The 72,089-nt window shown below is 41.1% G+C and overlaps 2 protein-coding genes across 2 annotated transcripts in view; both read right to left on the bottom strand.

Annotated features, from left to right (window-relative positions):
- The window catches only part of LOC131232457 (CDK5RAP1-like protein), a 19,639-nt gene extending 8,632 nt beyond the window's left edge, over nucleotides 1-11,007 (bottom strand). The window contains exon 1 of the mRNA XM_058228693.1: nucleotides 10,638-11,007. Within this exon, the coding sequence (XP_058084676.1) occupies nucleotides 10,638-10,969 (332 nt within the window). The 5' untranslated portion in view covers nucleotides 10,970-11,007. The remainder of the gene's footprint in view (nucleotides 1-10,637) is intronic.
- A 26,294-nt stretch (nucleotides 11,008-37,301) lies between these two features.
- LOC131232916 (ankyrin repeat-containing protein ITN1-like) lies at nucleotides 37,302-40,950 on the bottom strand. The gene is made up of 2 exons (XM_058229441.1): nucleotides 40,514-40,950; nucleotides 37,302-38,109 (listed from the first exon to the last, which is right to left on the bottom strand). Exons 1-2 carry the CDS (start codon nucleotides 40,874-40,876, stop codon nucleotides 37,369-37,371), a joined length of 1,104 nt encoding a protein of 367 aa, XP_058085424.1. The 5' UTR covers nucleotides 40,877-40,950; the 3' UTR covers nucleotides 37,302-37,368.
- Between the last annotated feature and the right edge of the window lie 31,139 nt (nucleotides 40,951-72,089).

Below are 72,089 nucleotides of genomic sequence, written 5' to 3'. Positions count from 1 at the left end.
CCATCGATGAGCCAGTGCTGCACTTGCCAGTGTACCTTGTAAGACACACATGATTTCAAGAAAGGTATAGATAAACCGTCAAACGCAACAGCACCCATAGAGAATGTTTTAGTATCTTGTTAGTTTGTATCCATTCAAAATCTGGCAATATTTAGTATTTTGAAAAGCTACATGAGGAAGGGAAAGAAGATTGAAATGCTCAATCTGCCCAAGGTCAAACACAGAGATGCCACACACCACAAAAATGAGGGAAGTGGCATGCAAGCTCCAAGTTGAACTTATAACTCTTATTCAAAATATTCAAAGAAAAACAAATCAGTAAATCACCTCCCTTAAAATAGATCAAAAAAAGCTATCCATGCTAAAGGTAAAACTCTAGAACAAATCTCAATCCATGCTCAATCTACACCATCCATTGTAATAAACTACCAGCTGTAGTTTTCTGAGAATGACTAAAATAACCCTACATCGAACATACCTAAGTCTTTTCTGTTTTTCTATTTTCTGTTTTTTTAAGAGAGAATTTTATTAGAACCTGAAAGAAACAAAATCAGAATACAAGCAAAATCCCCTCTGCATACGCCTACAAAACTCTCATCACATCATCTCTTGAATTCCCCGGTGCCACTGGCCCATGAATTCCCACCAATGCAACAAACCCCATCCATATTTCAGTCATTAACTTGCTCACTTCTCAGCAAACCGGGAGATCTGGGGCTCACTTAAGATTGTTTGCCACTAGAAGGTTTGAAAGCATGAGTGATGTAAATTAAGGAAAGACTTACATCCATGATAGAAGTAGTTAATTAGATTTTAATCATAGGATATTTGGTCTCACTCCTCAAGTCAACCAAGTTCCAAATAGTTGCAAAAAGAGGGTGGCGATAAACAAAGAGCAGATGGGCAGATTTCCTGTTCTTTACATGTCACTTTGTAATGCATTAGAAAATTTGAGCAATAGTCCTTGCGTCATCATCTAAAATCGGAGCCTTATCCCAATTAATTGGTGTTGGCTACGTGAATCTTGTCCCACCATTTCCTCTCTATCAAGGACCAAACCTTCAGTTAGACCATAGATCATCAAGTCATTTCTTACTACCTTCATCCACGTCCTTTAGGGCCTTCCCCTTGCCCTCATAGAGCCTTCAACATGTACCAACTCACTCCTAACCGCTGGGTTCTTGCTCCCTGTTGCATATGATCAAACCATCTAAGTATACTTTCCCCCATCTTGTAGCCAATTTCTACTCCTAAGTTCCCTTGAATGCATTCATTTCTAATTCTATCCTATCTCATCTTGCCACTCATCCATCTCAACAATTAATTCAGATACGTTGAACCCATTGTTCCTTAACTACCCAACATTTTGTCCCATAAAGTATGGTGGGTCTTATAGCTTCCTATAGAATTCCCCTTTCAGTTTGAGTGATACACGCCTACACAGCGATCATGTAAAACTCCAGAGGCACATCTCCATTTCTTCCACCTAGGTTGAATTCTATTGGAAAAATCTCCATTTCATTATCTTTTTATTCCTAGTTGTACATGGTTTTTTTCCTTCTTAACATTGGTTGGGATGGGTAGTCCTAGCACTTTAGTTTCACTTAGGTCTAGGCCAAGAAAAATAAAAATAATAAAAATTAAAATTTAAAAAAAAATTAAATTTTTTTTTTAAAAAAAAATCCCTTCATATGGCTCGAATCGTTCTCAAATACCCTAAGAGGCATCCTTACCTTGTTTGTTGGTTGGTTCATGCGGGCGCAAAACAAGCACCAGCCACAAGGCATCAACACTTCCTCTCCCTGCTTTAATCAATAAGGCGAGTGCTAAAGCCCAGCAAGCAATGACTTCGAAGCCTATTAGTAAAATGTGCTAGGCTTTTAAAGCTTCAAAACAATTATGACTACTAATTTTATTTTCTTTTGAAAGATAACGAAATTTCATTAATAGAAAGGAAAAGATACAAAAACAAAAAACAACAGCCAAGACTGCTGAGATAGCAGCCAAAGGCTAAAAACCAAGAAACAGGAGATCGCACTCCTTCATGGATTCAACATGGGTGGCCCATTCAAAAATTAACGCTTTAGCCCTAGAAAGCACCCAATCAGTGGAATTAGTATCACGAAAACATCTACCATTTCTTTCCTCCCAAACGCTCCACCAAGTAGCAAGAAGGACCATTCTCCACAAAATGGATCGATTCTTGCCAAGCTTTACCCCATTCCAAACCGAAAAAAAGAGAAGAGACATAAATAGGAGGGCACCAATTGACTTCAAAACGAAGACGAAAATCTGCCCAAATAGGAGAAATGAAAGGGCAATGAAGCAGCAAATGATCCACCGACTCCTCTACCTTCATGCAACATAAACAAATGTTCAACAAACACATACCTCTGTTTCTAAGATTATCCACCGTCAGAATTTTTTTCAAAATGACTAGCCAGCCAAATGCGATAAACTTTGGGGGGGGGGGGTTCCAAATCGGAGAGCAGAGATGGTCAGTGGAGATGGGAGAATGGTCCAGCTGCACATAGAGAGAACGGACTGTGAATCTGCTGGACTTATCCATTGTCCAGAGCAACGCATCATCAATTTGAGGATTTGATTGAGCCCTATAGATGCACTCAAGGAGGTCCACAAACTGTTGGACCTCCCAATCTTGAAGGTTTCTTCTACAGTCCATTGACCACACCAACTTCCCAGCAGTAACAGAATAGCAATCGGCGACCATGATATCTGGATTTGGAGCAAGAGAGAAATTAAGGGGAATTTGTCTCTAAGCGGAATTTTCTCCACCCAGCAATCTTTCCAAAACCGAATTTTTGAACCCTTTCCAAGTTGAAATTCCACACCTTGCAGGACCTGATCTTTAGTGGAGATGATTTCTCTCCAAACAGTTGAAGCCTTGTACCGAGGAGAGACATTAGACCACCAGCCACCAACTGATTGACCGTATTTGCCTTTAATAACTTTGTTCCACAGGACCACAGACTATAGTCTTCAGTTCCTAACTGCCAAATCCATTTGCCTAGCAGGGCCCTGTTCATGAGCTTCATACTTTTTATAGTTGTCCCACCTTGATTGTAATGCTTGCACATGGCTTTCCAATCCACCAAATGAAATTTATTCTTCTCTCCCTTGTTGTGCCAAAGAAAGTCTCTTCTTTTGCGCTCAATACACTTTAGAACTGAAGGCGGGCATTTGAATAGAGACATAAAGTAGATGGGAAGATTGGAGAGAGCCGCCTTTATAAGGGTAATGCGACTGCCAAAAGAAAGGAACCAACATTTCCATTTTGCCAGGAAAGAATCAAATCTAGCAATAACCTTGTCCCAAGCTGATTTCGAAGGGGCGTCGATACATAACGGGAGACCAACAAATGTGGAAGGGAGAGAGGTCGCAGAACAACCGAAAAGATCCGCCCATCTAAAGATTTCCTCTTCTTCCAAATTTATACCAAAGATCATGGATTTAGCGAGATCAACAGATAAACCCGAAACAGCCTCAAAAAAGAGGATGGAAGTGCGGAGATTGCTGATTTTATCCAGAAAAGCCTCGTTGAAAATCAATGAGTCATCAGCAAATTGAATGTGAGAAATGGGGGCAAGGAAGCCCTGAATGGGAATACCAACTAGAATCCCAGCTTCCTGCCCTTGATGGAGCATTCTGGAGAAAGCCTCACCAATGATCAGGAAGAGAAAAGGGGAGAGAGGGTCCCCTAGGCGCAGACCATGAGTACTATTGAAGAAACCAAAAGGAGATCTGTTTAGGATAACAGAGAAGTGAGCGGAAGAAATATATTCCCTAATCCATCTTCTCCAAAGAGTCCCAAAGCCCATTCTACCAAGCAAGAGATGCAGAAAATCCCAATCCAGATGATCATAAGCTTTTTCGATATTTAATTTGCACCCAATGAATTTGCGACCCGATCTATGAGCAACATTAATACATTCATTTGCTATGAGCGCACCATCTGTGATCTGCCTCCCAGGGATGAATGCACATTGATTACCAGAGATAATTTGTTGATGAACTTTGACAACCGATCAGTTAGGACTTTAGCCAAAATCTTGTATGGACCACCCAGCAGGCTGATCGTACGAAAGTCCTTGAAAGACGCCGCACCTTGAAACTTGGGGATGAGAGCGATGAAGGTGGCTCCGAGATTAGTAGATAATCTGACCCCATCGTGAAATTCATTAAAGAAGTCCATCATGTCAGATTGGATAATCTCCCAAAAAGATTTAAAAAATAGAATAGGAAATCCGTCGGGACTAGGGGCCTTATCTCCCCTGAGCGAGTCGATGGCCAACTTAACTTCTTCCGAAGAGAAAGGAACTTCAAGGAAGGAGGCATCATCGGACGAGATGGAGTTGAGGTGAAGATTATCAATCCCAGGGTGTCTGTGATGGGCCGAGTTGAGGAGAGAACTGAAATGGGAAATTGCAGCATTAACGATCTCATCTTTTTCTTCCACCCGTCTGCCATCAATCACAATACTACCGATCTTGTTAAATCTGGTGTGCATACTGGCCAAGTTGTGGAAGTATTCGAATTTTTATCTCCCTCTTTAATCCACCTCGCCCGAGCTTTTTGTTTCCATGATATTTCGTCTTCAAGGGATCTAGCTGACAAGGCCTGAATGAGAGAAATTCTTCTGGCCAGAATTTCAAGAGACGACTTACCATCTTCAATATCCGCATCAATCTGCTGCAGGGAGGACAAGAGGTTAGCAGTTTCATTCTGTCTTAAGGAGAGAACCCGAATCTTCCACTGGTTTATTTTAGCTTTCAACATCTTAAACTTAGAACATAGTCTGAAGCCAGCAAAGCCTTCGACCCTAAAATCCCCCCACCAATCTGCAATCAATTTTCGGAAACCTACAATTTTCAGCCAGGAGGCCTCGAAGCGGAATGGTTTCGGACCCCAATTAATGTCCTCAGCAGAAAGAAGAATCGGGCAATGATCTGAGGTTGTTCTCGGGAGAGCCGATTGGGAGACAGAGCGGAAGAAATCCAACCATTCAGGGGATAGAAGAAACCTATCAAGCCTAGATAACGTCGGACTCGCACAACCGTTGGACCAAGTGAAACGAGAGCCGAGGAGGGGAAGGTCCACAAGATCTTCATCGTCAATCCAGGAGGAAAAAGATCTCATGGCCGGCGAAGTCCGATAGCCATGAGATTTTTCTTCGGGCGATCTGATCATGTTGAAGTCTCCAGCGAAACAAGAGGGCCTTGAGAAGTGCGATCTGCAGCTGCTAAGCTCTTCCCAGAAATCGATTCTTGAGTTGTCAAAAGTTGGACCATAGACTGGGGATATAAGGCACTGGAACTCGGAAGCTTTGTTTTTTAAAATTACCGACACCGAAAAAGAGCTGCACCAAGATGAAATGAGGTCCCATTGGACAGAATTCCACCCCACCAAGATTCCGCCAGAACTCCCAATCGCATCCAAGGACACCCATTTGGTGTCCTTAGATTTCCAGATAGATCCCATGAGACGGTCACTAAAAGAGGAAGTCTTGGTCTCCTGAAAATATATAACATCAGGCCGATACTTCAAGCACGTAAATTTAATAAGTCTCTGCTTATGCTTCGACCCTAAACCCCTAACGTTCCACGAGACAACCTTCATAAGTTAACCATGCTACCCCGACTGCCCTGATTATCTGCTTCACTGAAGGAATCTTGAATAGTTCGAGAAACCTCTTCATTAGACTAGAGGTCCCTGTTGTCGATGGATTTAGAGGGACACCTTTTAGACGATCTTGAAGCTAGAAGGGGCCTGCCACGAGCTTCCACATACTGAAAGAGAGTAACGAAGTCTTCTGGATGGTCACCAAACGAAAGTCCTACAGCTCTTCCGATGTGCCCGATTGCGTCCCAAACCCATTTCTTGTTCGGAATTTTCTTCCTCAATCGAGATCTATACAGGATTTATTTCTGATCCTGGTCGCCTTCCTCCCCCTGATCTGTTGAGAGACCCATCCGCACCTGGAGAGGTTCGGCATTGATGACCCCATTCACTGAGTCATCCCGGAATAAGCAGGCTAACATATTCTCAGGCAAGGATTAGGGATATGAAAGAAGGGAGGAAGAGGGGGTGGACGGGGTGGATGGATTTTTAGAACACCAAGAACTGTTGTCGAAGGCCGTGGCGATGGAGATCCCAAGCAGATTCAGACGGCGCAGGGATTTGACAAGAGGAAAAGGGGGAATTGGCATGATTTGAAGGTCGGAACGAGCTAGAATGGGTGGCAGAGGTTGGTTAGGAGATTCTGAGGGTCGGGAGAGGGGATAGGAAAAGGAATTGGTTTTGAAGCTAGGGCAAGGAAGAGGTAAATGAGATTGAGCGAGGTTCAAACGAGAGACATCCGAATCGTAGGTAAAACGTGGGGAGGTAACACATGGGGGGGTGGCACGTGGAGAGAGCGCCAGAGATTTCTCGACACGAGTGCTGGAGGAAGGGAGAGAGAAACTGCATTGATGATGTGATGACGTCAGATCTGCGCAGGACGGCATCTCGAGGGAGCTGCTATCTTGAAAAGCAGAGGAGGAAGTCGTCGCTACACACGAAAGACCACGTGTCGCGATTCTGGGGAGAGAGTGAGCATTAATGGCTGCAAGCACGGCTGTCGTCAGGACACGCGTCTCTTCGGATTGGAAAGGGACCATGCCCTCATTAAAAATCGCAGCAGATGAGGGGGCACGCGTATGGCCCGAGAGCGACGAAGCGACGCGTTGGATGAATCGTGCAGGAGAAGTAGGGACGCATGTCGGGCGCTGATCTTCAAGCAGGAGAGAGTGGCAGGCGCGTGTCGCCAAGATCGGAAAGTGAGGACGCATGTCGACGAAGTGAGAATCGGCCTCTCCTACGATAGGACGCGTCACAGGAGGATGAGTACGTGTCACACGAGTCTGCTGAGGAGGCTCCTGATCAATGCCATGTGTCGCCTAGGAGGTTTAGATCGGGTTTGGGTGATGATGAGTTTGAGCTGGCAGGGAACGGAAATGATTCCGTAGTTCACAGGTGCACTGAGCATGAACTCCTTCCACTGGCCGAGCTGCTGAGTCTTCGTGGGCCTTTTTCTTTGTACGGCAATAATCTCCCCACCTAGGGTACGATTCGCCATCTGATTCCTGTTGAACGGGGAGAACGATGACCCTATCTTCCACCGTAACCCTGATATGAGATGGGAGAGGGTCCCCTTTTCTTCTTCTAATGCGCATCCGAATCATAGCCATCTCTGCTCCTATCTTTGTCTTTGTGTCCAGCTCGATGAGAAATCCCAGAACGGAGGCAGCTTGTATGAAAAAAATCATCATACCAGAACTCCAATGGAATTCCCCATATAAGAATCCACACAGATTCCTTTCCGAACATTGAGTATTCTTCCCATTTGTGGACTTTTTCCACCGGCCCATCCATATGAAGCACTCCAGCGATGAGAAAGGAGTCCAAATTAACCCCTGGGCTGACATTGATCCAGAGATCATCGTATCATATGGGCCTAATGGTGTATAAAGAGGGTTGTATTCCGCAGCATTCATCTATCCATTTGCGCACCTGAGGAATTGAGACATCATGCATCGTGGAAATTACTATAGTATTTTGCAGTTCGGACTTTGAGCGTTCAAAACGATCTTGCGCTATGCTTATGTCGTACGAGGGCTATTTCTCCACTGCAACAGATTTATTAACTTTATATGAATGATGAGCACCATCAACATCCCCAAAAATCTTCTTCTGCGATTGTTGAGACGAGGAAGCTCTAGAGGAATTTGTAAGCACGTCTTTGAAAGATAAAACCTTATTTTAGGGAACTCTTTCAGGGGCTTTGAAAGATGTAGAAGAAGGCCGCTTCAAGGTAGATGTTCTAGTAGAAACGGGTAGAGATTTTCCCCGATCAGGACCGAACCGAGCCCGTTGCACCAGCATCTTCTTTCCGTCGTAACTAACACCATGAAGCATATCAACCGCTCTGGCCAGCTCTTCTTCACTACTCATTCGAACAAGAGCAAAACCACGATGTCGACCACTCTCTCTATCTCTGGGCATCACCACGTCCATGACCGGCCCCGCCCTACTAATGATTCTCTCGAGATTGAGAGGAAACCAACCATGAGGATAACCTCTAACGAAAATGGTAGGATATGAATCGTACTTCCCTCTTCCGTTGCCTTCTTGGGGCCGTTTGCGTCTCCTGGAATGAATTTGTTTCCACTCCCCAGCTTCTTCTACAGTCGCATTATCTCTGGAATCGTCTCTTCTGTTTTGACCATTCTCGCCCTCTTTGATCTTGTCGTCACTAGGATCATCACCGTTGCCATCTGTTGTCGTCGTTGCCATCTCTAGTACATCTCAAGTCAAGAACGGAATCGTCTCTTCTGATTATGACTACTAAGTCAATGGCCAACACATGCTCATACATTTTTAAGCTAGTTTCAGCCTAAACCATTTCCAACTACACTAATTATTCAGCTTTCTCCATCACTGCAGAGCCTTGCTTTTGTGCCAAACTGGAACATGGCCCTGCCATAACCAAAGGTTAGTCAGATTGGCCCTCCTGTCCCATTCCATTTCCACAAATCTTTACCATCGATTTATCCATCAATTCGAAGGGTTCAGAGTCTCATACGGGACCCGACGATCAAACGGAAGATGGCCTTAATGAACTCTCTCACCAAACTCAAAAGTTCTTTATTGGTAGAGCATTTCTTGCTAGATTAGATTGAGAGTGACTTGTTCTGCCATCTACATCTTTAAACTCATTTCATCAGTGTCAATATTTTCTTCTTCTTAGCCAGTTGAAAAACACTTATGACTATAAAGGCCAACACACCTTTATAGTCATAAGCTATTTTTAGCTAGCGGATTTGCAGATGTGCTTGTTTCGATTCACTTATAGTAGGGTAGGTCCAACATTCCCTTTGCCTCTGTTAGTTTAGTGTCCCAAAAACCTTCCAACCCAATTGAAAGCAATTGATTGGATTGATTTAGCTAACCCACCACCTACCTGGTCTAAGCTACAGTTGAACCAATCAATGTTCTTTTCTTTATTTGACCACTCCTAGTCCATTTATTATTGCGGAAGAGGGTCTCAGTCCTGGACTCAAGAATATTTTGATGGATTGATTGGCTATAAGATCCTTAGCACAAGGCTTGCCTACTATCCGTATGTCAAAGAAACTATTCGCAGTGACTTCAGCTGACAATTTATGTTTTAGGTTTCATTTTTTATTGTTGTTGGCACCATGGCTCACATGTCGAATTTATCGAATGAATTGTTGTTCTTTTGGTTTTTTATATTTTCCATGTGGTTATCTAAATTTTTTAAATTAGCAAATGATGTTCATTCTATAATGTTCAAGCAAGCCAGAACTTTTTCTAATAATTATCATATGACTTTTTCTGTTCACAAAATTGATTATGTGCTTCAGCAAACTATTAATTGATTTCTTTATGCACAGAAATCTGTGGGTATCTAGATCTTTTGAGTTAGTTGTTCTGGATACTTAGGAAATTTAACTAGTTGGCAGTTGGAACCATTCCATGTGTTTTTAACTTCAACTTTATTGAAAAGAAGAAGAAAAACAGAGATAAGAGAACTATTTGCTATTGGTTGGAAGCCTCAGGATCTTATTGTCCTTCCCTTGGTAGTGCATGTCTCCTTCGGTCAGAAATTTCTTGTAAAATGCCAAATGTGCAATGGCCTTTGCCTCCTTCCATTCTAATCAAATTTATCTTGCCAATCAGGAAAAGCAGAGATAAAAATAATAATAATACATGGGATAGATGGTCCTACGCTTGAATATTCCTCTCAACTCCCTCTTTCACCAGTGCATCTACTCCGGCATTTGATTCCCCGGTATATGAAATCTGGAAAGTGGAATAAGATCTACACACTTCCCAAATTTGTAAAATTCAATTGGCTATAAGACTAGCCATGATTTATGAGACAAAAGGTTGGGCAGTTACGGAACGCCATGTTCATAGGCTGAGCGCGGCTGAAATGAGGATGTTGAGATGGATGAGTGGGAACATGAGGAACGATTGAATCAGAAGCAAGCCGTACAAATCTTGGATTTTCTTTTTCTTTTTTTCTTTTTTTTCTTTTAACACACGCACTCACACCAGTGGGATTTCACCACAATGGGTACTCGAACCCACGACCTCGTGTTGAAACTCTTGGATTGAACATTGTATAATACATTTAAGAAATTCCCTAGCTTTCCCCACATCCGGGACTCTTACCAGCCTGAAACCTAGGGATATACATCTCCTCCAAGCTCAATCTCACCATCAACCAAATCTCTCATCAATACCATATCACCAACCCAGGGATGAAGTCGGACATCTCAACCATAGTCGGCAAGAAATTCAAAAGGAAGGCAACAACGGTTACAGGAATGCTGTTTATCCTTCAAATACATTTTTACAGGACGCTCTTAAATTTCCTACTTTGGCAAAGATGAAATAAATTATAGTTGCATCTGTTATGTGAATTCCAGTCCTCATTTTTCTCTTACTCGAAATAAAATAAATTCCCAGTGTCAATCTTTATAGAAGCCGGTGAAATTAGTACCAAATCATTCAATGACGTTTTCAAGGAAAACAAGGAGAAGATTACTCACTTCTCTTGCTGGGCTTCGGAGCTGGCGATTGCCTTCCCGACGAAGCTGCGGAGACTGGGAGCGGGGCCCACCTTGGAGAGATCTGTGCCGTTGGATGGGAAGGAATGGAGGTGGGAGGAGGTGGTGGAAAGAGACCTCCTCCATCTGAGGAGGGAAGGAGGAGAAGTAGAGAGAGGAATATGGGGTTTGGAGAGGAAGGGGTGAGGGAGAGAGGGAGATGAGGAGGAGGAGGAGGAGAAGGTAAGGCAGCAGCAGCGTTGGAGTCTGATGCGGAAGGCGGAAGAGTGGGGTTGTGTGAAGAGAGAGGAGAGTGGGGAAAGAGAAGCTGCCATAGATAGAGGCGCGGGGTGCCGATTAATTGAAAGGGTGGAAGAACTCTTATCACTCAACGTTACGAGTCCGAGTAATGCGATTCGCGCGGTTGACGGTTCTTGGTCATACACGCGAGTTCTGGACCGTCCATCAGGTTGGTCTTGGGTCCCACAATGGATATCCGATTGAAATGTTTGGCAAGGGGTTTCTCATTTTTCTTCCCTTTGATGCATGACACTGGGGCATGGCACGTGCGTTGCACGTTGAGGGAACAAGAGAGAAAGAGAGAAAGACGGGATGCTGCTAGACGCATAGTACAAGACTGGAATGGTTTCAACCGGGCGACCTATAACAACTTTTTTACTTTTACTTATTTTTTCTTTTTTTTTACACACGCACACACACCCCCGCACACTCACCCGTAGTGGATATCCGATAGACTAGCCTGAGATTTTCCTAATTTTAAAGAAGTCTTAAAATGATTCTGGTAAACAGCTGTACCGTATGGATTTTACGAAGGAATCAGAGTGGACCCTCCCAAAGCCTTCGTTGCTAGGGTTGTTAGCCGGCACCGGACCATGGATATCCGATAGACTAGCCTGATTTTAATGGATCCGGGTCCAATTAATCATACCCCATTATGAAATTGGGTCAGGTACAGTTCTCACATTTTAGATCCAATTAAAAGTTGGGACTAGTCAGGTTAGGTCGGAATCAAGTCCAATTATTCTTAATAGTAAATTTTAACACACATATATATAGGAAATAATACTATGAGGTTGAGCTATGTGGGCCCCACCGTGATGTGTGATGGACATCCGTGAGGTCAACCTCTTGGCCCCACCATCTATCGTGATGTGTGACGGACATCCATCCCATTAATCAAATGCACCCTTCTATGATGAGCTATGGGGCCCAAAATTTAGGCCAATTTATAGCTTAGGCAAGCCACACCACAAATAAAGCTGGGCATCGGGTTGAGTTAGACCGAGTTAGGGTTGATCTGGTTTTGAAATAGGCTTGACCCGAACTCAACTCAACTCAATACCGAGTCTAGCATGCCTGAACCGATCTAAGTCCGGGTTTAGCCTAGACTAATCTGGACCGAGTTCGACCCGGTCAAAAGTACCAAGTCGGTTCGAGTTGGCACCGATTCGGATCGAGAGATGAGGGAGGGAGTGGAGAGGAGAGAGAGGAGGAGGAGGGTGGTGGGTGGTTGCCGGGTTTGGAAGAGAGAGAGAGAGAGAGAGAGAGAGAGAGAGAGAGAGAGAGAGAGAGAGGAGGAGGAGGAGGAAGGTGGTGATGGGTGGCTGTCAGGCTTGAAAGAGGAAGATGAGGGAGGGAGAGAGAGTTTGGGATCAGTCGGGGTCAGGTGCGGCGATAGGATTAGGGTTAGAGATACTTAAAAATTAGATTTTTTTTTATTTTATATATATATACTCGATCCCGAGTCGAGTCGAATCTGACCAGATTGAGTAGGGTCGAGTTATTGGGTAACTCGAACTCAACTTGATTTGATTTCGAATTGGGCGAAGCCTAATTGGTTTGGATCGACTCACCCATTCAGTTCGGGTCGAGTTAGGTCTCAATGAGTCGGACAAGTCGAGTTGTCCCGTGCCCAGCTCTAGCCACATACGATAGTTGAGAGTAGATGGCTGCCCATTGAAACCTTCTTAATTTAATCTAAGGCCCAGTGAGACGTGGTTTAGACATCCAATCCATCCATTACATGTGTCCCACTTGAATGAGGGGTCATGCTAAATTTTAGACCATTCTAAAACTCAAGTGGGACCTACCAAGTGCTTTTAAATGTTTTAAGCATGTTTTCCATGGTTTTAGATGATATGGCCCACTATGAGCTTCGAATATCAATGATTTTCAGCACGTCCCATATCATCCATAACATAGAGGAGACCTACCAAATGCACGATATGGATGTCCATCACACATCATGGTGAGGTCCACAGAAGTCAACCTCATGAGAGCTTCCCATGAGATAGACCTCACAGTACCATCCCCTCCCACACACACACACACACACACACACACACACACATATAGGAATGTTAACTCATTTCCGATGATATGAGCCCAAAATTTGAACTGTTCACTTGATGCAGCGCCCCATGAAATCACTAGGGATCAACTTTTACCCCGATCCAAAACTCTGGTAGGCTATGATGAAAGAGAGAGACAAATTGAGGGAGGAAACTATTTCCTTTTTCCATGGCCCACCAGAGTTTTGGATCAAGGTAAAAGTTGGGTCTTGAGGGTTTTATGGGATGTTGCATCGGGTGGATGGTTTATATTATTGGCTTACACGAAAACTCGTGAGAACGGGTGCGCAGCTGAGCATCTCTCTCTCTCTCTCTCAGCTCTCTCTCTCTATCTATCTATATATATATATATATTCAAGTAAACTAAACGAGGTTTCTCTAGCCACACAGGTGCAAGAGAGCTAGTTTACACACCATGGGTGTGTTTAACAAGTACGGATTCTTTTTAGGTTATTAATCTTGCTTTCATAATATGATAGCAGCAATATCAAATTCTATTGGATTGTATATTTTGTCTCATTTTAAACATATTTTGGCTAAGTGTTAACCTTTCATCTACATGTCATCGGAAATCAAATTTAAAGAGGATTTCGATCTCACTTAAGAAGGGTGGCTTATCTGCAATTAACGTCGGTCATGGGAGCTCGCCCAAAATGGTAGAAGCATTGGAATCTTCATTCTCTAACTCAGTCTCTTATAGGAAACAAGATCTGAATCGAGGTAAAGTTGGGGACTGAGTGTGTGATATGTATACGTCTCTATGTCATCGGGGAATCCTACCCATTGATGGACTCGTTGTCGTTTCCAACAGCTCCATGCCTTTCTCTTACGGAGAGAAAATGTAACGTCACGTAAAATTTTCGTACAAGATCTTAGCATGTACGTGAGCATTACCATCAGAGAATTGTACAAGCTCAACTAGTTACCCTGCTTAGAACAAAATAAAGGATTTAGGGTGATTAGGACTAAGTCACCGTTTCCACTAAGTATGAAAAAGTTACACTATAAACTTGCCAAATCCAAACCCTAATCATCGTGCACAAGAAATCTCATAGCCCAATTCATTTCAGAAATGCCCAAAATAACCAAACAAGCTCTAGGTTGCTCATTAGTGGGTTCCTAAACTCGAAACTATAGAAAGATGTCTATCTTAACGGGCTTAACATCCCTCGCGGAATATTCACCCGAGACTGTGCGCAGAATCGTTCAACTTGGGCCCACAAGTGAATGCATAATATGTGCGACTTTTCATGGAAATAATCAGAAGTTTAAGTTAATCGCTCGTGTCCGAATTTTACTGAAATTGTGGCTTTCGGATAGTTAGGTCACAATCAAATTAAGGCCACTAACCTAAATTAATATCATACACGCATCCGTATAGCCACGACCCAGATGAGTAATCAGTTACTGTTGAGTTGATCTCTCACCATACATGTTAATCTGTGTGTCTGAGTTGCGGATTGATTGGAGTCTTATGTAGATCACCACTTGTAACAACTATCTCATGGCTTAGATCAACCCGTACACCCCCTAGTGGACCCCAAAAGCTTGAATCAACCTCCCATATGGTTATATGACTGATAACCTTCCTCCTAAGGCTAAGGAGATCACATCTGGTACTATAAAAACCATTCTTTTGGGCTCCCCCTCTTCTCATACGAATTTTTCCTAGCAAGGAGAGAGAGAGAGAGAGAGAGAGAGAGAGAGAGAGAGATGATGTTCTTGGTGCTTGCCCTTGTCAAATCCTATTCGACGAAACCCTAACTACCGTCTTTCTCCATATTCACCTCTACTTTCAACCAGAGATAAGAAATGCATCCTACATTCCGATTAAATCACCTAATGATGGATTCTATGAAGCTTATGTAAGTTTTTTTGGTTTGATTTAGGAAATTAGAGTTTTTTTTCCAAAATCCAAACCCTAGGTGCTTGAAAATTAAGATATCTCTTTCTAAGGTGTGGACCATTCCTTCTGCATTTTCTTTTATCAACCCTTGATAATATTGATAAATGAATCCACATTTTTATTAGGATTTCACATGCTATAATTGCTAGAATTGCTTTGTTATAGTAACCTTGATGTTATTTGCTATTGGTTGACAACATGCTCGATGAATGCTTAAATGAATGAAATTCTTGATTTTAGAACTTGTTCATGTTGTTTGATAAGTTGCTCGGTATTAATTAGATTGCATTGATTCATACGCATCTTTGAGGCAATCGGCCTACTACGGGCACCTGTAGGGATTAGTGCGTGAGACTGCGATCCACAAACTGACGCATGGGAGTCACCCTTTACTTGGGAATGGAGAGGGGAACAATAGCATGTCACAAGAGCAAGGTGAGAGGGAGATTCCCTACTACGAGAGGGATGCCTCGCGAGATTGATCTACCTTGTTGTGGTACAAATTGGTTTCGTATTTACTTTATGATCCAAATTATTATTATTATGGATTAAGTTCTATAAATCATCTAAGCGAGCGGGTGGCCCACTTCGAGTCGGCCACTCCAGGCTTGTTTGATTGATCAAGAGTGAACACAGATGACCAACAATAGTTGGAACTATGCGAGATGATTCGTACTCAATGCCAATTTTGCCGGAGTTCTCCATAGTCGATAAGATCAGTCTAATGCAAGACTGATCGCTTATATGTTTGTTGTCGAATAACACTATGGAATTCGGAAGACCATTGTTCCTACTGAATTGGGTCCATTCATAATCGTTAGTGAGATATTATTCTACTAAAGACTCATGGTCCAAGCATAGCGGTATGAGACACCGTGTCCGAGCTATTGGCTATGATGGGTGATGAGCCCCCCGTAGTGACCTATGAGCACTGCTGGAGATGACGAGCCTACCATGTTGTTGATGAAAATTGGTGACGAACACTTTTCATATTTGATACTTGGGTGATGACCCTCACCATTTATAAATTATTAGGCAATCATGTCATACCTTTTGAATTGTTGATTTCAATGTATATTGGGTGACGAAGCCAAAATGGATCAATGGACACTGGCGAGGTGTCACTATGTGCCATAATGAGCCATGTGATTCGATTAGAAAATTATGATATAATGACGGTATTCTAGATTTGCTAATTAGTTATTTGATTCGATACTAATAAGACTTGGCTAATCATACATATCTTGACACTTGCTGGTAATGTTGATGACGAACCACATTACAATATGATAGATATTACGTTGGTAATATTGATGATGAGCCACATTACAATAGGATAGATATTTCATGGATGATTGTAATGATGAGAAGTATCGCATTTGTTATTATTCTCGGGACATGTATCTGCATATCATGCATTTCATGCACTTAATTAACAAGATTATGAAATTATTGTTTTATTATGCTATCATTACATGCACTTAATCGTATTGATAACATGTGTAATTTAGAAAAATTGTACCACTGAGTTGATCACTCACTCTCATATGTAACGGTGTTTTAAAATACCAACCAGACAACTTTGTCGATGGAGGTACCACCGAGGTTGACATATTAGACGAGGCATGTGAACTTGTTGATGAGGCACCATACTTCTAGTTTCGGACGAATGGGCGGGCGTAGCGGAGTGCCTCGCTGTTGTTCATCTATGAAGCCTTGTGTATGGATGTTGTTATACATTTTTTGAGTATATTTTGGGATATGTATATTGGAGTCCTTACTGAGTGAACTCCGTGGATTTGTTGGATATAAGTATATTTTAGATATGATCGCGACTACACTTATATTTTGACTTATATACAATGTTTAGCTTATATATTATGATTATTCTTGATGTCATTATAACCGTAAATAAGAAATCATACTTCTGCAAAGCAAGAGTGACATCCGAAATGTTAGGAATTGAGTGTGTACTCAACTTCTGAAATTCAAGGTGTTACAATTTGTTATCAGAGTATGGGTTTAGAGATAAACTGAGCCAATGGGTTGGGGACTCACTATAAGCTACATGCTGATGTAATTAGGGTTGTGGAACTATGAACAAGGAACCTTAGGACCAAACTCTCGGTTTGAAACATTTTAAAACTGAAACTTAGAAACAGGAACCCTATGATCAAATTCCCACATGTGCGCAAACTTAAATGTAGTGATTTAATCTTAAGATCGCCTTGATCAAGATGATTGAGTTCATAAAGCTTATGTCCATCCAAATCCACTAAAAACTACTTAAGTAGGTGGACCAAATTGAGATTCGATCGAAAAAATTACAATAAAGTGAATTGGATGTTGGAAAATTTAGGTGATCTTTGATCGGAATGAGGATATCTTCAATTGATCAAAGTAATTCGAAAATTTAGTCAAAAAGCTCGTTGGATAGTTTTAAGCATTTTCGATCAATCGAACCAATATGAAAATAGGCAGTGAGTTGATGGACTGTTTTAGCCCTTTTCATTTAATTGAACTTAGACCATTGCTCGATTGAACAAATTCAAAAATAGCCAGGAAGCTTGTTAGACTATTTTTCCCATTTTCGATCAATGGATCTTAGGGGGTCATCGATCGATTGAGACTGATTAAAGACCTCTTGATTCAATCCACAATCAATTGAACTTGTGCATTTTTCCAGGACTTTAATTTTTGGCCTTATGCCAAGTCTATATTGGTCATCTTGACTTTAGGCTATGATTTAGTTATGCTTGTCTTGATTAGTTAGTGATAAGTTGGTTAGATTTATGTTGTGCCATATATGAATAAATCATGAGGCTAGACTCAAGGTTTAAGTGATCAGGCATTCGTTAGCTTCCTATGGTTAATTAATCAAATTTGTTAACACTCGTACATAAACTAACATCGAGTATTAATGGTCAGTAAGTGACAACATATGTTAATTATAGTAAAAATATTTTGAGAATTTTTTAAATTTAAATAATAAAAATTTACAACGTTATAACTTCCTTCTCATGTATAGAAAAGAGAGGGAGAGTCAGTTTGTCTGCCTCCAACAAGGGGGCATGTCTGTTGTAGAGTACGAGAACCACTTCATGGAGTTGTCTTAGTACGCTCCAATGATTGTGGAGGATGAGGAGACAAAGATTTGACATTTTGAAAATGGGTTATGGTCTAGTATTCATAACAAGATGTGTTGCTTAAAACATCTATACGTATGCCATGGTAGATATGGTGTTACGATCTAAGTAGAATGGGGAGCGTATTTCTCGGGCCCACTTGGAATTGGGCCCTAGAATTAGTTTTGATTTTCTTCCCCCGCATCTTGTTAACAAGAGGACACGACTGGACCCACAACCAATTTACGCTCTGCCGCCAACTCCTGCACTAAGGCCAGATCATATTTGCACACATTATGGGAAGATTGGCCACTCTGCCCCATTTTTTGACTCAAAGATTAGCGATAGTGGCATCATGCCACCTCAATAAGGCTACCATCCGCTTTAACGTGCTACTATGGTTGAACGACATGCTCGATATGCTAGAAGGCGTCAAGGTGTTCTCTAAACTAGATATGAGGAGTGGGTACCATCAGATTCGTATTCGACTCGGTGATGAGTGGAAAACGGCATTCAAGACAAATGAAAGACTGTATGAGTGGCCGTCATGTCCTTTGGTCTATCGAACGCACTAACCACGTTTTTACATTTGATTAATTAAGTACTGAAGCCGTTCATTGGGCGGTTTGTGGTAGTATATTTTGATGACATCCTGATATATAGCATGGGTGAGACAACACATGGAACATCTCAGACATGTGCTATAGGTCTTGGCAGTTAACAAGTTGTACCTCAACTTAAAGAAGTGTGGTTTTTTAACATATATCCTATTGTTCTTAAGATTTTTTGTGACATCCATGGGTATTTGTGTGGATGATGAAAATGTGTGAGCCATCAGGGAATGACCAATTCCAACGAACATTCATGAAATGAGGAATTTCCATGGGATGGCAACCTTATCTCTTAGTGGGGCTTTAGGTAATTCGGAAAGAAAGCAACGGAAAATGCTATAGGAATTTGAGCCACTCTCTTGGATAGGTTGTCTTGAAAGCAAGGGGCCTGGTTATTGAATGGTTGTTTATAAATTTTTTGTTTTCTTTAAAAAAAAATGTAGTAGGGTTAGATATCCAGCCTTATTGGTCTTTCTCTTCTTTCAATGTTTTCCTACTTTACACATTGTTAATGTTGTGTTTTTTAAAATAAAAATAAATTTTAAAAATAAAAGTTATTTTTAAAAAGTAAATAAATATATTAATTATTTAAACTTTCCATAAATAGTATGTATAGCCAATCGGTAAGAGAAGAAGTTTTTGCTTATGCAACCAGGGTTTAAATCTCCTCAAGGACGGTGCTTTACACTTAGCACCATGCACATCGTTGCAAGGAGCAAAAAGAGCCTTAGTCTTTTTGGCACACAATTCAAACTTTTTGGGCAAGGTACAACTGAAATTAACTAGGATCTACCTTGATGTTTTATTACCTTTTTGTTGATTGAGAGTAATTGTGACATGATTGTATATGTGGTACCTATGTCACGTGTCACTCATGTGGATACAGTTTTTATTGTTGGATAACTATTTCTGTCTGAATAGGTACAGAAATAATTGTCAAAGGACAGAGTCATGTCCTTTCATGAAAGACTATTGTTTGTTATGAATGGGTATAGATTTTTTAAAGAGGCACATTAGCATATCTTCAGGAAGAAATCTATAACCTTTCAATTGATATAAATCCTGAATACTATAATCTAGAAGTTAATATTCTTAATTCTTAAGATTATATCATCTTCGATGCAATTACTCTCGATTTGACCTCTTGCTAAGTTTTTTCTGAACGTCTTAAAGGCATATAAGTGTCAAAATTAGAGATCTATTCAACACTTAAACGTGCAAATTTTCGTGTTGAAATTCGGATTGAAAGTTCATTGTATCTTAAAGACAATTTATAAATTTCCTTTGTTTGCACTTATTGGAGCTTCCAGAAAAAGAGCAACAAATCTGTCTTGAGAAATTGACTATTCAAGTCGAGCCTTGACCCCGATAGATCTGATTGTCTCGTTATTTTTTTCTTCTATCCTCCGTTGTGTACAAGAAACACTTAATTTATCTAACATTCAAGACGAATTTTTATTGTCTTTTCACAATGGAGGCAATTCATTCTATTCAAGTTATGAACCAAGACTTTGTACGACTGGATCGTTTCAACGGTCAATTCTTCTCAGGTTGCCAATAGAAGATGCTTTTCTTTCTAACCACTCTCAAGTTATCCTGCATTCTAAATGATGATCTGTCTTCTCTGCCCGAGCCAAAAGAAGACGAATCAGATCAAGTGAAGGCAGAACGAAAGAAAAGAAAGGAAGACGATTTTCTATGCAAAGGTCATAGCCTAAACGCCCTCTCTAATTCTATCTATAATTTGTATCGTAAAATATCCTCTGCTAAAGATCTGTGGACAAAGTTAGATAAAAAATATAAAACTAAAGAGTACATAAAACATGGAATAGATTAAGCCAAACTCGCAAATATAATTCGGGGATAAGTGAAGAATGCAAGCGGAAGACTTAAAGAAATATATGTGGACATGTGCAAATCCACTGAAATACATATTCATACCAGGTCGAACTTACAAGCGTTACTATCAAAATTACAAGTATCAAATTACATCATTTAATTCCCAAAAGAAATCCCAAAGATCCCGCGCATCATAACAAGGCTCACTAGAACCCGTCTCAAAACTGCATAAAAGAGAAAGCACCTCATCATCATCAAAATCTGGCTCCACTTCATAAGCATTAATATCAGCAACTAAGACAGAGTCTGATGGGTATTTAAACACCGCCCCAGAACGTGGGAGTGAGTGATCAACTCAGTGGAATAATAAAGCACAGGTTAACATGTTATCAATTCAATCAAGCAGTAATGATAAAGCAGAATAATCAAACATGTCCTAAGTACTCTTGGTAATGCAAGGATATATGCAGAATGATGCGTGCCCTCACGCGTACACCCTCAGCGTCTTCATCTTACGTTATGCATAATACCACCTCAAAGTGCACCACGTCTACAAAGTACATGCAAATGCGGTGCATGAACATGATTACCAAGTTGTTATTAGTCCTTTTCATACAACAGGAATGGGAAGCTAAAGTACCTTCCTCATATCACCATCCAAACGGTGATCTATACTAGGGTCGTCAGTCCTAGATCATCTCATACGATCATATGACTTTAGGTCGTTGCAAAGGGCTCGTCACCAATCAATACACGCCTATCATACCGTCGTTACCACAACAAGGCTCGTCACCTCAATGCGGTATCCAGGCATGCTCGAGATCACTATAAAGGGCTCGTCACCAATCAATGTAGGCCAACAGCACGGATATAGTGTCTCATACCACCATAATCGGTTCACGAGTTTGGTTGCTCACTGGTCACTACAGGGAGGCTCGTCACCCCAACGTAGGCCGACAGCTCGACCACGGTGTCCCATACCATCATGGCCGGCTCATGAGTCTTAGCGGATCAAGGTACCATGGTTAATAGGATTTCATCGGTAAGTCTGGTACCCTAGATTCAAGCAGTAGCGTCCATACATGGTGAACATACATCGGACAATCGGGTTACTTGACGAACTCGACTAGCACGAGCGCACGTTGGGTTGAACGACATAGAATGCGCAAACACTCCGCGTGGCCAAACCACTACCGACAACTCTAATACGACTCGGGTTCATCTAATCACGTCCTACGTGGCGAAAGCAACCTCAGCCACGAACCTAAGGCCAATTACCAATTTTCTGGACTATTCATAGTCCCAAACACATTCCATTATCACAGATGTTGATATCTACAATTTAGAATAGTAATGGAACAACAACTCAAATCATGTAGTACACAAGCATTTGAAGAATATCAACTTAACATGGATTTAAGCATAAGTAAGACTTGAAATTAAACAACAAGGAATGTAACTTGCATGAAGTAAATCATACACACTAACAGGAGTGTTGAGAATCGCTTCTCAACGCCCGCAATTAGGTTAATAAGTTGCACTTTAGATCATTCAGGCATTTCTACAAACACTTAGAATACATAGGTCAACATACATGACGTATGTTGGAAATACACACATTTGGACAATTCCTTTTACCAAGGAATTGACGCACATACATCTAGCATACATACACGACAAATAATCATGGCAAACACATGTGCATATTTTATACATATACGGTACTTCCAACATATACATAGAATACACAAATCTCAATATACCACATGCATATCAGGAACGCAACATAAACATAACATTTGGCATGCGAAATCTCATCCATAACAAGAATAAACCATTAATCGGCATTGAAAGCCTTGAAAACCATAACTTATATGATTAAAGTCCGCACCTTAACCAAAATGAATACCGAATCGATTTCGCATAATATGTCTTCGTCAACGGCGACAGGATAACCTAAGGCAAGAATAGAAATGAGCTACAACAACATATAGACTCATCTTAGCTCTAAAACAGATTAGGGTTAGGTTAACTTACCCACGGATGAACTCAGAATCACCGAAATAACGATTCCAAAGTGAAGGTTTAAGGATGAAGAAGAACAGGAAAGAATCTAAGATGATTCACCAACTTTCTCTCTCACTTTCTCTCTCTTTTCCTCTCTTTCTTAGCTAGGGTTAGGAAATTCGTATGGAAAAGAGAGCTAGGGTTTTAAGGTCTATATATAGGCCTAACATTGGTGAAAATAACCCCAGGGCCAAGGTATACTTAGGTTATAACCAAAACAGGCCTCTCTCGATCCAACGGAACACTTTCGATGGGCCTTTTTCCACGAAAGGTCGGACTTAAGCTCACTGACCATGGATCTAGGTCAGACTAAGTTTTCGTACCGATCAGCTTTACAGATCGCGTGGTGGACCACATTCAATTCAAAGGTCACCGAAACTCGATCAGGTCCACAAGCACAAGGACATGCCCGGGCCACCTTCCTTGATTCGAGGGTGAAATTGGGTCAGAATCCAACGATCAGATTGCTTAAAATCATCGTGCAAGCGACACGACTTAGATTTCATAAAATCTTATTTAATTTCCAATCGTTCTCACACTCTTCACTCCGAACTCAATCAAATTGACCCAGAACATCACATGGACTTGATTTTTGAGGTGATGGTCAAGTCCAACATGGTGACCGCAACAACCTAAGATCATCGCTATTGGACTTTCGACGCGTGGTCCAGGTCCGATCCAGAACTTCCAAAAATTTTCAAGAGCAACTGGATTTAGCGATGAATCCCAGATTTCAGAGTAACCTAGCGCTAACTAATCTACAAGTTTTGAGTCATGCAGATCAAATTTAATGTGATTGATGCAAAATTCACAAGCAATCAAGTTTAAGACTAATTACCCCAATAAGCTATAAAGGAAAGAATAGAGGTAGTACTCGGGTCTTGGCACAAAATTTTTCGGGTCATTACAATCTACCCCCCTTAAAGAAAATTTCATCCTCGAAATTCATACCTTCTCATATTCCTCAAGGATCTGAGGGTAGCTCTTTCTAACCTCAGCTTCAGATTCCCAAGTAGCCTCTTCCTCACTATGATGCGTCCATAGCACCTTCACAAGAGGGATAACCTTGCTACGCAATACCTGCTCCTTCCTGTCTAGAATACGCGTCGGTCGCAGTACATATGTGGCATCCTCGCTCAATTGCACCTGCTCCCAACTGATAATATGCGAAGGATCAGGAACGTACTTCTTCAGCATAGAAACATGAAATACGTTATGCACGCCCGCAAGAGGTGTGGGCAAAGCAAGGCGGTATGCTACCGCTCCCACTCGATCCAGAACTTGAAATGGACCAATAAATCTCGGCGTAAGCTTTCCCTTCTTACCGAACCGCAGAACTCCCTTCATAGGAGAGACCTTCAGAAATACATGGTCTCCAACCTCAAACTCAAGCGGTCGCCGCCTCGTATTAGCGTAACTCTTCTGCCTACTCTGGGCTGTCAGAAGTCGACGTCAAATAATATTAACTTTCTCTGAAGTCGCCTGCACCAACTCTGGGCTAATCAAACTACGCTCGCCAACATCTGACCAGCAATGTGGTGCTCTGCACGGGCGACCATACAACGCCTCATAGGGATCCATGTCAATACTCGCCTGAAAACTATTATTATACGCGAACTCTGCATACTGGAGACAATCATCCCAACTGTCCTTGAAATCCAAAACACAAGCTCGGAACATGTCTTCCAGGACTTGATTCACGCGTTCCGTCTGCCCATCTATCTGCGGATGAAACGTGGTGCTGAACTTCAATTTCACACCCATCGCTTCCTGGATACGAGTCCAGAAGATAGATGTGAAACGCGTGTCTCTGTCAGAAACAATCTCCAAGGGAACTCCATACAGACGTACAATCTCCTTGATAAATAACCTAGCCAACTCGTCTGCAGAGTTTGTGACTCTGATCGGTAAGAAGTGAGCCAACTTCGTTAATCGGTCGACGATCACCCAAATAGAGTCATGTCCCTTCCTCGTTCTCGGCAACCCAGAAATAAAGTCCATAGAGATGAAGTCCCACTTCCATTCTGCTATGGGCATGGGCTGAAGCAACCCAGGAGGTTGGCGATGCTCTGCCTTGACCTGCTGGCACGTGAGATAACGAGATACAAACTCAGCAATGTGGACCTTCATGTTGTCCCACCAATAAGATCTTCTCATATCCTGATACATCTTCGTGCTACCTGGATGCATCGCAAGCTTAGAACTATGGGCTAACTCGAGAACCTTCCGTCTCAAGTCAGGAATGTCAGGGACACATAACTGACCGCGAAATCGTAGGCCCCCATCAGAACTAACACTCCACTCGGAGTTCTCATCTGTACCAACCCGCTTTCTTATCTTCGCCAAAAGCTCATCATCTGCCTGAGCTGCAACGATCTTCTCATCAATGAGAGGCTGTACACAAATGTGTGCGATAACCTCATACGGCTCTTCCACCGTTTCTGCTCAAAGTCTTGCACAAACTCCAACATGTCCCATTCTGCTATTATCAGCGGGGCCGCAAACTCTATAGCCTTCTTGCGACTCAACGCATCTGCCACAAGGTTCGCCTTGCCCGGATGGTAAGAAACATCGAACTTAAAGTCCTTCAATGTTTCCATCCATCGGCGCTGCCTCATATTCAAGTCACGCTGCGTGAAAATATACTTAAGGATCTTGTGGTCGCAAAAGAGCTCGAACTCCTCTCCATAGAGGTAATGTCTCCAGAGCTTTAATACGAAAATGACAGCTGCCAACTCCAGGTCGTGTGTAGGGTAATTCTCTTCGTGTTTCCTCAACTGTCTCGAAGCATAAGCAATCACCCTGTCCTTCTGCATAAGGACACAACCCAGGCCAACGCGAGAGGCGTCAGTATATATAACATACTTAACCCCTTGCTCTGGCAATACTAGCACAGGGGCGGACGTCAACTTGTCCTTCAGCTCTTGAAAAGCTAACTCCGCCATCTCATTCCAAGCAAACTTCAAATCTTTACGTGTCAATTGAGACAACGGTCTGGCTATCTTTGAGAAGTCTCGAATGAAGCGTCGATAATAGCCTGCTAGACCCAGAAAACTCCTCACCTCAGTAACTGAACCAGGCTGCTTCCAATCCTGAACTGCAGCTACCTTGGCAAGATCGACAGCTATCCCTTCCTTGGACACCACATGTCCCAGGAACTTGACTTCCTCTTTCCAGAAATCACACTTCTTGAACTGCGCAAAAAGCTGATTCTTTCTAAGAGTATCCAAAACCGCTCTTAAGTGCTCCTCGTGCTCTTCCCGACTCGCAGAATATATCAAGATGTCATCGATAAAGACAATGACGAATCGGAATAAGAATGGCCGAAACACTCTGTTCATCAGATCCATGAACACGGCCGGTGCGTTCGTAAGACCGAACGACATCACAAGGAACTCATAGTGACCGAAGCTAGTCCTGAAAGCGGTCTTCTGCACGTCCTCATTCTTGACGCGCAACTGGTGATACCCTGACTGCAGATCAACCTTCGAGAAGTACCGTGCCCCTTTCAACTGATCAAACAGATCATCAATCCTGGGCAAAGGGTACTTATTCTTCACAGTGACCTGATTTAACCTGCGATAATCAATACATAATCGCAAGGAACCATCTTTCTTCTTCACAAACAAGACAGGTGCTCCCCAAGGAGACACACTGGGCCGAATAAAGCCCAATTCCAACAAACCATCTATCTGCTTCCTCAATTCCTCCATTTCACTCGGAGGCATACGATAGGTGGGCAAAGAAATGGGCGCCGCACCAGGCATGAGATCGATAGTAAAGTCAATCTCACGCTGAGGAGGTAATCCAGGAATCGACTCAAACACATCTTCAAACTCCCGAACTACAGGCGTGCTTTCAAACGCCAATTCAGCCATACTCTCCAACAGAGAAGTATAATAATCAAAACGAACAGGGTAACTGACCTTAACTGGGAAAGTAACTGTCTCGCCCTCAGGTCCATGGATTGTCACCGACCTTGCTTCACAATCAATCTCTGCTCGCATCCTCGTGAGCCAATCCATACCCATAATAACATCGTAATGACAAAGAGGTGTGACATAAAAAGTCAACATGCATTCCATTTAATAAAATTGTCGCAATACAAGTAGTGCAGCATTACATGAATCACGACAGGGAAAGTATGTGAACTACGCCGTCTAAACTTCAAACAACAACAAATAACTACAAACAACTCCAACTACTAAAGCTAACAACGGCTACACACAAGAACAAACAACCAAACAAAGCAAAGGACGATAACAACAACTACTACTCGTCGGAATTATGAGATGGAGGCGGGGCACCCGTATCCTACAAGCAACATAGGATAGACTTTAAAGTTCGAGTCACCTTCTTGAAGTTATGCTTCACAAGGCCTCGAAGATCAATGATATCTTGGCGTAGAATAGTCTACCCTTCCTCAAGCCGTGCAAGACGGGCATCCCTGGCAACCCGATCTGCACTCTGCTCTGGTGCCACAGGAGGAGAGCTCTCACTCGTATCTTATGCCACTACCTCTTCCTCGTCTTGCTCTGTTTCTTCTTCAATCTCAGCCCCACCTTCAGCATAACTCTCTTCATCATCGCTCTCTAACTCATCCTCACTCTCTGAGGCTCGTCAACTAAAACCAATTTCCATCTGCTTCAGGGTCATCAGATTAATGTGACGAACAGGTACCGGCTTCTCTGCCCCAAGCCGATAGCCAAACTCATGTGCAAGCTTACAAATGAGTCGGCCAAATGGAAGCGATTCGGTCCTCCTAGTCGAATGAGCGGTGAGAATAATCTAGGGCAAGATGTACGTCGGCACACATAACTTCTCTCCTTACCCCACCTGATACAGAAAATCTACCATCAGGCGCGTACACTCGTTGTGATTTCTCCATCTTGGATATACATTGAACGTACACATGTGATGAAGCAAGCGAAAGTCGTTCGTCATGTTGGTAGCTAGAAGACTTCTATTCGGCTGCCATTTTACCAGACAACCACACAAGAGCCGGGTGCGACGATCCCTCTCACGCATACTGTTCAAATTCTTCTCACTGGCATGCCTCTCTCCAAGTGGCACATTGAGGAGTCGGGATATCAAAGCGACATTGACCGTAGCCTCCTGACCGCTATCACAAGGAATCTTGAACTGCAGAGGCTCCAGCGATGGATCACAAATATTGGCATAAAAAGCTCGAACAGTACTTACATTCGCGCGATACTCGCCCTCAAACAAGGGACACAAACTAGCTTCTTCTAGGCGCTCCAACAACAAAAACTCACCATATAGCCGCGGATCAACATGAGCCTCAAAAAGGACCAACGGCCTTCATAGACTCCATGTGATAGCTCCGCCAACAAGGTCCTTCTAATAGGAGCTTGAGGATCAAGGTCCCGCTTGGTCTGAAATTCACGAGCGGCGGTCGTGCTCGCGGCGGCACCTCTCGGCCTCCGTGCACGAGATGGGCGGCTAGGCCCGACTTCATCCACGGGCGCAAAGAAAGGTAGAGATGGAAAATATGGCCGTGATAAACTCAAAGAGGGCCATGAGAAATGAGAGAAAGAGAGAATAGGAAGGATGGTGAAGCTTCCACACACTTGAGATCCTAAAGATGGATTTAGGAGCCCAAATGAGAAGAAAAGGAGATGTAAACAGCAATGGAGGGTGAGGTTTTGAGATGGGTTGGTAGGGTTTGCACGAAAATGGAGGAAGAAGAAGATTTGGAAGAGATTTGGAGGAGTTTGGAGAAGAACTTGAAGGAAAAGAGAGCTTGGGAGGGAGGATTGTGAAGGAAGTAGGGTATAGGGATGGTTTTAATCAACAAACCGTGGAAGGGTGGGCCACACTAGGCCATACAAACGTCGGCTCGAGCCCGCCCGCCCGGCCAGGCCCGCTGATCGGCGAGCTCTCGCCGAACCGGCGAGGACATCATCGGTCTCTGGACTGTCCGGTGATGCCTCGCCGTTTAGGGGAGGTCCTCCTAGTCCCTTGTGCTAAAAAAGATGTGGGTCCCCCCCTGGGCCCCACTAGAAAAGCCCTGATTGGCCCCTTTGCTTCGTTCGACGCCTATCGGGCCATTTGAGTAGAAATCTGATTCAAACAGAGATTTCTTGAAGATTGAAGGGTTGAAATGGAAAGATAAACCATCTAGACTCATTAATAGATGGTCTAGGAGAGATTTTGGATCGCTGTGTGTGATCAGGAGAGAGCACAGACTCGATCTCGGCGATCGTTTTTAGTAAACTTTCACCGATAGAAGCAACGGAACACAAACACACATCTACGATAAACTTGACGACTTGCACTCACAAATTGGATATCTAGGATTGTGAGTTTGGTGTACTTTTATATCATGAGCCATCTATGTGTAACGCCCTGAAATTCGGGGTCGAGCATAACTCAGCTCTCGAGTTCCAAAACATCACTTATGCAACATATTTAATGATGGATGTATGTTGTCTGTATGAGTACATAAAACATGGAATAGATTAAGCCAAACTGCAAATATAATTCAGGGATAAGTGAAGAACGCAAGCGGAAGACTTAAAGAAATATATGTGTACATGTGCAAATCCCTGAAATACATATTCATACCAGGTCGAACTTACAAGTGTTACTATCAAAATTACAAGTATCAAATTACATCATTTAATTCCCAAAAGAAATCCCAGCATCCCGCGCATCAGAACTAGGCTCACTAGAACCCGTCTGAAAACTGCATAAAAGAGAAAGCAGCCTCATCATCATCAAACTCCTGCTCTGCCTCAGGAGCCGCATCAATATCTGCAACTAAGACAGAGTCTGGTGGGTGTTTAAACACCGTCCCAGAACGTGGGAGTGAGTGATCAACTCAGTGGAACAATAAAGCAAAGGTTAACATGTTATCAATTCAATCAAGCAGTAATGGTAAAGCAGAATAATCAAACATGTCCTAAGTACTCTTGTTAATGCAAGGATGTATGCAGAATGATGCGTGCCCTCACGCGTACACCCTCAGCGTCTTCATCTTACGTTACGCATGACACCACCTCAAAGTGCGCCACGTCTACAAAGCACATGCAAATGCGGTGCATGAACATGATTACCAAGTTGTTATTAGTCCTTTTCATACAGCAGGATTGGGAAGCTAAGGTACCTTCCTCATATCACCATCCAAACAGTGATCCATACTAGGGTCGTCAGTCCTAGATCATCTCATACGATCATATGGTTTTAGGTCGTTGCAAAGGGCTCGTCACCAATCAATGCATGCCTATCATACCTTCGTTACTACACTAAGGCTCGTCACCTCAATGCGGTATCCAGGCATGCTCGAGGTCACTACAAAGGGCTCGTCACCAATCAATGTAGGCCGACAGCACGAATATAGTGTCCCATACCACCATAATCGGCTCACGAGTTTGGTTGCTCACTGGTCACTACGAGGAGGCTCGTCACCCCAGCGTAGGCCGACAGCTCGACCACGGTGTCCCATACCACCATGTCCGGCTCATGAGTCTTAGCGGATCAAGGTACCAAGGTTAATAGGATTTTATTGGTAAGTTCGGTACCCTAGATTCAAACAATAGCGTCCATACATGGTGAACATACATCGGACAATCGGGTTACTTGACGAACTCGACTAGCACGAGCGCACGTTGGGTTGAACGACATAGAGTGCGCAAACACTCTGCGTGGCCAAACCACTGCCGACAACTCTAATACGACTCGGGTTCGTCTAATCACGTCCTACGTGGCGAAAGCAACCTCAGCCACGAACTCAAGGCCGATTACCGATTTCCTGGACTATTCATAGTCCCAAACACATTCCACTACAACAGATATTCATATCAACAATTTAGAATAGTAATGGAACAACAACTCAAATCATGTGGTACACAAGCATTTGAAGAATATCAACTTAACATGGATTTAAGCATAAGTAAGACTTGAAATTAAACAACAAGGAATGTAATTTGCATGAAGTAAATCATACATACTAATAGGAGTGTTGAGAATCGCTTCTCAACGCCCGAACTTAGGTTAATAAGTTGCACTTTAGATCATTCAGCATTTCTACAAACACTTAGAATACATAGTCAACATTCATGGCGTATGTTGGAAATACACACATTTGGACAATTCCTTTTACCAAGGAATTGACGCACATACATCTAGCATACATACACGACAAATAATCATGGCAAACACATGTGCATATTTTATACGTATACGGTACTTTATACATACACATAGAATACACAAATCTCAATATAATACATGCATATCAGGAACGCAACATAAACATAACATTTGGCATGTGAAATCTCATCCATAACAAGAATAAACCATTCACTGGCATTGAAAGCCTTGAAAACCATAACCTATACGATTAAAGTCCGCACCTTAAGCAGAAATAGAACACCGAACTGATTTCAGACGATATGTCTTCGTCAACGGCGACAGGACAACCTAAGGTAAGAATAAAAATGAGAGACAACATCACAAAGACTATTCTAAGCTCTAACACAGATTAGGGTTAGGTTAACTTACCCAAAGATGAACTCAGAATCGCCGGAATAACGATTTTAAAGTGAAGGTTAAAGGATGAAGAAGAATAAGAAAGAATCTAAGATGATTCACCAACTTTCTCTCTCACTTTCTCTCTCTTTTCCTCTCTCTTCTTAGCTAGGGTTAGGAAATTCGTATGGAAAAGAGAGCTAGGGTTTTAAGGACTATAAATAGGCCTAACATTGATGAAAATAACCCCAGGGCCAAGGTATACTTAGGTTATAACCAAAAAAGGCCTCTCTCGATCCAACGGAGCACTTCCGGTGGGCCTTTTTCCATGAGAGGTTGGACTTAGGTTCACTGACCATGGATCTAGGTCAGACTGAGTTTTCATCTGGCTCTTCAGATTAGCCATGGCGGACCACACTCAATTCAACGGTCACCGAAACTCAATCAGTCCACAAGCATAAGGATATGCCTAGGCCACCTTCCCTGATCGGAGGGTGAAATTGGGTTAGAATCCAACGGTCAGATTGCTTAAAATCGTCACGCAAGTGACACGACTCAGAATTTTATAAAATCACATTTAATATCTCACCGTTCTCACACTCTTCACTCCGGACTCAATCAAATCGACCCAGAACATCACATGGACTTGATTTTTGAGGTGATGGCCAAGTCCAACATGGTGACCAATACACCAAAGATTATCGCTATCGGACTTTCGACGCGGTCTAGGTCCGATCCGAACTTCCAAAAATTCCCAAGAATAATTGGATTTAGCAATGAATCCTAGATTTCAAGTAACCTAGCGCTAGCTATTCTACAGATTTTGTCCTGGAGATCAAATTTAAAGTGATTGATGCAAATTTCGCAAGCAATAACATATGACAAGCTTCCATATCGACCAATCACAAAGTATTTGATCCTTATAATTTTTGCCAATTGAAAACGAGATAGTGCATTGTTCACTTACCTTGGTCTCATTCACCTTCTTCAGCCGATTGAGTATGGGGAAGGATGTTTCATAGTTGGTAGCCGCAACTTGTCCACAATTACTCTTGAGATGATGTACTCGCTACTATCACTGTCACCACATCACCTACGTAACCAAATACGAACTTGGTACGAAATATATTGTGTCACTGTGTGGATATAATTCCTTTCGTGAGGCATACAGTCGCCTCACAATTAGAGATTCGCCACGATCCTCACTCGTCAATTCATCGCCACCTACTATTTCTTCAGTGGTTAGTTCATGTTCATCAAAGCGAAGGTCTTCTTCGAAACCTCATCTTGAAGAAACTTCGATTTATAGTCAAGTGCATTCCAAGACAATTGAGGACAAGTGATTGACAAGTGGCCTGTTGTCATAACGGTAACCAATTATTCGACCTTGGCCGAGTATAAGGAATTGGAATCCTACTCGGACCTTCTGTTATAGATGCACGTTGAGGTCTGGATGAACCGCTCCGTATCACGGGTTGCGGTTGTAGGAAGTTGAGGCACTGGGTTTTCCTCGTGTCAGCACTAGATCCTGCGTGGGACCGTCATGGGGGTCGATTTGAAGGATATGCACGAGCACGAGACTTGCAAGTTGTCTTTCATCCTACCCGCCAATTAAACCGCTTCATCCATGAAGTACGTAATGAACCATCGAACGGAACATTGAATTATCTTTCGCAACCCACCTATAAATCACCAACAAATGTGATTCGATTACGACAGTCTAAAAATCTAGTGTTAGCGAAATTCTTTAGTTTAAATGTTAAGATTCAATTTCCTTGTCGCAATTTTGATTATTCACCTAGAATGGTATTTGCTCAAAATCACTGGGAGAAATCGTGATCGAAGAATCGAATAATCCGTAAATAATGAGATGGGCCCTTATAGTCGGTCCGTGATTTGTAATTGTTCCGACCAGGCGCTAATTACGATTTTAATTTAAACGATACCAATTTTACCCTTTTATGATCTCGCACGTCCATATAATAAAAATATGTCTCTACTTCGGCTAGTCAATCGAGAAAATCTTCTAGACGTAATAAACCGTTAAAACTAGGAAGTTCGGCCTTACCTCGATAAGTCTCTTTTAACACGATTTAAATAATCACCTCCATGGATTGGTCGACGAGCAAAACCCTCATTAAGGTCTCTCATGCTAGAACTTGAAAAATCAAAGTAAAGCCCTACGAAAAGTTTAAGTAGTGCTCTATGAAAATCGGAGTTATGTCATAACAGCAACCATGGGTGGTGGAGCACCCCCTAGGGCTAGGGCGGAAGTAGTGCATCCGCAAGACGATTGAGAGTTATGCAGCCCTTACATGGTCGAATTTACGCACCTTGGAAAGTTTCAATTCTTTTCGGAAATAACGAATCCTAGGATCACCTGTTACAGATTTTGATTCATACCTTCGTTGTTTGCCATCGCCCAAGGGGAATCCTCGCTTTGATACCAATTGACGCAGACGATGAACGTGATGAGGATAAGTACTCCGAATCCATTGGAACTTCTCAGGACTCCTCAAAGAGACTTCTCGAATCCACGAGGAAACAAAGCAGGAAGTAGAAATAAATTCTAATAAATTCAAAAGTTGATTAATTGATTAATAAAACGAGTTCACAACCCTTTAAATTAAGGGTACCAAGCAATGTGAAAGAAATTAGAATCAAACTAAAACTCTAAAATTCTGACTTACTATAAATAGTAAACTTACTATCTATAGAGACGGTTGTGATATCTACTAGTGCGCAAGGTATTCGGCCAAAAAAAGTAAGTGTCCTATTTGACTTAACCAAACCGTTTTTCGAATTATTCTAAGCTCTTTCACGATTAGGCGCAACTCCTAAAGCCAAAAGGATGAAGAGTTATAAGGAGACGAAAACTTACTATTTATAGTAAAAACGAAATTAAAACAGGGAAACGACCATTGATCCAGGGGTTTTTCGCAATTCCGGGCTGCGCAACCCGGCATAGCAGGGTTGGTTGGCTTTAGTAGCTCGTTCTACCCCAAAATCATATATTTTACGTCAGATAACTCATTTCGGATTGCAAGATACGCTCGATTTAAGGTTCGATAGTCTGGATCACTTCTGTCGTCGGCCGGGCCTTTTCTGATCCATCTTGGCCATGTAACTGTCCGCGACCCGCTCTACATCATATAGTCTCAAATAACACTTGGTGTTTGGTCGATCTTCCACCAGGTTCAAAGCTTATAGGATGTAAGTGAATTTTTAAAAGAAAGTTCAATCTTGATGGAACCATAAATAAGTTTAAAGCTCGATTGGTAGCCAAAGGATTTAGACAAGAGAAAGGTATCGATTTTTTTCGATACATATGCTTTTGTTGCTCATATAACTACCATTAGGACTTTAATTACTCTTGTAGCAATTCACCACCTAGTAATCCATCAAATGGATGTCAAAATGGCATTCTTAAATGACGATTTAGAAGAGGAAGTTTATATGGAACAACCTGAAGGGTTTGTTCAACCTGGGTAAGAGAAGAAAGTTTGTAAACTGGTCAAATCTCTCTACGGGCTCAAGCAAGTTCCTAAGTAATGTCATGAGAAGTTTGATCAAGTAGTACAATCTAATGGTTTTAGAGTAAACCAGGCAGATAAGTGCATATATATTAAAAGTCAAATCATTATCTGCCTATATGTAGATGATATGCTAATATTTGGACCAAATGAGGACTGTGTGAAGGAAACTAAAAAGTTTATTAGTACTAATTTCGACATGAAGGATATGGGTAAAGCCGATGTAATATTAAGTATTAAGATTTATAATCTTAATGATGAAATAGCCTTAACACAATCTCATTATCTAGAGAAAGTGTTAAAGAAGTTTAATTATTAATTATGATGGTAAATTGGTTTTAACCCCATTTGATCCAAGTATTAAATTGGTTAAAAATACTGGTAGATGTAAAGCACAACAAGAATATGCGAGTGTTATTGAGAGTTTAATGTATGCAATGAATTGCACTAGACCCAATATAACATTCACAGTAAGAATGCTAAGCAGATATACCAGTAATCCAGGACAGGTACATTGGAATGCGATTTCAAGAGTTTTAAAGTATTTAAGAGGAACCATAGACTATGGACTGCATTATAAATCATATCCGCTGTACTTGAAGGGTACAACGATGCAAGCTGGAATGCAGATAACATATAACTAAATCTACAAGTGGATGAATATTCACTTTTGGAGGAGGAGCAATATCATGGGCATCTAAGAAACAAACGTGTATATCTCACTCTATAATGGAAATTGAGTTTATTGCACTTGGCGCTGCTTGTAAAGAAGGTGAATGGGTAAGATACCTACTTTTGGAAATCCCGTATTAGCCAAAATCTACTCCTGTCATATTTATCTTTTGTGATAATCAGGCTACTCTTTGTCGTGCTATGAGTAAGACTTATAATGATAAGTCTAGGAATGTAGGTTTAGGCATAACTTTGTTAAAGGATTGCTCAGAGATGGAGCAATCACAGTGAAATATGTTTAAATCCATCATGAACTTAATAGATCCCTTGACAAAAGGTTTATCAAGATATTAAATAAGAAGAATCGCTAAAGGAATGAGACTAAAATCCATAAAGATGTAACTTTCACTCTTGATGGCAACCCTACCTATGTTTTGAAATATAGGCTAGGTTTAAAGGGACAAACAAGTCGAATATGTAACTGAAACATACATTAGAAAAAGAAAATTTGAATTACATTCCTAAAAGTCTAGTGTTTGGTTTCTGCATTTCATAAGAGGTTGAGTACTAACTCTTAATAGATCTATAAGCAGATTTTGTTGAGATGATGCAGAATAATCTTTGATAAATCTACTTATATGAGTAGATAAGTGAGGTCGCTTTTGGAGAGATTGAGATCGTCTCTAGAATACTCATGAAATAAGGATACGCACAAGGCCAGAAATGTACGAACTTTTAGATCTTCAATTATATATGAATAGATATGTATTATGTGTCCGGTGAGTCATATAAGGTCCTTAGTTCAAGACTGATGAGTCACTAAATACCTGGTATAACTTTGATATGTATACACTAAAGTAAAGGTTCAAATTCAAAAGATACCTTTACTTATGCACTTATTTTTACTAATATGTCACTCGTTCTAAAATCTGATTTTATTTTTAAAATTGTAGGGGATTGTTGTGTTTTTTAGAATAGAAATAAATTTTTAAAAGTTATTTTTAGAAAGTAAATAAATATATTAATTATTTAAACTTTTCATAAATAGTATGTATATCCAATTGGTAAGAGAAGAGATTTTTACTTATGCAATCAGGGTTCAAATCTCCTCGAGAATGGTGCGCACTGTCCGCGCGCGGCATGGGCTGTAGGGCTACTTGGTAGGCGCACTTAGCACTGTGTGCATCGTCGCAAGGAGCAAAAAGAGTTTTAGTCTTTTTGGCACACAGTTCACACTTTTTGGGCCATGGTACAACTGGAATTGAAATAGGATATCTACCCTAATGTTTTATTACCTTTTTATTGATTGAGAGTAATTGTGACATGATTGTACATGTGTCACTTATGCCACGTGTGGATACAATTTTTATTGTTGGATAACTGTTTCTGTCTAAATGGGTACATAAATAACCGCCATAGGACAAAGAGTCATGTCCTTTCTTCAAAGACTATTATTTGCTGTGAATGAGTATGAATTTCTTGAAGAGACACATAAGCATCTCTTCAGGAAGAAATCCATAACCTTTCAATTGATATAAATCCTGAATACTATAATCCAGAAGTTAATACTCTTAATTCTTAAGATTATATCATCTTCGATGCAATTACTCTCGATCTGACCTCTTGCTAAGTTTTTTCTGAACATCTTAAAGACATATCGTGTTGAAATTCGGATTGATAGTTCATTGTATTCTGAAGACAATTTGCAGATTTCCTTCGCTTGCACTCGCTAGAACTTTCAGAAAAAGGACAACAAATCTGTCTTGAGAAATTGATTATTCAAGTCGAGCTTTGAACTGGATAGATCAGATCATCTCGTTATCTTTCTTCTATCCTCCATTGTTTACAAGAAACACTTAATTTATCTAACAGTTAAGTAGTTTATTATTGTTATTATTTTCATGTAGATTGGATATTGAAGGACCCAACTCCCAAATAATCTATCATACCTGAAAGACAAACATTCCTGTGTGTTGAAGGAGGGAGAGTCAACCATAAAACCATATCAATCTCAAGCTACAACTCCAGACATACAACACCCACCCAAACTTTAAACAATTCCCTCAAAGAACTTAGTGAAATAAGTCGAAGGAAATAGTCCATTAAATACAACACATCAAGAAAAGTGTACATAAATGGAACTTATCGGCGAAGCAAATCCAAGCATAGTCCACTTAATACAATACTCAATCAAGAGAAGTGAACATAAAGAAAACACATCAGCAAAGAAGAGATGATAACAACACATTAGAGAGAAGTCACCTCGTAGGTCCGCCGTGGTACTGATGTTAGAAAAGATCTTATAAGATCCAAGTAGAGTGGAAATTGTGCTGCTGCGAAAAGCGTTACAGGTAAGCATGTGATCCCATACACAGGAAAGGCTGCATACTTTAGTTTTTCTTTGAGGACAAAGAAATGGCCAGCGCAAAAGGAAACCAAAATGGAAGCGATTGAGACAGAGAGAAGTTAGGCCTAGTATCAGCTTCCTTGGTAAGCTTCTACGAAAATCAGCTTCTTGGTAGCGAGAAGTAAGGATGGCAAGGAACATGGTTAGGGATGTTACGGAGGAGCATAGTGGGATAAGTGATGTAATGGCAAAGACCTCAAATGCTGGCCTGCCTTCAAGTGTTGGGGTTCCTGTTGATTCGTTAATGCCTCCTGGAACTGCCGTGGCCGTGGCAAAAGCAACCGTTGCGATAAGCGCCGCGACAACTGAGCATGATTGGGATGTGTTGGTTAGCCATGCACCACCGTCTTTAACCAATTCTTTGTGCGTTTCGGTAAACACCTCCTTGGATGTCTGGCCTTTGTTATTGAGGCGTGTAAAGAAATGGCGGGGCATAGATTCCTTCACAAACTGTTCATTTGGTGTGGGAGATTAGATGCAAAACATTTTTGGCAATGACCACAAAATTTAAATAAATGAAATACAGTTTACTATTCTAATGTTTTCCTTAAATCCTCTCAAGTGGTACACCATGATATAATATTTCAAAATTTTACTAATTTGGGTTTTGATAGAATATGTATAGTGCTCGGCCCACTGTTTGGTAGGCCAGGAAGCAGAAATCACATAGGTTGATCCTAAACATCTGATCATTAATCATTTTGTTGTATCTTTTTTCTTTCTTTCTTTTTTTTTTTTTTTTTTTTTCCAAAAAAGCTTTCCGTGAGGTATGAGTTTGAAATCTTTACAGAAGCTAACTTCGGGCAGGCCCATCGACAAAAGGATGTGGGCCCACCTATCGTTAAACCGCTAGGGAAAGAGAAAAAAGGAAAAAAGAAAGTAAAAAAAAAAAAGTAAACTAGCTTTCCCGCGGGTATCCTAGGCCAGCTCTATCTAGGAACAACAGACTGCGAATGGAAGGTGGGAGCTCCCCTAACGAACTGAAGAGCCGGTTCACTTGGCCATCCCTCCCCAACCGGGCCAGGCCATCCGCAATTGAGTTAACCTCCCTATGGGCGTGGGTGATGCGAACTTTCATATTGCACAAGAGGGAGTTTGTTGTATCTTGAAAGCTTTCCATTTTGTTGTGTCTTCCATTTTGATGAGGTTTAGATAAAATGTTTAGCATCATCTAACTAAAGTGGTTGAATCATAAGCAACTCATGTTAAGTCCAGAAGTTTCAAGATGATGATTGTGACACCCTGTTATCTTTCCTCAGTTTTAACTTGTCATTTGTCATTTGATTGATTGGATGGTTCATCAACTGCCATTAGTGGTATGGAGCGACTGGATAGTACAAATCAATTATTGACTATTCTATGTGTCATTTATAATCTTTGGGGGAAAATAAGGATCTTCCCTGCTAATTAGAACATCAGCATCTCCTGGAGGCATGCAGCATCATCACTAGAGCTATTAAATGACAGATGAGATGACCAATCTAGAGCTATTAAATGACAGATGAGATGACCAATCATCAGATTAACCATTTAGGCCATGATGCAAAAATCACAATGATTGAATGATACTAGCCGTTTGATTAATAATATAAAAAATGGACAGTCAAGATCAAGCAGAGACACAATAGGTCAAATCATCATCTTGAAACATCCATGCAATAGGCTCACCTTTGGATCGCTTATGACTTTAGACTTCAAAGCAGCATTTGGTTCAGTTATGGTAACTGTCCAATGGATTGCTCTTGTAAAAATCGAATGGTAAATCAAAATACACTCAAAAGGGTTAGGATCATCTGATTGAAGTGATTTTTGCATCATGGCCTGTCCCTAATGGTTAAATGAATGGAGGAATTGGATCAAAGGTTGGCCCATCCCACCTAAAAGCTAAAAGACATCTGGACATAGACAACTGTCCATGAAGATTTTCCACACACACTGGCAACATATGTATTTATGCGCATATGCATGTTATGCAGAAATTAACGTGGAAAAACTTTTTCGGGAAAAAGCCACAGCACGAAGTGGCAAATGATCACTATGAAAGCAGAAATTACAAAGTAAATGGCTTACCCGATTCGAACAACCTCAAATCTCACCCTTGCTACACCCTTTGAAACTCTTGGACGATTTAGAAACCCTAAAATCTCCTTGATATCCTCTCAATTCTAATTGCACTTCAATATATAGCCTTTGGAAGAAGCACAATCAAAATCGGAAACAAATCTCGCAAATTCACATTTTTGTGAAAATCTGTGCAGAATCTGTTGATGACATCGAACACTCATCAATGGCATCAAAACTAATCCTTCGATAGAATCGAAAATATGTCGATGACATCGAATTAACTCTTCAATTGTCCAGAGACAAAACATGATTTTCCAGAAATTCTTGATGGCATCCAAAATGTGCCCAGCTTGTCCAGCGACTAACTGAAGAAAATCTGAAAAATATCAATGGGATCGAGAACTATTAGATGCTATCGAAGGTGATATCAAATAGACTATCAATGACATCGACAAACCCAGTAACAAATTCAATTTAAGACATCTATTACAACAAAAACTAAAAGACATTTGTACATTTGCTAACTGTCCATGAAGGTAGGATATTTGCATTTCCACACACACTCACAATGTATGTATTTATATACATATGCATATTATGCATGCACACGCACATTGATAGCTAGATAACTAGAAAGGGACACCTAATAATTTACACTTATTTAATGCAACCCATCAAGCTTAAAGAATAATGGTAAGAACAAGAACAATAATAGTGAATGCTTATTTTCTTAGTTTTCAAATATTTAAAAAAATTATTAATGAGGGAAAGAGAAAGTGAGTTGATGTACCTTATACCACTTTATCTCCCACTGCATTTGTAGAGCTGCACGAGGGATGATCCAGGGCCTATTCTGACCTAGCATTGCTGCTAGGTGTAAGGCACTGTTCCCTTCATGATCCAAGTGCTGAAAAAGACTCTCGTTCCATGTATATTTATCCAATAAGAACTTGTACACATGGGGCTGTCTATTCTCCACAGCCAATAGCACTATGTTCTTACCATCTTCACTGATGTCTTGAATTGCCACTGGGAATTTTTCTATTATTTTCTCCACCATCTCCTTCACTCCATTCTTCGCCGCCACTAAGATTGGAGTCTCCTTCCCTGTCAACATATTTTCGCAAAATTGTTGTAAGGGTACTTTGGTCATTTTTCATAGTGCACATCAACCATTGAATCTCAAGCGTATGGTGTACAATATGCCTTAGCCGCTCCACATGGGCATTTTGGGTATTTAAAATAGTTGGTGCAATTAGCCCATGCGTGTAGTCTGCAGCCACTAGAGGTGTACACGAACCGAGCTAGCTTGATTAGCTCGCTCGGCTCGACTCGAAAAAGCTCGATTCAACTTGGTTCGAAGCTGAGTTCAAGCCGAGTTGAGCTGATTTTTTGAGCTCGAAAATGAGTTCGAGCTACCCACCTCAACTCAACTCGGATTGAACCCAACTCGAATTGAACTCGGATCAAACCAGTTAGGTGACTCGGTTACTTTGATATTGATGTTGCTCACCGATTGTTTGATGAAATGAACCAGTTCCTTAGCCTTGCTCCGATGGTAGACTCTCAGGAGTTTCAACACCCGGTCAAGGGTTCGAGTGTCCATAGGTTGTGAAATCCCACTACGGCGTAAGTGTGTGGGGGTGTGTGTGTGTTTAAAAAAAAAAAGTGTTTGATAAAATGACTCAAAGAACTATGGTTGGTGGCGAGGAAGGTATGTGTATGAAACCAACACCCTTTTTTTTCTTGATTTTAAATACAGTGAGATTTTGAAGGTGTAGTCCAGGTGTTTGTAAAAATGCTGCAATGGCGAACGGCTCGAACTGGCCCAAGTTGTTGACCGAACCGACTTGAGTTGGCCAGTCAGGCTCGAGGACCAAGCCGAGCTTAGGTTAGCTGGCGAGCTAAGGCCAGCTTGACACGGTTCGACTCGATGTACACCTCTGGAGGCCACCAAAAGTTTAGGAACAGTCCCTCAAAGGAAACTTATGCGAAGCCCATGATGATATGTGTATGTGCATGCGGAATCCACTCCGTCCATCAATTGTGCCATATCATATTTATATTGAATCCAAAATCATGCACAACATAAATTAATGTGGGCCACACCACAATGAAAAGTGTGGTTGGATGCATATAGTTGAAAGAATCTTTGAGCTTGTTGAAATTTTATAAAGCTGATATATCCATTCAAAAAACATAATTATTACCCATGGCAGGGATTGTCCCCTGTTGCCATGGGATAAGATTATGGTAATACGGTGGTACATTGAATGGGTATACCCACCATCATTTGAAATTACCAAGAATAACACAAGTGTTATATCTAACCGTTCATTTGTTTTGTAACCTCATTTTATGGCATGGGCTTAAAAATGAGGTAGATCCAAAACTTATGTGGCCCCAAAGAAGTTTTCAACGGTAAATATTCAATCTCCATTGCTTTCTATGGTGGGGTCCACTTGAGCTTTGGATTTACATGATTTTTTGGCCCATGCTCTAAAATAATCTCGAAAAATGGGTGGACGGTGTGGATATAACCCACACATCATGGTAGGACCTACACAACTTGCTAACATTGAGTGAAATTGGCACGAAACAATGCAATTCCATCTCATCTAATTCCAAGCTTTTCCATTCTTCCCAAACATGGAGTGGAATTGGCACAGGACCAGATGAATCCCATCCCGCCAAATCCCTTTTAATCCCACTACCCAAACACGCCCTCAAAGTCGATTAGAAGCATGTTTTAGTTTGTCAAAACAAGTTAAAGTTGGCAAAAGCCTGTTGAAGCAAACAAACTTAGTAAATTAAACCTACAAACTTCAACATGCTTCAGTGGACATCAACATATTTTGACAGACATTAATGAATTTTGATGCTTCAAAGTTCATTAAAGTCCATTTACGCGCGTTCTGTTCATGGTCTATTGAAATTTGCCGAAGTCTGTCAAAGTGAATTAAATTCATGTTAGTCTACTTGGGTTGATATTGAATTTAAACAATCTAATTAGGCGCATATGGAAGAAGAGCAGTTTGATTATGACAATATTACAGTAAAACAATCTGATTATACCAATTTTAAAGAAGAATTGATATTATAATCTGACAATATGTTTAGGGTTGTCTCCCACATGAGTTTTCAACTGGCATATTCAATGTCCAATTATCTTGGTAGGGTGCATGTTATGGAGCCTTTGTCCATCATGTGCAACCATTTGTGTTCTCCTTAATGCCATTTGTGTTCTCCTTCATGCTTAATCTAAGCATCAATCTAATTGATACATTTATCTTCAATATTAGCTTAATCAGGGAATTTTCCTTCAACATTGACCTAATTAGATTGTTACTCTTCATTATGAGTCGATTTGGACTCATTATCTTCAATATGTAATGAGGACATTTGAGAACCAATCAGAGTACATATCAAAGGAGGAGAGCTTCTGTTAGCTAGGTGAGCTTTTGTTTCTTTGAAAACCCCACACTGGAAAGATGCATGTGAGCTACTTAGTTAGACTATTACGATCATTGGATCATCATCATTGGACATTTCGACTATTGAATCATCGTAATTAGACATCTTGATCGTGGGTTTATTTAATTGTTTATATATATGGTTTGTTAATTTTTTATTTTTTTATTTTTAGTTTAGTTGATTTTTTTATGAAATTAAAAAGTTATGAATAAATTTTATTTTATTGAGCATTTTTATGTGAAACTTTTTATCTGAAAGCGTCTTTATTGTTAAAAAAAAAATGTCTTTTCTATTTCTAAGACTATATAAGGCTTGTACATCCCCACCCTAGTTTATTATTAAACATATGGATAAAGTTCTTCTTTATCTTACTTTGTGATTAGGTAAGACCACTTGCGATTAGATTAATTTAGTGTGATGCCATGGAGTGAATCCAAGTTATCATTCTCTCTCATTCTATTCAATCAAAAGTCATTTTTCTTTCTTTTCTCTCTTTTCCTTTCTTTCTAGTTCTTTCTTCGTCTTCTATCTCCATCTACCAACAATACCTACTTTCACTTTTGTTTTTTATTTTTGTGTTTTTCCTTCTTTCAACCCTTACATCTACAATTTAACCCAAACCAAACTCCACATGGCCTATCTCCTCTGACGTACAACCTTACGACCATATTTGACCGTACCCATTTGTACGTACAACCATATGGACAAACTTGTATGGTTATTCGTACCGTCAACCTTATCCTCTCTCTCATCCTTTTGCTTTTTTAATTAACCTTAATTCCTAAAATCCAATTTCCTACCTTAGTTTCTTAAAAATCCTAACCTTAAAACCCTAATTTTCAAGAATCCTAATTCCCACAAACCTAATTATCCAAAAACCGAACTCTCAAAACTGTAATTGCTTATCACCCTAATTTTTAAATTTTGACTTTAAAACTCTAAAGTCCTAATCCTAACTTACCCAAACCCTCACAAACCAACTAAACCCCTTTGAATAGAGAACAACTCTTGTGCTTAGACAGAAGTCCTACCTTTCAAATATCCCGATTATTTGATATTTTATTAGATCTACATTGTGGGACTGTCGTATGACTTGAGTTCGAAAATGTTGTATTGCTGATTTTTTTATGAAAAAAAAAAAAAAACTTGAGATAGGTTAACGTTACTTTGTGCTTTAAATTACTCTAGTTAATCCGTTGATGATCTCATTGAATTATTCTGAGCTAGGCCATTCGTTTTGCATCAATATGAGTAGAATCATGTCAATGCATTGATCACGTGTATCTTGTTTGTCAATCACGTGAGTCTATGTATCATGTGGTCGGTTAAGTTCTTAGAAGTTCAAGACCGAAGACACAAGAGGATATGAGCATCAAAGAGAAAAGAACAAGGTAAATGAGGTACCTTGGTGACCCTAACTCTTGACCCAAAAAATTCATTGAACCTTTAAATGATCCTGGCTGAATAAGTAAACCTTGTTGATCATCCCTTGGCCTTAGAAGCCTAATTAAAACATAATAAGTAATGCTATAAGAGGTGCAAAGTACCTATGAAACCGTATACCCAAAACAGCAGATTTTCTCGAGTGGTGCTCGATCTTATCGAGCATACCTTGAGGGGTTTTCGATGGCATTAAGTAGATAATTCAGATATGTCCAACAAGATTTGATCATTTCATCTGATTTTCTTGATGGCATCAATATCTTTTTTGATGGCATTGAAGATTCACCTTGATGGCATTGAAGACTACTCGATGGCATCGAGTAGATGACTTAGATATGTCCAAAAAGGTTTAATCAAATTATTTGATTTTCTTAATGGCATCGAGGTACCATTTGATGACATTGAAGGTCCTCAATGACATCGAAGACTACTCGATCCCATCAACAGAGTCGTTAAACTAACTGTTTTATAGCCATTGGAACACAGTTTCTTATAAAAGAGCATTCAGTTCTTCGGCATTTGGATGATTTTTGATGCAATAAAAGTTTAGGTAATTTCATGATCATATCCCTCATCCCAATCCTCTAAACTAATGAGTTCTAAGATATCTTCCTTGATATTAACCCTCTAATGAGGATTCCACTCTCCACCTTGAAGATTTGCTTGAACTCTATAATTTTTTAGAGATTAGACTCAGCCTCTATATGTATACCCTTGTCTAAACCTTCTAAAAGACCCATATAGGTGAATCTCTTAGGAACTACAACTTTTCATTAGTTGTAAGAGACTCTATCAACCTCCCATTACTCTGGTCACCTCAAATTAGCATTACAATAAAGGTGTTTGATCTTGGAGTTGAAGCCTTGGTAAAGTATTTACGTCATGATCGATGGAGCAGATGGGAGCTGATTGTAGCACAAGAGAGCATTGATTAGGCAACATAAGATGATGCTATAAAAGTGGCTCAATCTGATAAGTAAGTTGCCATTTGTAAGAGTTTATGTATACCCCTTCCTTGTATAGGATTAAGTGTAGAGTTTGAATTGCTAAACTCGATCAGGTTCTTATGTAGGATCTAAATCGAATTCTTTATGTATGCCACCAGACACGAGTGTGTACGTATTAATCTTTGAGGGAGCCTCTGGTAGGAATAAATGTTGGTCTTTATACTAGGACTGGGGTTGTTCGTTAACCAATATAACACCAACTCAAGTATCTTTCGGGAGTCTCCAGTGAGAGTGTACGTCAGTAGGTTCTTATATACGATCAAGGTTTATTGTGAGCCTATATAGAAAACCATGTAAAGTCTATTATGTGAGTCGGTCCTTGTGTAGATTGTAAAGGTTAGAGGTGAACTTAATTTAAAACCTTCGACAGTGAAATCTGGTGCACTCATGAGTTGAGTGCGTTTGTCGGGAGTGGAGTAGGGAAACCAAACCACTATATATGCTTGTGTTTAAGATTATATTTGAGCACTTGTTTAATTATGCTTATGTAATGAATGATTAATTATATCTATGCATTATTAGATGAATGCTAAGAATTGATAGGTAGCACATCCCACACACATATATACTATCATCTATAGACTAATTGTTTCATAGGAATATGATTTGTAGTTTATGTGATTGTATCTTCTATTGGCTTAGAAGCATTAGAGTTAATTTTTTTACTTAGTTTAATTTGAATATTAGTTTAAGTTAGGCAATTGTGTTTTAAAGAGATGAAAATTTTATTTGGTCTTACCCTCCTAAGACAATCATAATTGCATAACCCTGCCAAGCCTTTGTGTGTCGTGGTATCCCATTTCACACAATTTCAATCAAACCTTTGATTTTTATTTCAGCCTCATTTTTTTTTGTCTTAAATATCGATCAAATTCAACTGTTCAATGTCAGCTTAATCAACCCTTTTATTTTCAATCGTTCTAATTAAATGGACTTAATTGGACTTCAATAGGATTCATAACTGTTAAAATGGAATTCAATGGATTTTAACAAACTTAAATAAACCAATAATCTTAATAAACTTCAATGGATTTTGATCCTCTGAAGTCCATTAAAGTTTGTTGAAGTTCATCAAAATCTATTAGTATGCCGAAGTCTATCGATGTCCATCGAAGTTCATTGCCGTATGCCCAAGTCCATTGAAGTGTGTCAAAGTCTATTAAACTTCGTCAAAGTGAATTGAAATTTGTGAAATATCTTAAAGTCCATCTAAGGTTGTGAAAGTGTGTCGAAGCACGTTGAAATCTATCGAATTTTGTTTAAGTCCATCTAAGTGCAACTAATTAGGAGATTATTAAATATGAACAACACAAATAGTTTATTTGAAAGAAGAACAATTTAATTAGGTTGAGATTTAAGAAGAATAGTCAGATTAGGCGAATATTGAAGATGGACGTCGACGGTCTAGCTCCATTGATATTGAAAATGAATGGTCAAAATGGACCAGTAATGAAGATCAACAGTCCATTTAGGAGAATGTCAAAAATGATAAGTTATAATTATTGTCAATTAGATATTAATAATCCACCAATGAAGTTATCATTTTATCATAATTTTTTTTCACAAAACATTTAAACTCTGGCCCATTAAATGAATGGTTACATAGAGTTATGTAGCCATCATGTGTACAATTTTTTAGTACATGTATTGTTGCGCAGCATGCGAACAACGCTAGTGAACCGAGATCCAACTCTGGTCTCACCCACAAACGATAAACAGAAAGAAATATAATCTAGAAGTAGAATCAAAACATTCCAAATAAACCACAAGATAAGATATACATGGAAAAAAAACCCAACAAGGGTAAAAAACCACTGTGCAAAACTTCAACTATGAAGAAAACGAGATTACAAGCAATATACTAACCTTTTCCCTTTAGATGTATAGAGAAAACCCTTTGCCCACACTTTTGAATAACTCTCATTACCCTATAAAAGCCTTAGGGACCCATATTTATAGTTTAGGCAACTTCCCTTTCGCATCCTTGCGAAACCGACTCAAATTTCCGCAGTCTGTATCAAATCCGTAAAATGAATCTGCGTAACCTTGACTAGTCGAGCGGACCCTCGATTGGTCAAGGAAAGGCCTCGACCGGTCGAGTACCTCAGAACCAAAAAACTAATGCTCGCTGGACTTTGAGTCCAGCCAGTCCTCGACCGGTTGAGTGGGCCACTCGACCATTCGAGTAAACCACTCGACTGGTCGAGCCAGATGTGGCTCCACATCTTAATAATCTCTCACTTGGAGATACATCATCATAAACCTTCGTCTTATACATCTGGAGTGCACCACCTCCCCGTCTTCAAGCCTGAAGACCAATCAAAGCTGAACAGAGCTTCAGCTTCTCCCGTGTGACTGCCTTGGTCAACATATCCGCAGGATTCTCACTTGTATGAATCTTCTCCAAAGCAATCGATTCATTTTCTAGTAACAGATGTATGAAGTGATGTCTGATGTCAATATGCTTGGTCCTTGAATGAAAGGCTGAATTCTTAGCCAAGTGTATTACACTCTGACTGTCACGATTCTTACTTGTATGAATCTTCTCTAGAGCAATCGATCCATCTTCCAGTAACGAACGTATGAAGTGATATCTGATGTCAATATACTTGGTCTTTGAATAAAAGGCTGAATTCTTAGCCAAGTGTATTACACTCTGACTGTCATTATACAGCTTGCAATCTGCTGGCTTCTTACCCAACTCTTTCATGAAACCTTGTATCCATACCATCTTCTTGCATGCTTCTGTAGCTGCAACATATTCTGCTTTCGTTGTACTGATAGATGGCCTCTCTCTCTCATCTCTCTCATATTCTCCTAAGCAACCCAACGTCCAAGCATTCCATGGGAGAAGATGAAAGCTAGTGTGGCCCACCTTCCTACCACCCAATCCCACCATCCAAAGTCCATCTCAACCGTTGAAATTCATCCATTAGGAGCTCTAGGATATTTTGGTGGAAGAAGGAAGAGGAGATCAAAGGTGGGTGTTCATAGCATTAGTTTTTATGATTTAAGGGCCTACATATGGTGGGACCCATCTTAATGTATGCATTGTATAGGGAGGGCCCATAGTGGTGGGGTCCCTTCCCTTCACATGTTTCTCTCTCTCTCTCTCTCTCTCTCTCTCTCTCTCCCTTGTATAATGGCCCACCTATGATGTGTGTATTTTATCCATGCCGTCCAACAAGTGGGCCACCTTGATCCCGAGTTGGCGCCTGCATGACCGATCGGTCACATAATCCCAGATGAAGGTGAAAAACACAAGTATCAGCTTGATCTGTGGGGTGGCCCACTGATGTGGACCCCGCTATATATATGTGTTGTATGTGCGCTGTCCAGCATTGCCAGACATAGGTAAAACACAAACATCAGCTTCATGTGGGCTGGTGGGTTCCACATGTTTGGACCCACCTCACACATGTGGCCTATTTGGACCGTCTGTATGGCCAGCAGCATGTAGCTGCTAGCCTAACGTCAGCTAGCTCTGTGGACCAATCATCACGAGGTATGATTTATATCCATACCATCCAACCATTTTTGGCTGATGTTTGGGGCCCACCCCACACCTGTTGCAAGTGTGGGATGGGACCCACCTTCATGTGTGATTTATCTGCACCGTCCATTGCTCAGGATGGTGTTGTGTGGGCCAGCGTGATGTATGTGTATATCCACACCTTCCGTCCATTTTCCTTGGATGTGGGGCCACCTCACACGTGTGGCTAGTGTGAGGGTGGGGCTCACCTATATGTATGCATTTTATCCAGCACCGTCCATCTGGACAGTGCATGTGAAGACACCCAGCTTAATGCATTTATTCTATATCCACTACGTCCATCTGCCCTAGATGGTGGAAGGGATGCCACTCTAATGTATGTGCTTGTGCACACCGTCCATCCATTTCAGCTTATGTGGGGCCCACCCCACATGTGCTGCAAGTGTGAGATGGGACCCACCTTGATGATGTGTTGTATATCAGCTCCGTCCATGGTAGGTGGGACCCACCTCTGATATGCATTTGGCAAGCTCATCTTAGGCCTGAGATTAAAAATGAGGCAGATCTATCAGGTGGACCACACTATAGAAAACAGTGGTGAGTTGAACGTCTGCCATTGAAATCCTTTTTGGGTCATAAAAGTTTGGATGAATATGATACTTGTTTTCCCTCTTAATCTAGGTCTTTGTGACCTTATGATCAGATTGGATGGAGAATAAACTTTATGGTGGGCCCTGTGATTTGTTTAACAGTGTGAATCATTATCTCCACTGTTGTTTGTGGTGGTCCAGATGATCTCCCATTATGATTCACTTCGGTAACACTCTAAAATGATCTCTAAAAATAGATGAATGGTGTAGATAGTTCACCTAGATAGTTCACCCTGTTAATCGAGCTAGCTCGACTCGTGAACAACTCTATTCCCCAGTTGCTGATCCTCCATCCATGACCAGTACAGTTGGGGACACAACCACAGTCATCACGCCAGACCAAATTGCAAACTTACTTGGCATTTCATGCTCTCATGTTGGTCTATGCAACATCGATGTTGATTCTCCACCTATGCACTCGTCGTTATAAAAATTTTGTGCAAAGGACAGGACATTCCATGGCACGAAGGGAATTAATGCTCTAAAAACTAAACACATGCCATTCAATTTTAGGGTACTTCACGCCATCTCCACTACGAATGTATATCCTCGGGGGGCAAATCGGTGGATATGACTCCCTTTATGGTCGTTATGCTGTATTCCATTGCACCTAGTACCAAATTGTCTCCCATCTCTTATTGTCCATCAGCTCGCTCTTACCGTTCATGGCACTCGGCTTATATACATCTTATTCCCACATTTGATATACCAACTGTCTCTGGACTGTGGACTTCTTTCAACCAATGACCACCCTCGACCTCCTCCTAAGTTCAACAAACTCAATATCAAACGGATAAAGTCTGCCTATTCAAAAGCAGGCACTCCACATGATGATGATCTTGAGGCTGTTGACACTGACGTACCGACTGACATCCCTATTGAGGAGGATGTGCCAACACCATCTACTATCCCGATGTCTCCTGACTCAGAACAGTCTCATCGCCATCATCAACATTAGGACAAGATTAGGACGATTCTTCGAGGGCAGCAAAACTTAGAAGAATGGATGGGTCGGACTGAGGCGCGACTCTCGAGCTTGGAGTGGATGCTAGAAGGACTACAGTGCACCTCTTAGCACCTTGTAAACCTTCTGACGTGTCGCCATGATGATGTTGCACCTCGCGATACCACATCCGCACCATAGTCCATCTCACAGTCATCGCCTACATGTGTTGATATGCTAGCGAGGGAATATATATATATATATATATATATATATATATATATATATATATATATATATATATATATATATCTTTTTGCTACCCTGGCTTATATGAGTGCAATGATTTGAGTATTATTATTGGAATTATATTTTTTTTACATGTCTTTTTAGATGTTATTGCCCATGCTTGGGGCACATACTTGTGGATGATTGAGCCCATAAGGGCTTCGGGCTTATGTTACTACTCATGTTTGGAGTAGCTTCTTCTGTGGTTGAATGATGATATCTTTATATGGAATGTGTATTATGTAGATTGTTAAACAGGTTGCTAGGGATTACAAGTGTTACATCAGTTTGTTTATGCTTGTATACTAAATGTATACTAAATACTAAAATTATATGCTTACATGATTAGAAGAAATGGGGAGTTAAAGAGGTAACAAATGCCACATACACATACACCCATATCTATTGGACCCTTTATAGGCTTGGAAGCCTTAGACTTTCTTTTGTGTCATATCATGATTGTTTTTCATTCCTATACCTTTCAGATATGATTTCCATATCCTATATTCTCCAACTTCAATTATTTAACCTAAAATTAATCTTTACAGACTAACCATGTGCCAATGACTGACAAAAAGGGAGAGAAATATATCCCACCATTATGTTTCTATGTTGTATGTTTACAATAATAGTGATGCAAGATGATAGAGGGAGCAAGCAACAAAGTTTTTGAGTTGTTTTTATTTTAGGATGAAATATTGTAAAATTGTGTAATGTTTATTATATACATAATTTAGTTTCTTGCTCTAGGTGTTTTGTCACATAATTGACAAAGGGGGATGTTGAAAGTGCCTTGGTTTGTCAATTAACGTGAAAAGTGTGTCATAGAGTCTAGTGAGCCCTACATAAAGACTACAAGCTGAAGACTCAACAAAGTGAATGTGTTTAAAGGTCTCCAAAGGTAAATAAAAATCTCACATCACATGACCAAAACACCTCAGGTAAAATCCCCTTTAAAAAGCTCTAATCTATCCCAAAACCATCTAGGAAAACATCTTTGGTAGATTAGAAAATGAAAAACAAAGTTGCAAGAACATATGAAAATATACAAAGTTTTTTTGCAACTATCGATGACATCGAACACTGATTCGATGACATCGAGATGTATTCCATGACATCGAAATTGTGCTTAAATATGTCCAGCAACTATTCGACATATCTCTGGAATTATTCGATGTAATCGAGCTCCATTCGACGTCATCGAAATTCAAACATCGATGACATCGAGGAAGGCTCCATGACATCGAAATATAGGCACAGAATGTCCATCGAGCTCAATAGGAAAATCTTGATTTATTCGATGAAATCAAATCGCATTCGATGACATGGAAGGAGGTTCGATGACATCGAAATTGGAACTAATCAGTCCAGAGAATTTAATAAAGAAAATCAGGAATTGATCAATGTCATCGAACTACATTTGATGTCATCGAAATTTAAACTTTGATGACATCGATGGAGTCTTGATGAAATCGAATTTTAAATCCCATAACTCTCCAAGCAAACCTCAAATATTCTCGGTAAGAAAATCTCGATGACATCGGAGTCAGTTCGAGTCATCGAAGGAAACTTCGATGACATCGAACAACCTCTGATGACATCGAACAACCTCTGATGACATCGAACGTAGATAGATTTCTGCCCATTTTCTTACCATTTAAACTTTATTGTCTATTTAAAGAAGCTTGCTTCTTAGGTTTCATGGAGAGAAAAAGAGAGAGATTTAAGAGAGTTATTGCTATAGTTGATCTACCCTTGTTAAATGTAATCATTATGAAATCAATAGATTGGATTGAAGAATGAACTCCACCATTCAAGGATCTTTCGGCAAAACTCTTAATGATAACTTATTAAGCTGAAATCCATTGAACGGTCTATATTCTAGAATCTCTCCATCTCTTAAAGACTAAATTTAATAGAGAAGATTCCTTAAAATATCCTGACCCAATACTAGATACTTGTATTAGAGCATTCACAACAGTTATAGATCAAGGGAGCTGAAGACCCTTCATCAACGAGGGAGGTCATATTTAGCATGTGCTAACAACGGGGCTCACCCACTTACAAGTCATTAGAGTCCATTGAACCTGGAGATCTTTCCTTGTGTAGGACTGGTATTCAGTGGTTAACATACTATGACCTTCATAGGCCTCCGGTGGGAGAATACATTGAGTCATTGTGTAGGACGTTGTTGCCTTGAGTAGGCATAGTGTGCCTTGTGTAGGCACTTGTGATTGACTCGTGTAGGCATTGCTTTGTGTAGGCATTGATAGCCTTATGTAGGTATAGGTAGCCTTGTGTAGGCTCCTAGTTATGTCCTTGTGTATGACTTGTTTGCCTTGTGTAGTCTTTCAAGGTTTTCTTATGTACACTCATTAGGTAACCATGAATAGGTTGTGAAGGTTAATGGTCAACATGATTTAAAACCATTTGATAGTGAAATCCGGCACACTCCAAGGGGGAGCGGGTCAGTAGGAGCGGAGTAGGCACATAGTCGAACCACTATATATCACTGTATTTATGATGATAATTTATGCTCATAAGTAGTGACTGATTGAATGTTTAAATTATGTGCAATACATGTTTGATATGATGCAGCAATCAGATTTTCACTATCTAAGTTGATATCAAGATAACCCTACTTAACTCATGTTAAGATTGGTTGAATTTTCAGTTAAGAAAGATTAAAATTTTAAAAGTCTTATTCACCCCCCCTCTAAGACATTTGATCATATATTCGTACTTCGATAACATCGGTCCTACCGCAATTTCATCTTACGCATGGTTGGCCTATCTATGAATGAAAGAAAGAGCTCACACTACAGTCATCTTTTTATTCGCTTGCATGACCCAAACCCATTCATGAGGGGGCATTTTCTCTCCTATCCCCATGATACTGTGAAAAAGCGATACAAGCAATATTGTGCTCATGCATGTTTGACCTTCATGGACTTTGAGCCATTGGCACTCTCTGCTGTTCACACGGGTCTAAGCATATAATTGCATTCACAGGCTTTTTAGCGCCACTAGCTTTCATTGTTACTCGCATAATTTTTTTATTTTTTTTTGCGAATCGGTAATATAGTACAGGTCTTATACGTGGTTAGCTTTCATGGGTGCTCACTGTTGCCTTGTATGATAAATCATCACTGATATAGATCTTACACGTGGTTGGCCTTCGTGGGCGCTCACGTTGCCTTGTATGACTGCCGTTATAAGTCTTATGCGTGGTTGGCCTTCGCGGGCACTCACTATTGCCTTGTATGATATAAAGAGAATCGATAACACCGTCATTTTGATGTCAGCTGGCGATAATATCAGTTCAGATATAATTCAATTCGGTGATAATACTAATTCGACGGTAATACTAATTCGACGATAATATCATTTTGACGATAATCGGTGATAATATCATTTTTGGCGATAATTGGTGATAATCGATGATGTCTCGATAATAAGAAGATTATTTTTAGTAGTTTGCGAGATGTCTGTTGACTGTTAGTATTCATGTCACCATTTTTATTGTAGATTCTTCAATTGCCACTTTATCGCCGATTGTTGACTCAAAAACGCTTAAAAAGATTCGGCAGTAGCAATATGCTTGTGAATTTCTTTCCTTATTCATAGCAATATATGGAGAATGAATGGCTTTTGGCTCAGTGCTAATAGAAATTATAAGTTTGTATTTATTCTGCCCACTTTTGATTGGGTGGGATTTCTTTGACAATCTTCATAATTAAAATTTTATTCATCAAGGATGATATCTTTTGATGAACTGGGCATTGACAGGTATTCTGATACCTTACCCATTTTGATTTACAACCCGATAGGCTCCGTTAGAATAAACTTCCATTATAATATATGGCCCATCCCATTTGGGATCAAATTTTCCCCTTGTCCTACGAGTACCAACGATAGGTCTTTTCAGTATTAACATCGTGTCACCTTTCTTGAAGGAAAAGTGTTTGACTTTCTTGTTGAAAGTGGAAGATATTTGTACTTGATACAGGTTTAACCGTTGTTGGGTTGCTAATTGTTTCTCATATAGGGCATTCAATTCCATGAGATTTATCTTGGCATTTTAATCATCTGTTATTGATTCATGTACTGCCACACTGAGAGACACGACTGATGTCTCTATTGGGATAACAACTTCGATTGCATAAACTAGCAAATAAGGTGTAACACCTTGTTATTTAATCTTCAAACACTAACATACGTATAGGACAAACACTAATGTATTTCCCTCTTATTCTCTCCCTCTCTAAATAATTTCCCCAAATAAGCCTATAATTAAACAAGACATGATAAAAACTCAAAAATCCTTCATCATGCTCACCAAAACATAGGAAGGCACCATCAAACAACATCAACCTGAATCAATTCACTTCTAAACTAGTCCTTTAACCACACTCTAAACTACCCTCTCAAGCAACATCATTAGACAAAAATAAGCCCATTTGAGAACCACTGAATCTTATAAACTGATTTTGGCCCAATCCGACCATTAACACCGTTGGAAATGGGAAATAAACACACGTACCACATAGTGTGGCCCACCTATTCATTGTATTTGCTAAACTCTTGAGTAAAAGCCCTATTGAAACATAATATAACTAACCAACGGTTTAGATTTTCATGAATATTGTTAGTGGGCCCCACAACTAACCTGCCTGAAATGGAAGTTACACTCTTTCATTTTTTTCGTCGAACCATGGTTCGAAATTGATGAACCACTGTGATGTGTGTGGCCCACCAACTAAGATCCACTCAGAGAATCCAGACTGTCCATTGTACGCAGCAAGGCCCATCGACCAAAACCATGGTCGGATCTGACGATATAAAGTGCGCACGTGCACACAAACCAGATCCCAAACAATGTATTACAAAAACATCAATCGAAAGGAGGAAATCCACATAATCATTGGTCTGCTAGTAGATCTAAATGCTCAAAAATTTTGGAGCATCGGCCACGCACATCATAGAGTCCTTGTCACACTAAATTTCTGGAAATGTCTTCGCCCTTAGCTGGAAGCAAAAAGAATCTTTCAGTTTTGGGAACTGATGCAATCTTAACCCTTCCTCACTTTTTAGAAGACTCTTACGATTACTCTAGAGCGTTGGTGCTAGGGATGCCAGGAACCTCGTAGCAAACCGAGAATCTGACAAGATTCTGGCAAGAATTTGAAACAGCGCGAGCTGTTCTCAATTGCGGTTAACATAACTTAACGCACGGCCCTTCTCTCACCATAAGGTGGACCCTACACGCCTCCTGAGTAACATTCGGACCATCTAAGTGTCCCAGATCATCAGATCAATCGGTCAATGCGAAAACGCCATGACAGGTGGATCATCTTCTCTAAGGTGGTCGAAAAATCCAACCCCTTCAAGTCTAATCCATCCACCAATTTAAACCATTCACTGTGTGGCCCACCTCATCAGAAATATATCATGAAAGGCCGCTTGAACCCATGCAATCATCAAACCGAGCATAAAAACTCTTGACCTAAAAAAATTCTTGATTCTTCCATCGCTAATATCACGACTAATCCCACATTAACATAGAAAATTCTAGAAGCGAGTCAGAGCATTTAAATAGCCCGATTTATTAGGGCAACATTCGAGAAAAAATAGCAAGGAAAAAGAGAGTGAGAGAGATAGCGGCGTTCATAGAGAATGTGGCTAAATCATGACTCGACCCTAGTTGATGAGTCGAGCAAGTCAGGGTTGGGTTCGACTTTGTTCGACAGCATAGATAGGAAGCTGAGAAAGAAAGAAAAAGGGAGGAAGAAAGAATTCTTCCCGCTGCCATGTTGCCTCAAGTCACTGCCACTCATTCTGAATCACTGGGTCTCAACTCCATCAAACAAAGCCTGCTATGGCTCCCAACTGAGTCACCAGATCTCTGCCATTCAGATTGAGTTCGAGAATCTTGCTAGTATGAGTCCATTACCTACTGTCTTCCACCATTCCTCCAGCTGAGTCAAGAGCGAGTCTGAATTGAGTCATCAAAAATTGACTCAGTCATTATTGTGTCCAAGGACTCGTCCTCTGTCCGAGTCAGACTCGTTGCTGGCTCTACTTCTCCAGTATCCTCATGTTAGGGTCGAGTTGACTCGACCAACTCGCATTTAGTTGTTACTATGAATTTGTTCTTTGAGATTGTTTTAACAAAAAATTGGTTAAGTCCTATTCCCTCCCCCCCCCCCGGACATCGATAGTTCCACCTACAAGTGGTATTAGAGCAGGTTGTTCTTGATTAGATTTACTTCCTGAAGCTAGATCCAAAGCTATAAGATGTCAAATTTTGAGAGCTTATCCATATCTAAGCCACCTCCCTTTGATGGCTTCAACTATTTATATTGGAAAGCCTAGATGAGGATATTCCTTGAATCCATAGATGAAAGTGTGTGGCAAACTACTGTGACTCAATGGTTCCCTCCTATGATGGAAGTAATAGCTGAGGAAAGAATCAAATTTATAAAAGAAGTAGCCTACAACTTATGGACAAATACTCAGAAAAGTGAAAGTAGTGCTAATGCAAAAGCCTTGAATGCCATAACTTATGCCCTCTCACTTGATGAATTCAAAATAATCATTTCATGTGAAATAGCAAAACGAGCATGGGACATACTTGAAATGACACATGAGGAAACTAATATTGTCAATAAATCTAAGATTCAAATTCTCACACCAAATTTGAGGAAATTTGTATGAAAGAAAATGAGACATTCATGAAATTCTATACAAAACAAAATGACATAGTTAATTCTATGTAGAGTCTTGAAAAAAATATCTCTGAAAGCAAGTTTATGCAAAAATATTAAGATCACTATCTAAACAGTTCAATTCCAAGGTTATTGTTATACAAGAATTGAGGGATACTGACAAAAGTAATATTGAGGAATTGGTTGCAGCTCTTCAAACATATGAGATGAATTTCAAAGCTTCAAAAAACAGGTCTATAGCCATCAAATCCTCTAAGTCCAAATTAAAGGTAATGAATGAAAATTTGGATAATGAGGAAAATGAGGATGATATGGCTTTATTAGCAAAGAAATTTTATAAACAATTTAAAAACAAAAAGAAAATTAATTTTTTAAAAATTTATGACAAGAAAAGGGGCAATTCTAGTTATTGGAAAGCTAAATCTAAAAACACTCAATGTTACAACTGCTCTAAGTTTGGGCATCTTGATTCAAAATGTCCTAAAAAGGATAAATTAAAAGAAAATGTATGATTGCCACTTGAGATGAATCATCAGAAGTTGATGAATCAAATCAAGGAGAATTAAGAGATTAAAATGCATTAATGATAATTGCTAGAGTCATTATTCCATAAGATAGTGAAACATCTTCATATAAAACTCCCAAGCGTGACTTTGAAAATGAAGATGACCTTCAACAAGCATATGATGCTTTCTAGAGAGAAAGTTGTAAAATTGCATCGAAATTTAAAATGCAAAAGAAATGGTGTGAGGAATTGCAATTACAACTTAAAAAAGTTGTTTTGGAAAATCTCACTTTTCTAATTGTTTTGAAAAATCTAAACTATATTTAAGTTTTAAAAATGTGGAACTTCAAAATCTCAAGTCTGATTATGAGAAATTGAGTATTGAAGTTTCTTCACTTTAGAGTTCAAAGGATACTTGGAATTATATCCAAGGCGATAAAAATAAAATAAAATAAAAAAATTGAAAAATTACTAACCCCATGAAAAGGAGAGCTTAAGAAGTCCCCGGGGGGGGGGGGGGGTATGTGAATTAGACTATACTAAATAATCGAATGAAGTGCTGAATAATAAATAAATTAGATGATCAGAGGTTTCAATTACCTAAGTATTGAAATGTTGATTTTAAGTGATTTGTAGGACAACCTTCACCTAAAAAAGTTTAGGTAGGATAACCTTATTTCACGAATTTTAAAATCAAAATCACAAACTTAGTATGAGTAAATAAAATAAATATTACAATCATTCACCACCTGTACTGAAATGAAATTACAACCATTCACCACATAAACAATAAAAGCATTCACCATTAACACAGAAAATTATAGTGGTTTGGTGTGTCAACAACTGTTCTCAAATAGCCACACCTACCCTACTCCTAAAATTACTCTCCACGTAATCTTTGCTTTCACTATGAATAAGGTTTTCTCAAGGTTACCTTAAAACCTGATACAGTTGTGATTTTACCAGGCTATCATAAATAAAAACCCTCACTGAGATTTTCTGGCTATCTCAGAAAAACCAACACTGAGATTTTCTAGCTATCTCAGAAAAACCAAATACATAAAATAAACAAATGTATACTTATCTTCACTGTAGAAGAAGCTATAACTGAAGAACTGCTTTTCTTAAATGTCGAATATTCAATATTTAATTCGATAGAAAAGGTCCAGGGTTTTATTAATTTTAATTAAGATTAAACCAATGGCTACTTAGGTTAATTCTCTTAAATATCAAGAAAAGGGAGAATATAACTCACTCTCTTTAAAATCAAAATGACAGAGTCTCAGATTAAGGGAATTTAACAAAAACTATAAAATAATTTATAAATACCATTCAATAGCTTGATTATAACTGAGGCTTCTCTCTCACTTGTAGAAGTATTTAGATATTCTTGAATGAATTTTTAGATTGAGAGAAATCCTCAATTTATAGACAAAGAAGTTGGTTCTTCAACTGACCTAAGATAGTCTTCAACTGGCCCAAGCACCAGATTCAGTTCCAAGGGATTTTCAGATTTGAGCGGGATAAGATTTAACAAATCTTCGACTGGTCAAAGGTGGTCTTCGACTGGTCAAAGGTGGTCTTCGACTGGTTGAAGGTGCCAAAAATCCGAACTGATTTAGTCGCAGGACTTTGAGCTGAGAAAGCTAGGGCTGGTCGAAGGTGTTTCTTCGACTGGTCGAAGGTGCAATAGAAATTCTGTTTCACTTCGGTTTGAACTAGGACTGGCTGAGTAAAACTTAGGCTAGTTGAGCCACAGACTGGTCTAAATACAAGCAATCATAAGCATAAAAACCCAATATTAAATAATTTTTGAAAGCACCTAAACCTAAGGTCTTTCTCGTTTATAATACCTGAAATAATTGAACTTCATTAACTTGAAGAAGATTAGAGACTTGAACTTCTCTATGGAGATTGATCTTTTACTAGAACATCGGTTGATCTTGACTTCATCTTGTCTTTCGAGCTTAATCTTCTACTTGATCTTGAGGTTGATCTTTACTAGATCTTGGACTTGGCTTGAACCTTGATCTTGACCCGTTCTTGAAGATCACTTGATAAGATGTTTTGACTAATCGAAATTTGACAAACAAAGTATGCTTTATATAAGACCTGTATCCTAGCATGTACTATTCCGTAGGCTTCCGCGGTCATCCTGGTCGAATTTCGGCAACCCGCAATCGGTTATCTGCGTTTGCGCGTGACCCTAAGTTGTGTCCCATATATCAGAGTCGGCTCAACTCGAAACTTATACCCTTGTGACGCACCGTTGCTGTGGTTTTGACGCCGCATATTACTCACCAAAGCGATACCCGGGCCAGGAGATGTGGGCCCACGTTCGGTTTGAGAAAAAATGCCGCACGTTGCAAATCCCAAAAGAGCATCACATCAATCCCATCAAATCGGTACACATCACACATTAATGTCTAGTACAACCACCTCTCCTCTAAGTCAACTCTTTCTTACAACAAGTACACACCCTTCACCCATCACCCATCACTCTCTCTCTCTCTCTCTTTACATCCTATCTCTCATTTATCTCTCATTTCCTCCTAAGCTCCATGAGAGCAACCCACGTCCAAGCTCCATGGGCGAGAGAGCTAGTGTGGCACACCTTTCTACCACCCGATCCCACCATCCTAAGCCCATCTTAACCGTTGAAATTGTCCCTTTGGGCTTTTATCATGCATTGGCTGAAGAAGGAAGAAGAAATCTCGAGGTGGGTGATTTTTATTTGGATTTGATGAATTGAGGGCTCATTTATGATGGGACCCATTTTGATGTATGTGTATGATCAAGGAGGGGCCCATAGTGGCAAGGTCCCTCTACTACATCTCTCTCTATCCTCCCCCTAGAATGAAGTGGGCCCCACCTATTTGTGTTAAACCTACTCCATCCATCAGACGGTGTGGCCCACCGCATTTCAAGCGAGATTCGCTGTCCAATGTTGGGACGGTGGGAGGTCCCACTTGCTGGACTAAATATCATATAATATATCGATATTATATATATATACATGGTGGGCCACGTTCATGTGGGACCCATCTTGATAAAATATGGGCCACTTCCGTGTGGGACCCACCACAATGCCTGTGTTTATCCAAGCCGTCCAACGTCCCTGGACGCTGGACGTGTTGATGGCTAACATGGAGTGCGTGTACTGACATGGGTGTGTACTAACAGCTAACACAAATATATATATAGCCTTTTAAAGTTTTGGAGTGGGCCACTCATGCAAGCCCCACCTTGATGTATAGAACTAATCCACACCGTCCATCCCATTCCTTAGCCCATTTTAGGCGTTGAGCCGAAAAATGATGCCAATCCGAATCTTTGATGAGCCACATCATGAAAAACAACGGTTTTGGTGATATAGACTGTTAGGAGCTGCTGTGATGTTTATATGCATCAAATACACTTAAGATTGAGCTTGTTAAGCCTGTCTCGAGCCTGGGAACCCAACCGATGGGGTGGATTCTACTGATGTGGGCCCCACTTATGATAACTTGCAACTAACAAAAAAAGGGGTGGTTGACGTTGTTGCTGTCAGCGTCTAGAGGACGCTGACAGCAAGCAACGTCCTTCTGCTTGGAACGACAGGGTAGGCCCCACCTCAGGCCCCACCATGATGCCTGTTGATCATCACCACCGTCCAATTGATGGTCCCCTTTAATTATGGGGATATCCTAAAATATTCAGCCGTCCATGGGAACTCAGGTGGCCCACATCACAGCAAACTGTGAGGGATTAAACGTCTACCATTGGAACCCTTTCTGGGTCACAGAAGCATTGAATTATTATGAAATTTGTTTTTCCTCTTCACCCGGGTCTTTATGACCTTATGAACATATTGGATGAAACGTTATGGTGGGCCCTACGTGGGACCCACTTACCATGGAAAGTGGATTGGCTGGCGTACCTCAACAGCAGCCATTGCTGCTATTGTACTTGATGTCAGTAAGGTCTGTGGGTCCCTCTTGACGTATGTGTTTCATCTATGCCACCTACGCCATCCACATGGGGACGGTGGGGCCTGATGCAGTGGCCGTCCACACGTGGGATGTGTGGACCCCACCTCGATGTGTGGGTTTTATATCTACACCGTCCATTGCTGGACGGTGGTAGATGAAGCCTACCTTGATGTATTTATTTTAAATCCAGGCCATCTATCTGCCTTATATCCAGCCACCTATCCGTGTGTGGACCCCACCTTAATATAACTATTTTATTTGTGCCGCTTGTGCAGTGGATCCCGCCTTGATTGTATTTATTTTACATCCCTCATCCATCACAGCAGGTGGATGCACCCTGATTGTTTGAGGCCTGCCTTGATGAATGTGTTGTATTCACACCGTCTGTCCATTTTAATGGATGTATAGCCCACTTTAATGTATGTGGGTATATCCCAACTGTCACGCCCCAAACTCGAAAAATGGGCTCACAAAATTTTCGATCGCCGAATTCGTCGCCGATAGCTCCGTAGTGCCCCATTCTCGGATCCCGGCACTCGGATGCCAGATTCCGATCTTGGGATTCTACAAGGAGGATTTTCAGTATGAATTTTTTTTCTTTTATAATGGAGCATAACCACAAGCATAACCAAGTCACAAAACAACATCACCACATATCCACTATATCAAAAACTTTAAGTACAATACGGAAAGGAAAATATAAGGTGATCAAAAGCTTCGAAATAGCCAGATGCGCACTCCTGCCTCAGCGCTGCTGTTGTCCAACGCTACCTGCACGCAACCGTCGTGCATAAGCTTACAAAAGCTTAGAGGGTGGTGTAAGTATGTGCGCAAGGCAAGTGTCAAGTGTACAGTATCAGAGTAATGTGAAAATATGCGTTAAGTCCATGAATGCTATCAGCTGTACCAAAGCTATGTGATGCAAGGCATGAATGCTATCGGCCATACCAAGGCCATGCGATGTGAGGCCTATGTAGCCACACGTCATATGCGAGATGCAAAGCAAGCATGTCAGTCCTCATCAAGTACATATATTAGTACAGTTCCTCTTTAGATATCACCGGGGTCTAGTACACTCACACTGACTGCCTCCTCCCTAGCTGCACAGCCAAGCAGGTGGAAGAGACCACACTATTCGCCTGACCAGTAGTCTGCCAATACCTACTCAGCTCGTCGATAGCAGACTCATTTACGAGCTGGTTAAACTCATCCTAACTTATAGCCCCTTCACTTGGGTGAATAAGGCTACACCCCCTTCCAACCGACCACGACACAGTGGGAGACGCGGCCTACTGGTATTCGGCACTCGGGCGCTCGTGTATCCACTCGGTCTAGACGTTGGAGAAACTCCTAGTACCAAAAAGGTTCTGGAATTTTCACCCAAGGACATCCTAAGTGCCCACAATGCTAGAGCTAATATTTCCAGTATCCCATACGACCATCCACGATGTGTCTATGGAGGCCACGACCCTGATGTCACTAGAGCATGCAGTGATCAAGTCACACATATGCGAGATACATGGGTCACACCGTACAATCATGCAGCAATCCTGCGCGTACCACTCTATCATGTGGGGCACTCCGTCTCATAAGGAGTCTCGTAAATATTTTAGCCCAACGGCTTATGCTGTGGTCAAACAATCCTCATATTAAGCATACATATGATGCGTATGGGCATGAATCATGAAATTATACTAAGCATGTTATAAAGTTGTGAACTATCCTTACAATGCAGATGGGCCTAGATGGCCTACACACAACAAGTACGGGCCTATCAATAAGCCCTAGGGAGAGTCATAATGCGGACATTTAACCAATACTATACTTACAATGTGGACGTCAAACCATCATTGCTCCCAAGGCATAGCTCATCGTAAACATCATTACATAAACCATGTTGGGATCGCACATTGCAATGGACCTTAAGTACATCCCATTGGGCCTTAAATACATCAAATGGGCGATATCACATGGGCCTTATATTCATCAAGTGGGCCACATCAATGGGCCGCACCAATGGGCCTTATGTACATTGCAATGGGCCATAACCCATGGGCCTTAGAATGTATCAAAATGAGCCTAATCACATGGGCCTTATGTGTATTTAATGGGCCACACCAATTGGGCCCTATGTATATCAAATGGGACATATCCAAAATATAAATGGTGATGATGACTTCCACCATTAAAATTCCCAAGGCCCGCCATAACATTTATTCCCTGTCCAATCTATTCATAAGGTCACAAGGACCTGGATTTAGAGGGAAAGTAAATATCATACTTGTCCAACCTTGAAATCCAAAGGTTTTAATGATGGACATTCAATCCAACACTGTTTCTATAGTGTGGTCCACATGACTCTAGATCTGTCTTATTCTTATGCTCATGCTAAAAAAACGATCATTCAAAATGGATAGATGATTTGGATGCAACATATGCATCATGGTGGATCCCATATAGATGGAAGGCATGGGTGAAACAGGTGAGGTCCCTTGCCGTCTAGCAGCCCAGCCAAATGGCTGGACGGCATGGGTAAAAACACATACATCATAGTGGTCCCACCCTCCAACGGGGTGGACGGTGTGGGTAAAACACATACACCATAGTGGGTCCCACGTGGGACCCACCATAATGTTTGTATGTCATCCAATCTGTTGATAAGGTCACGGTGACCTGGATGGAAGGAAAACAAATTTCATATTGAATCCAAAACTTCTGTGACCCAGAAAGGGTTTCAATGGGAGACATTTAATCACCGTTGTTTCCTATGATGTGGGCCACCTGAGCTTTGGATATGGCTGATTTTTGGAGGGGGCCCACTGCTGGGAGTGGCCCACCATATGAACAGGTTGGATGACAAATATACATCATGGTGGGGCCCACAGCTGGAGCCGTGGGTCCCTGCCTACCGTCCACCCGCCCGCCTAGCGCAGGCACTGCCTGCACGCCTCTGACAGCAGCAGCGTCAACTACCTTATTAATTTATTTGAAAAACTTATTTTTCTAAGGTTTTAATGCATTGGGCCCGTATCGAAAGAATCCGCCCCACCCAATGAATTCTACAGTCCATAACAACTCCATCAAGCCCAATATTGGGCATCTTTCGGCGTGTAGAAAAAATTAAAGTGAATTTAAACGGTGAAAATCTCTGTTTGCTAAGGTATGGCCCACCAGTTAGTCAGATCAGCTTCACATTTCGGCTAAACACCTAAAATGAGGTGGGGAAGAGGATGGACGGCTTGGATTGAATCCATACATTAATGTGGGGCCTACACAAGTGGCTCACCCCAATGCCTTGAACTACAACTAATATTTGTGTTTTCCATGCATGTCCAGCGGACGCTGGATGATTGTACTCTTCAAGTGGGCTGCTCAGGTGGGCCACTAAATGATGATTGGTGTGGATATAACACTTATAAAGTGGGCCCCACCTATAGATGACTTGGATAAAATACATGCCTTATGGTGGGGTCCATCCGGGTGGGCCACATGAACATATCATCACATAAAAAGAAAGAGAGAGAGAGAGAGAGAGAGAGAGAGAGAGAGACACGTGTGATGGAGGGACCCCGACACTATGGGCCCTCCTTAGCAATCAATCATACATCAAGTGGGTCCCAATACATGTGGGCCCATTAAATAAAAATCCAACGGTGGAGATTCCTTCTCCACTAAAATAGATGGTCTAGATGACCCCTATTCAAGCTAGGAAGGTAAACATCATGATGGGGTCCATGGAGAATGGCCCCATCATGGAATTATAATAAAAATCAAGGTGGGCCATCGGCCACATCTAGGGTCCAAAGTGAGATCCATACCATCAATCGGTATGCCTCATTTGGCCCATCATCAAAACATGAAAAAAACCTAGCCTAATAAGCACCCACCATCGATCTTCTTGGTCCGTTGGAATGCCAGTCTCCTTGAGCTTCACTTTGATGGAGAGGATGAGAAATGAAGGGCTAGGATGATGGATTTTGGGATGGAAAGTGGGCCACACAACTCACTTTTCTCTCATGAAAGAGCTTGGACGTGTGATGCTCTTGCTAGCTTGGGAGTTGTGTTGAGAAATGAGAGAGAGAGAGAGAGAAAGGGTTGTAAGAGAAGTGAGGGATGGGTGTGATGGGTGAAAGGGTGAGTAATGTGTGATGTGTACTTGACATGTATGGATGTGTAAGAGAGAGGGTGAGAAAGAGTTGACTTGGTGGTTGCTTAGGGATGGGGTGAAAGGTGATGTGTACTTGACATGAAGTGATTGATTGATTGATGGGACATGTTGTAGAGATTCTCTTGGGATTGTAAACCCGCGACGTTTTTTTCGAAATAAATGTCGGCCCACATCTTCCAGCTTGGGTATCAGATTGGTACACGAGTCGCGGCGTTAGAACCATGGCGACGGTGCGGTTGCTAAGGTATAAGTTTCGAATCGAGCCGACGTTAGTATGTGGGACCTGACTTAGGATCGCGCGCAAATGTCGGATATGGGTCGAGGATTGTCGAAATTCGATCGGAAGGACCGCAGAAGCCTATGGAATGGTACGGATTAGGATACGGGTCGTACACCAACCGTCCTTTTATTCTCTGTGAAGTGATGTGTGGGACTCACCTTGATTTATTTATTATAACCTACACCATCCATTTTTATTGGTGGGCCACGTGTGTGGACCCCACCACGATGCATATGTTATAATCTATACCGTCCATCACATGGACGCTATTGGGTGGAGTGCACTGTAATGCATGTGGTTTGTATCCACGATGTCGTGCTTCCTCCAGCAGTGGGGCCCACTTGATGATGTGTGTGGGGTCCAAACCGTTCATGGACCCCACCTTGATTAATGCATTGCATCCACACCGTCCAACCCATGGACGGTGGATGCGGTTTGGCTGGGGAACCTCACACCAGCTATATAGCTGGTCAGTCGACGTCAGCAAGTTCTGTGGGTCCCATTTGATGTATGTGAACCCCAAGCCATCCACCTGTTTTGCCAGCGTGGACACCACCATGATATAATTGTTTCATCCACACCGTCCAGATTGTCTAGACGGTGCTGGGCAATGTTTGGACAGTGCTGATCATCATATGTGGGCCATGTGCCCCATGGAATGACAGTGTACAATGATACACATGTTACACCTACAACTATTGAAATGATTTTTAATATGGTCCAAGCCCATTTGAGGCCCATTGGAGTGGCCCACTTGATATATATGAGGCCCATTGGAGTGGCCCGTTGATGCGGCCCACTTTATGATTATGAGGCCCATTGCGATGTATTTCTGACCCATATGCCTTGCCCGTTGTGATATATTTTCGGCCCATATGATGTGGCCCATTGTGATGTGATCGAGACCCATTGATGAGGCCCATTTTGATATATTTTTGGCCCATTTGGTAAGGACCAATAGGATGTATTTCTGGCCCATGAGATGTGGCCCATTGTGATGTATATAGGCCAGGTATATGGTCCGTGACCCATTCGAGAGGCCCACTTTGATATACATGAGGCCCATTGATGCGGCCCAATTAATGTGTATGAGGCTCATTGATGCGGCCCATTGAGCGGCCCATTGTCATATATGTTAGGCCCATGTGATGCGGCCTAGGTGATATGTATTAGGCCTGATGTAATGTATTTGTGGCCCAAGGGTTGAGCCCTATTGTGTTATATTAGGGCCCGTGGGTTGAGGCCCATTGTAATGTATTTGGAACTCATGGGTAGAGGCCCATTGTGATATATTTGAGGCCCATTTGCTGCGAGGGCCCACCTGTGAGGTATATACGACCCATTAGTGAAGGCCAATTTGTATTGGCCCATTGACTCAGCTCATTTGTATCGGCCCATTTGACTCAGCCCATTGACTCGGCCCATTTGTATCGGCCCATTTGACTTAACCCATTGACTCAGCCCAATTGTATTGGCCCATTGACTCGGCCCATTTGTATAGGCCCATTTGATCGGCTCAATTAATTTGGCCTATTTGCCTCGACCCATTTGATTCCACTTGTTGTGTATTTGAAAACCATATATTCCGACCCTTGAATGAAGCCCAACCTGACGTATTTGTGGCCCATTGTGATATATTTCTGGCCCATATGATGATGCCCGACTTGATGTATATTAAGGTCGTATGAGCGGCCCATTGCAATGTATATTAGACCCATGAGATGTGACCGACTTGATGTATATGTGGCCCATGAGTGAGGCCCATCGTGATGTGTATTAAGCTCTTGAGTGAGGCCCATGCTGTTGTATATTTGGCCCTTGTGTGAGGCTATGAGTCTACTGTATGTTAGGCTCCATACGGGCCATTCCTTGGGGGTAATGTTGGTTAAATGTCCACATTGTCGAGGTTGATTGTCGATGCCGGTTATTAATACCGATTATGAGTATGTGACTGCATAGCATCATGATACATGCCCATGCGCATTATCTGCATGTTTGTTATGAGATGTGGTTGACCATTACATATGTCATTGGACAGGTTATTATGGACTTCCTGATAGGTGAAGGTTATCTCACATGAGCACATGGTATGCGCAGGATTGATGCATGACTGGATTGTATGACTCATGCATCTTGTATTGTGTGTTGTGATTACTGTACGCCCTTGAGACATCAGGGTCATAACCTCCACAGGCATATCGTGGATGGCCAGATGGGATACCAAAAATATTTGGTTCGAGCATCAGGCTGCCATAGATGGCCCTGGGTGAAAATCCCTAAACCCTCTTGGTACCAGAGGACGCCCCAACGTCGAGACCGAGTGGATACATGAGCGCCCGAGTGCCGAATACCAGGAGGCCGCGTTCCTACTATGTCGTGGTCGGTTGGGAGGGGGTGTGGCCTTACCTGCCCGAGAGCAGCGGGCATTGCTAGGCTGAGTTTGACCAACTCGTGAATGGGTCCGCTATCGACGTGCCAGATAGGTATTGACAGACTATTGGCCAAGCAGATAGTAAGGTTTCTTACGCTCACTTGGACTATACAGATAGGAGAGCGGCAGCGCCATTTGGAGAGTACTAAACCCCGGTGATGATCTTAGAGAGGAACTGTACTGATATGTGGACTTATTGAGCAGAAGTTGCATACTCATTCATTCACTATTCACTCGGGTTGGTGGTGCGCAACTATTTGTTACATGTACCTTTGGAATGACCAGGATTTCGATTGGGGCACGCGACTAACCTAAGATCAGGGGTTTACCACATCGAGTCTGACTTTCAAATTTAAGTATGGGACTGGTTTGGATAGAAGTCCTTTGTGATGGACCCCATAGCTTGCGATACTACGTATTATCATCCCGACTTCACACTTCAGCATGGTCATCCCATTCACACTATATATTGCATTACATCTGCGGCATATGGCATTTTAGGTTACTGTGTTTTTGTATTTATATGGTTTAAATACAGCTGACGCTATTCGTGAACTCATCAGGAATTTGCATGTTGCATCGCATCCTCGGCATATGATATTTAGCTCTTTATGACTCCTCATTTGCATAACTATTCTATATTGCGTATCCTGATATTGATCGACTCATGAACTTGTCCATATTTCCGCTTACTCTGTTATCGTACGATTTATGATCTTGTCAGTATTTCTGCTTACTCTGATAATTCATGATTTTGTCAGTATTTCTGCTTATTCCGATATTGTATGGTTTATGGATTACCAGTATTTTTGGTATTGTATGATGATGGTATTGTATTGAATACTTGGCACTAACCTTATGCACACACTTACACCACCCTCTAAGCTTTCTATAAGTTTATGCATGATAGATACGTACAGGTGATGTTAGGTTGTAGCAGTGTTAAGCTTGGAGCGTGCAGCGGTCTTCTGAAGCTTGATTTTCAATTTATGTACTTCCCTTTTAGCATTGTACTCAAATAATGATATTAGTGGATATATGATGATAATGTTGCCTTTGTGAATTGGGTAATCTTGTGGTTATGCTTATTACGAGTTAAATGTACATAAAAAAAATTCTCCTTGTAGGATCTCAGGATCGAAATCTGGCGTATAAACTCTAGGAGCTGAGAATGGGGTACTACGGAGGCTGTCTGCATCGGATTCCTGTGAATCCGATTTTCGAGTTTGGGGCGTGACAGAAGTTGGTATTAGAGTATAACTTGGGAATACCTGAAGATAACATCACATATCCATTGATAGTTACCCTTCACTATATGATTGTTGAGAACTTAGAATGGTTAGATCTCCAAGTTCGAAAAACTTAGAGATTTTCTGACATATCCCCCTACCATTGAGATTGCGGGACTGCATAATCCAAAGATTAGTAGGGTCACCATAGGGTCGATGATGCATCTTATGGGTGCGAGGTTGAGATTAGAGATCGTTATCTTCATCCCTTTGCAGATTGATTGTGCCTTCACATATATACTTGATGATGTTTCCTCTTCCCATGTCTTTTCTATAAATTTCGAGGATGAAAATTTTAATTGGTGGGGAGAGCTGTAAGACCCGTATCCTAGCCCGTACTATTCCGTAGGCTTCCGCGGTCATCCTGGTCGAATTTCGGCAACCCGCGATCGGTAATTGGCAATTGCGCGTGACCCTAAGTCGTGTCCCATATATCAGAGTCGGCTCAACTCAAAACTTATACCCTTATGACCGCGCTGTTGCCGCAGTTCTGACGCCGTGTATTACGCTCCAAAGCGATACCCAGGCCACAAGATGTGGGCCCACGTTCGGTTTGAGGAAAAATGTCATGTGTTGCAAATCCCAAGAGAGCATCACATCAATCCCATCAAATAGGTACACATCACACATTAATGTCAAGTACAACCACCTCTCTTCTAAGTCAACTCTTTCTTACAACAAGTACAGACCCTTCACCCATCACCCATCACCCATCACTCTCTTACCCATCCCTCTCTCTCTCTCTCTCTCTCTCTCTTTACATCGCGTCTCTCATTTATCTCTCATTTCCTCTTAAGCTCCATGAGAGCAACCCACGTCCAAGCTCTATGGGAGAGAGAGCTAGTGTGGCACACCTTTCTACCACCCGATCCCACCATCCTAAGCCCATCTTAACCGTTGAAATTGTCCCTTTGGGATTTTATCATGCATTGGCGGAAGAAGAAATAAGAAATCTCGAGGTGAGTGATTTTTATTTGTATTTGATGAATTGAGGGCTCATTTATGATGGGACCCATTTTAATGTATGTGTATGATCAAGGAGGGGCCCATAGTGGCAGGGTCCCTCCGCTACATCTCTCTCTCTATCCTCCCTCTAGAATGAAGTGGGCCCCACCGATTTATGTTAAACCTACTCCATCCATCAGATGGTGGGGCCCACCGCATTTCAGGCAAGATCCACTCTCCATTATTGGGACGGTGGGAGGTCCCACTTACTGGACTAAATATCATATAATATATCAATATTATATATATACATGGTGGGCCACATTCATGTGGGACCCACCTTGATGAAATGTGGGCCACTTTCGTGTGGGACCCACCACAATGCCTGTGTTTATCCAAGCCGTCCAATGTCCCTGGACGCTGGACGTGTTGATGGTTAACATGGAGTGCGTGTACTGACATGGGCGTGTACTAACAGCTAACACAAAAAAATATATTATAGCCTTTTAAAGTTTTGGGGTGGGCCACTCATGTAAGACCCGTATCCTAGTCCGTACTGTTCCGACGAATCCTGCGATCCTTCCCGTTGAATTCCTGCAACCTTCGACCGATAATCGACGTTAGCACACGACCGTAAGTCGAATCCCGTAGATTTGAGTCGGCTTAATCCGAGATTTGTATCATTGCGACTGCACCATCGCCGCGGTTCCAATGCCATGACTCACGCACCGATGCGATATCCTGGTCGGAA

This window comes from Magnolia sinica, chromosome 18 (genome assembly GCF_029962835.1).
Source record: "Magnolia sinica isolate HGM2019 chromosome 18, MsV1, whole genome shotgun sequence".
Classification (NCBI taxonomy): domain Eukaryota; kingdom Viridiplantae; phylum Streptophyta; class Magnoliopsida; order Magnoliales; family Magnoliaceae; genus Magnolia; species Magnolia sinica.
This window is presented reverse-complemented; position numbering and strand designations above follow the sequence as displayed.

Bases quoted from the DNA above. Each gene is read 5' to 3' on its own strand.
- LOC131232916 (XM_058229441.1), bottom strand. From the start codon at position 40,876: ATGACCAAAGTACCCTTACAACAATTTTGCGAAAATATGTTGACAGGG. The intron at 38,110-40,513 runs GTACATCAACTC...CCAAATGAACAG, and splicing joins GGGAGATAAAGTGGTATAAG to TTTGTGAAGGAATCTATGCC.